Source organism: Triticum urartu, chromosome 7A (assembly GCF_056163025.1).
Source record: "Triticum urartu cultivar PI428250 chromosome 7A, HENAU_Tu73, whole genome shotgun sequence".
Classification (NCBI taxonomy): Eukaryota; Viridiplantae; Streptophyta; class Magnoliopsida; order Poales; family Poaceae; genus Triticum; species Triticum urartu.
The window spans coordinates 153,676,304-153,748,392 of NC_141879.1; the positions used below are offsets into that span (position 1 = coordinate 153,676,304).

Sequence of the window (72,089 nt, forward strand, 5' to 3'; positions counted from 1 at the left end):
TTGTAGAGACAACATGAACTAAGGGGAATAGTTGAGGTTTCTTCCCTTGTCCCTTCTCAAATAGTATGTTCAGTTAACCAATTAATTACTCACCGGCTTGAAGGAGACGGAGAGGCTGAAATCAGTGGGCTTGAAAAAACACATATGTGTACAGTTGTCCAACAAGTTGACTGAAACATGCATCACAATACATCGTCAATGGTTTTCTCCTTGCTTCATCTTAACCAACACGCAGCGCAATACATCATCAATGAAATGAGATTTCAACTCTCCAAGAACGCTACTTAATGAGTTTAAGAGGTTTCGGCCCAGCATTGACTGAAACTGTTTCCGAGAAATTAGACCTACACCGAGATTGAACAATATCAAGAGTATTCCCTGGAGTAAATACTGGCTCTAAAAATTGTCTAAACGAAATCGGCGCGTCAGAGCCCTGAGATAAACAGACCCAATAAAAAACTCCATACATTAACAACTGTATGATCTAGCTGGGTGCACAAATAGGTTTTAAAGAAACTCACAGGAACAATCTTGGAGAGCGTAAGTAGATATTCAGTCAAATTAAAAGGCGAAGTCAGAGCAGGGAACAGTTGATCCGAAAGACATGCCGTTCCAATGCACAAACATCCATATGCGTGTTCAGGAAGAAGAAAAGCACAAAGATGTCATCTCCTATAGCTAGCTAATGTACTATGGTAAAGATCGTACATACTTTGGGCGAGCGAGCATTGCATAAAAGAACAAACACCTTAAACTACAGAGGGCATAGACAACAAAGAACACCTAGTCACAGAGGCGACACTCACCAGCAAGCAAGCAGCGCACGCACAACGCAACCGTCTTAACCCCTTTACTCACTTCATCGTGTAGTTGAACTGCTTACACCCCAGGCACTGCACCTCGTCGTCCCTAAGGTGCTCAACGGCCAGCTAGACGAAGGTATTCTTTGAGGTCGCACCGGATGCAGCAGAACACTGGTATACTAAGCATCGGCTAGCTCGGAGGTGTGCCCTGCATGCACCACCCAATCATGAGGTTACCAGGGTGTCAGATCACAAACTATTAGTTAGTTTTGCAATGCACTGGAAAAGACCATATATTACAAAATAAGCTCATCTCACTGCGGCAATATCGCTAACAGTTCAGAAATATTACAAAATAACACAATAGCACATGTAGTAGCAGTAGCAAGCAACATTCCCTGCACTCTTCCATCTAGTGACCATCCTCTCCCTGCTACCTCAACCACCACCACCACCCCCACACCAAAAGCTCATCTGTACACTGGATCCATGTGATCTCTCAGTTCTCTCTGCTCTCTCACGCAGAAAACACAACAACAAGCAAGCCTCTCTAGCCCCCCAATCCAACTAAATCAGAGGGGAAATCTCTATTACCTGGTGGCTAGTGGCTTGTACCTGATGGATCCATAACTGGGTGGATGGATCTCCGGCTCGCGGTAGTATGTGTGTTTTCAAACTCGCGTGAAGAAGAAACGTGTACGTGTAGGTCGAGAGCTTTACAGCAGGAACACGCCATGGAGCATGTCTCCTCTACATCCTTCATGCATCTCGTTCTTTGAAGAAGACAGGCATCCCTCGCACATGTCGGTGGCGGCGGCAACGAAGAGGCGGTGATGGTGGAGGCAGTGGCCCATCCCGGCCGGAGATCTCGCCCGCCGCCTGATGGACGTCCTCCGCGCCGAAGAGCCGGTCGATGTGGGAGCATGAGGCCGAAGTAGGCCGTGAAGCGGGCGACGGCGTGGGAGAAGAGATTGTTGAGCGCGAGGGAGACGGCGAGCTCGCCCCCGCCCTCCTCCGCCAGAGACAGCTCGCCGGCGGCGGGGCTCCGCCGCTGCTGCTATGCTCGGGAGCGGGAGCGGCGCCCCGGCGCGCACATCGTGGAGAGCCTGGCCAGCGGCGGCGGCGGCTCGTATTGGGGGCTGGGCCGGCGTCTTTGAGAGATCGTAGGATAGAATACATAGATCGAGGGGAGCCTCGCTGGCTGTTTTTTTGCTACGTGCGGGGAAAGGACGAGAAAACCGTCGAAAAAAAAACAGCGAAAAAAATCCGGACGAAAATGGTGGGACGAAAATAATGGGATGAAAATAAAACCCGAAATGCGACCTACCAACTGAGACATTAGGAGTAGAGATTTGAGTCGCACATGCAGTCGTGTTGACAAGCGAGACCCACACGTGTTATTGAGGAGCTTCTACTCAAAAGACATGACAAAAAATGTAAGAAAAAATAATCTCACGACAAGTGTTATCAGCAATCTACAAATCTTGGTACATATGATTTCAGGAAGTAAGGAAAAATACTTCAACAATGGCACAAAAATTAGTATGGAGCGCGGGAGACCATATTTGGTTAGATCAGTCCAATGATCTTCTGTTCATATAAACATTGTGACAGGTAACAAAAAAGCTTCAGAGTTTCCCTAGAAAAATGAAGTGAATCATTTCTCCCTAAAAAAAGCGAAAGGAATTGTTTAATTATGTCCCAGATAAACGAGACGAAACAAAAAAGAACTGGAGATGCGGGGGATCGAACCCCGTGCCTCCCGCATGCAAAGCGGGCGCTCTACCATTTGAGCTACATCCCCTTTGTTAAATTTTTCGATCTCAAGATTTAAAGCCTGTTACACTTCTGCAACGCTGAGACTAACGAGCATGGGCCAATGTTTTACCTATGATGACCGGCCCACCTGTGTACGCCTGATGGCCCGTGGCAGGTTTAAGAACTGGCCTCCTCAAAAGTTGTCCAGCAGGGAGAGGGTTCAACGAGGCTGGAGACATATTTAGTCCCACCTCGGCTGGAGGTAGTGAGCGCGTTGAGGGGAGGTCTTTAAGAAGGGACGGGGCGCGGCTGGGAAGAGCATGATCCTTCAGGCAGCAAAGGGAAATGAGGAGTGGTACAGGCTCGCTAATTATGCGAGAGGGGTGCCCGCCTCAATAAGCCTGTTACGACACTGGGGCATCCCCGTGATTTACCATCTGATCCTGAATATAAATTTAAAGTATTTCTTCTTTTGATTTTTTTTCTTTGTTTTCTTGCTTATTTTTTATTTGGACTTGGTTTAGATTTTTGTTTTGGTTCTCCAAAGTTTTATTTGATTCTCATTGTTTTCTGATCATTTCTTTTCTGGTTGAGATCCCGCGCGTGGCCTTTGCAGCCGGCGTGTTGTACCGCCGCTCACGGCATAGAAGCCACCGGCTGGCCCAGGCAGTCCACGAGAGTTTAGAAACAAGTTTGGCCGCCCTAAGGCAAGTAGCCGGTAATACAAAAGCCTACTCTCCAGGTATAAGATTTTGCAAATGAGTTGCGCCCGCAAGCTCCCAATTTCTCGCCTCCGGTGTCGCCTCGCACCAGATTTTGGCCATGACGTGGAAAATTTGACAAATGACTTGCTGCATTCATTAATTAACAGAGAGTTTAGAAACAAGTTTGGCCGCCCTAGGGCAAGTAGCCGGTAATACAAAAGCCTACTCTCCAGGCATAAGATTTTGCAAATGAGTTGCGCCCGCAAGCCCCCAATTTCTCGCCTCGCACCAGATTTTGGCCATGATAACTATTGACGTAGAAAATTTGTTGTTGAAGATCCTTGCGTTGCCCTTGTTCCATAGCTCCCAAGACACAAGCATTGTAATAGAACCCATACCTTACGACGTTTGAAGCCGTCATGAATCATGGCGTACCATCAAGATTGAACATCTTCAAAACCATGCCAATTATCTGGGTATAACTCTTCAAGTTGAAGCCAATCGCGCACCATGGACCACACTCTTATGAAGGATCTACATTGGAAGAGTAGGTGTGTTGCTGATTCTGGAGCTTGGTTGCACATCGGATAGTTGCCACAATTTGGCCAGCCACGTTTAGCAAGGTGGTCGGCCGTCCAAACTCTGTTCTAGGTGATCAAACAGGCAAAGAACTTGCTAGTAGCCACGATGCCGTAAAATTGCGCCTTGTGCTGTGGCCGCCGAATAATGCCCTGAGGTGGTGAGCTTCCAAGTGATGGTATCAGGGTGGTTGTCTTCGCCGCACCAGTTGTGTTGGTCGCATTATCCTGTGGGCTACCAAAGTCCAAAGCAAGATGAATTCGTGGATCCACGGGAAGCTAAGTGTTGAGTGGGATTACGTAATGATTTGGCTGTGTTTAATTGGGCCTTAGTGGGGGCATGGGGCCCACCCTGAAATTCAGAGGATTGTTTAGTTAGGCTGGGTGGGAACTACGTAGGGTACAACTTTCGTCGATACCGCCATAGCTCGCCTTCGCCGCACCAGTTGCGCTCGTCGCATTACCCTGTGGCTGTCCTGCAGCTCATCGTCCCAGCGCCAGCTAGTGGCAACAACAGTAGAACTATGCTTGCTGCATCGCTGAGATGGGCTCGTAGCAGCATCCAAGTTCCACACAACAGTCTGTTCTTGAGGATTCCAACAAAATCACTTGCACAGTTGTATCAACTAGTATAGCAGAGCACGCGTCACTCACCAACCACACCTGCGTGCCAATTTACTAACCCGTCACGCTTACAGCATCTATAATCTGGTAGAGCTACATGACGTACTGTGCAGAGGAGGAAGAAGAAAGGAGAAATCATGAATTCGGTAGGTCGAGGGGATTGATTTGATACAATTTTGATGGGGTGGCGCGCCTAGGCATTCCACACTACATTTAAGCTGGATACGAGGGGTGATGGTCAACCTAGGCGTTTGAGGTGCCCGTCTGGATTGATTTTTTTTACCGATCAGTGACTGGGGTGATAGGGTAGGGGTTGAGGCGTCCGACTTACCGATCAATGACTGGGGTGATGCGGTAGGGGTTGAGGCGCCTGGCTGTAGATGCTCCTTGGAGCCAATTCTAAATCCAAGCCTAAACGAGCTAGCTTCGTATCAACTGCGGAAGTGGAACACATTTTGAAGCTCTCCCATTTTGTATTTTTGCCACGATTTTTCTAGTTGTGATATCATGATAAAACTTTCCAAGCACTCTGAACATTCATCAAGTTTGCAACAAAAAAATCAAAAAAAAATTGAAATTGTTTTCTATTCTTGTTGTTCTACTGTTCACACCAAGAGCATTTGAGTTCAGCTGAGAAAGGTACTTTGGCTATAGAACCACTTTTATACAACGACAAAGAGAGAAACGGCGTGGCAAGACGCACCCCTCCTCTCTTGATTTCTGACTGATTCAGTGTACACCGTTACACAACAACCCAAAGCAAGAGACATGGTACGATCACGTAATAGGCAACGGCGGCGACCGGAGTTGGTGGCACGAGCACCGAAGAAGCGGACTCGTTGTAGTAGGGAAGGTAGCTGATCGGAGGTGCTTGGTAGTTGCTGAGGCGTGTTTTGGCCGCCGCAGCAAACGGGCGTCATCGGCGGGCACGGCGCCTGCATGCCCGGGAAGGGCGGCGTCATCGACGGCGGCAACGGCGGAGGGCCGCCGTAGATCGGTAGCGGCTGCGGCGGTGGCTGGCATCCGGCGCTGTTGCATAGGCCTTGAGCCGTGGTGGCGTTGCTGCCAGCAGTGTTGCCGGCCTCAGATGCTTCTGCCGCCGTAGTTGCAGTCGCCAGAGCGGGAGAGAAAGGAGGTGGATGGGCTCGGACTGACGGCGTGAAAGGGGGGAAGTGGGTTGGATTAGGGTTGTGGGACCCCGATCGGCTTAAATTGTCGAATTTCATCTCGGGCGGCGAGCCGAAGTGACGCCACGCGGGCGTTCACACCGCGGCGAGGGATGCGGCGTTTGTCGGACCAATGGGTTTCCGGGCGTTTCTGTATGGGGTCACGCCGTCAAGCCGACATGGCGGGCGTGTCCGGACGCCCCCATATTTGGGCAGGATATGGGGGTGCCGGTCAGCCCGGGCTTTTGAGAGGTCTGTCTAGATCAAAAAATCGTGACCTAATAATGACCCGTCGGCCTGTCTGGGTATATGAGACGGGGTTGAGAGGTCCGGTTGTAAATGCTCTTGCTATATCCAGGTTCCACACAAAAGACTGTTCTCATGGATCCCAACAAATATCTTTTTTTTGTGAGAACTTGCACAGTGTATCACTCGGCCAAACTGCGTGCCAATTTACTTCCCTCATCAAGCTTAGAGCATCTCTAACTGATCTTTAAAAATAGTGAAATGAACTGCTGAGTAAAACTTAGTACAAATTTTACTTCATTGAATTTTGGCCAGACCTAGCCGATCTTCTAAATTTAGGGAGTAAAAAGCAAATTCGGATACGATGAACACATACTTGATTGAAACAAACTTAACCAAAATTCGACACATAGCCATAATACTTAATCGAAACTAAAACTTACCCTTGCCTTCCACGTGGAGACCACTCGCGGGCCGATAACATTTAGCTGCGACATCTCACCCAACTCAAAGTTCTGATGGCCGTCGGTGTTGTGCAGCCGCGGACCGACCAAATGCTGTATTTTTTGTCCGCCTGCTCGGCGGAGTATAAGGATCCGGGCCAAAGCTTCTTGTGTGTGTGTGCCGGTTCATGATATCGGCCACTCACATCCCCATGCCTGCCGCCGCACGTTGATATACGGCCTTGGTGGTGCGGGGAGCTCGGGGAAGTTGACGAGTCTGCCGTAGGTGGCAGATGGGGCCGCGCTCGAGAAAGCACCGCGGCGGCGGCAGGAGGCATAAGGTCACGGGATCCGGCCATGGCGGTACGGGTGGGGGTACACGAGCGTGTGGGGGGGGGGGGGGGGGGGGAGGGCGGTGTGCTTTACTCCGCGACCTAAAGGTCAATTAAGTTTAGTGGGTCAACTCAGCGAAGAGTAAAATATACTAGCTTAACCCGCGCGGCGGCACGCCGGATAGAATCATGAACAATTATTATAACGTGTGTTATATGCTGTTACATGATCAAAAGCACATTGATACATACATAGAGACGGTGATATAAGACCTCAAGATAGAAAAGAAGTACATTTATTACAACCAATGCATGATGCATATTGACAAACAAAATGACACACGCCTTGATACACTTCTAATAAAAGCTACAGATTAAAACCGTGTACAGTCCGCTCTACATAGCCATGCACTGAGACGTTATGTAAAAAATTCTATATACGGTGGTATTAAACTTTATTTGATAATTATCTAATTAACTACTCAGTTGTTGCCTGTTCACCTTTTTTTATGTTGTGGTCTATGTACAACCATCGTATTGGTATGGAAGCTGAATTCTTTCATAAAGAAACACACATTACCTAGATGCTACATAGAAGTTCTGTATGTGTGGATAGAAAGAGCCTTGTGTTCATTATTTGGCTAATTGGTTGGTTGTTTATGTTAGCTGTTGTGTACTCCATCAGTTTTTCAGGTTTGTGTAAGTTTAACTGTATGTTTTTTCTCACAATGTTCTTGTTTTTCATTTCATATGTAGTTTCAGGTGCTTGATTTTAACTCTTTTTTTAATTTTGTTTGGTTTGATATTCCGGTTTTGTTAATTTCATTTGAGATAGATGATGTGCGTGTCTTTATAATGATGATACAACAATCGGTTATGCATCAAATTTTATGCACCAAAGTACCTAGCAAAAACTTCTACTTTCCATCCAAAATGGAGAGTAGCATTCTCTTTGTTTTCCAAAGAAAGCACATCCTAAGCTCTTCTCTTCTTCCACTGATTTTGAAGAGAACAAATAAAAAAAGATAGGCCTTAATTTGAGAGCCAAGAGGTGCATGTTGAATCAAATTTTAGGTGGATTGTACATAAATATATGCATAGAGACCCTTGTTGAAATGTTGACCTAAAACAAAAAGAAACTTGAGACTATCTTCTCTGATGGCAAATTCTGCTTGCACCGAGTTTTCATATGTATGTACCGGGAACAGTTCTGCAAAAAAACCATACACCATTAGCAAAGACAGATATATATAGTGATGAACCATCTATTTTGCGAAACAAATATGTGTGGCTTTGAGAACTAACTAACCTCCTTCAGAGTACCCGGATGTACTACATACATCATACTTCCAAGTCACAAATCACAGGCAAAGAGTGTTCCTACTAAGATCAAGAAGCGTTGTCAAGTGCCCTACTATTCCAACATGCATGCACGCTACTTGACAGAACAAATGATAAGACATATGCATGTACACCTGCTAGTACCAACCTTCTTCCAGTTGTATAGTACTGTAGTACATTATAATGGACGTCTCGGCTCAATTCGATACCTCTACAGATACGACAATTCAAGTTACTATTACATCTCTCAAATTGTAGCAAATAAATTATATGTACAATCAATTAGCAAGTACTATCATTAGCAAAAACAGAAACATGTATGCTAGCAACCCGTGTGTCCGGTACATGTGCATCTCGTCCATCGTGTGGGTGGCCTATCGCAGGATTCTGAGTTCCTCCGGCAGCAGGACACGGTTGAAAACCATGGGCGCATGATCTTTCTCGTTACTGGCAATAAAATCTGCCAGACTGCCGTTGTCCACTTCAGTTAGAACCCAATTTTTGAAAATAAGAAACTTTGCTAGGTGCATATATTTTAAAGCATGACCATTAATAATAATACCTCTCTGTATTATCCTCCAAGTGGGCTGTTGCACCAGTACTTGTTCATTCACAATATTCGGGTAGAAACTTAGACAATAAAACATTGCAAATCAGAAGGAATATTTCAAGGCAAACTCCGTATCAATAAAACAAACAGAATATAAAGAGATCATGAGATCTGGAATCATAAAAGTAGCAAAGGAAAAAAGAAGAAATATGAACAACACAGGAAATTTCGCTGGATGGTACTCGTTCATCCCTGCTGAAAATGAAGACATGGGAACTTAGAGCTTCATGGAGAAATTGCTGATCATGAGGTTGTAGATCAGTGAGCACAACCATCAGTTCATCTACAAAAAGGACACTGTCCTGCAACAAAAACTACTGGAAAAAAATCACATCAAAAGGAGAGGAGGACAACGTCTAAACTTTAATTAAAGATGCAGCAAAGAGAGAGGAGCATATCTTCTGTACCTACTGAGGAGGTGCTCATGCAAATATATAGAAGCAGTTCATATGTAAAAAAAATGCAAACTGTTAGGGAATTATGCAACTTGATATTATTAGGAGGCCAAAGCCATCGTATATACATGTACAAAGAATGCCAAGAGACTAGAATACAAAAGGCCAAAGGCCATCCTCAATATAACTCTAACACCCCCCCTCAAACTCATGGTGGATCCACAACACTGAGTTTGGAGAGGTGAAATCCATGCCGCGCTCTAGTCTGGGCCTTCGTGAAGAAGTCTGCTAGTTGTAACTCGGAAGGCACATGCTGAAGGCCAATAACATGATCCTGCACAGCAGCGCGCACAAAGAAAGCATCAACACCAATATGCTTGGTAAGCTCATGCTTCACCGGGTCCCGCGCAATACTGATAGCACCTGTACTGTCTGACAAGAGGGTGGTAGGTGTAGTAACAGAAATGCCAAAATCCTCCAGTAACCACCGTAACCAAGTCACCTCTGTCGTCAGAAGAGCCATAGCTCGCAACTCGGCCTCTGCACTCGAATGAGAAACTGCAGTGTGTTTCTTCGTCTTCCAGGCAATGAGAGAACCATCAAGAAAAACACAGTAAGCAGAAAGTGAACGGCGGTCCGAAGGATCACTAGCCCATGTAGCATCTGAATAGGCCCGAAGTTGTAACGAGCTGGAACGGGGGAAAAGGAGACGACGAGAGATTGTGCCACGAAGATATCGTAGAACACGAAGAAGGTGGCTATAATGAACTGAAGTGGGAGCAGGAACAAACTGACTCAGAATATGGACAGGATAGGAGATATCCGGACGTGTGACAGCAAGATAGACAAGACTCCCAACAAGATGACGATAACGCGTCGGATCAGACAAGGGCTCACCATCAGAAGCACGAAGGTTAAGATTGAGCTCCATAGGAGTCTCAACAGTGCGCTCATCACTAAGAGCCGCACGAGTAAGAAGATCCTGGATATACTTTTCTTGTGAAATAAAAAAGCCATCGGAGGTGGATGAAACCTCAATCCCAAGAAAATAACGAAGAGGACCAAGATCAGACATAAGAAACTGCTCACTGAGGCGGGCCTTGACAAAGGCAATGTACTCAGAATCGTCGCCAGTGATGATCATGTCATCAACATATAGAAGAAGAAGAGTCCTACCACGAGCAGAAAGGTGGACAAACAATGCTGGATCATGAGCACTGGGTAAAAAACCAGCGGCAGTCACCACAGAGGCAAAGCGCTCAAACCAGGCACGGGGGGCTTGCTTAAGGCCATAAAGAAAGCGACGAAGATGACAAACCATGCCACCAGGAACAGAATACCCAGGTGGTGGCTGCATATAAACCTCCTCGCGCAACTCAACATTTAGAAAGGCATTCTTCACATCAAGCTGAGACACGGACCAATGGTGAACATATGCCACGACGAGAAGTGTACGGACAGTGGTCATATGGGCCACGGGAGCAAAAGTCTCATCGTAATCACGACCATGCTCTTGCTGAAAGCCACGAGCCACAAGACGAGCTTTATAACGCTTAAGAGAACCATCAGAGCGAGTCTTTATCTTATAGACCCACTTACAAGTGATGAGACGAACACCGGGAGGAAGAGAAACCAGATCCCACGTGCCGGTGCGCTCAAGGGCAGCAATCTCCTCTGCCATCGTAAACTGCCATTCAGGATGCAAAATAGCATCTCGATAAGAAGTCGGCTCAAGAACGGTCGAAAGACCATAGCGAGAAGGAGAATATCGGTCAGGGGGCGGACAAGGCCGAGAACGAAGACCATAAGTCGGTTGAGAGGAGGAAGACGACACACCAGTAGTGGGCACACCAGTAGACTCATCCACAATACGTGGACGGCGAGTATAATGAAAAGGAAAGGAGGGAAGAGGTGGAACCACTGGAGATGGAGACTGGGAATGTATCGATGAAGGTGACGAAGGGAAAGGTATTGGTGATGAAGGTGTAGAAGGTGAAGATATCGATGATGAAGGTGGCGAGTCATGTGATGAGGGAGGAGAAGAAACCGTAGGAGAGGACGACATCGAATCTGCAACAGCGGGACGAGGAGTAGGAATAATGGGCACAGATGGAGGTGTATCTGGAAACGTAAGAAAAGAGATATCCTCTATGGAAAAGGCTGAGGAGGATGGGCGCGGGTAGAAGGGACGAGACTCATCAAAGGTCACATCCCAAGAAATACACATCCGACGACCGATGGGATCCCAGCACCGATAGCCCTTATGCTCATCACTGTATCCGAAAAAGACACACTCAACAGACTGAGCGGCCAGTTTGGTGCGTTCACGAGGAGCAAGCAATACATAGCAAACGCACCCAAACAAGCGAAGCACCGAATAATCAGGAGAACGACCAGAAAGACGTTTGAGAGGAATTCTGCCCTGTAGGGCAGTAGATGGCTGAATGTTAATGAGATACGTGGAAGTGGTAACAGCCTCAGCCCAGAAGTGAGGCGGAAGAGAGGCAGCGATCATCATCGCGTGTGCCGTCTCAAGAAGGTGACGATGCTTGCGCTCAGCCACACCATTCTGAGCATGAGCACCAGGGCAAGAGAACTGAGGAAGAGTACCTTGATCAGCAAGGAATCCTCGTAGCGCATGGGAGATATACTCACCAGCTGAATCTGCGCGAAAAACACGAATAGGAGTGGAAAATTGGGTTTGAACCATGGCAGCAAATTTTTTGTATATAGATAAGACCTCGCTACGAGAAGACATGAAATAGATCCAGGTGTACCACGAAAAATCGTCTATAAAGATAATATAGTAGCGGTGCCCCCCTTTTGAAGCAAAGGGAGTCGGACCCCAAACATCAGAGTGAACGAGGTCAAAAGGGCGCTCGGACATCGACTCACTGTGAGGATACGGTAGTTGAATCTGCTTACCAAGCCTACAACCCAGACAATCCAGCGAAGCGTTACCGGACACATACCCCAGAACACCGCGCTGAACCAAAGATGAGAGACGAGAACCACATAAATGGCCAAGACGATGATGCCACTGCTGAAAAGAGCTAGTAGATGCAGCAACAGGGGCTACGGAACTGGCAGCGGTGGCAGCGAAAGGAAGACATAGCCAGTCAAGCTCCCGGAGACCATTAGAGCGTCGAGGGCCAGCACCAAGTAGAGCGCCCGTGCGACGATCCTGGACGGAATACGAATCAAAGTCGAGGATGACCCTACAACTAGAGTCAACAATCTGACCACCAGATATGAGTTGCATGGTAAGTCGAGGAACATGAGCGACAGAGGGAACATTAAATGAAGAAGTGGTAAGAGTGCCTCGACTAGCTACAGGGAGGGGAGTGCCATCAGCTATAAGAACACGAACAGGAGACTCAACAGGTTGAACGGAAGTCAAAGTGGAAGAATCATATGTCATATGAAAAGATGCTCCGGTATCAAGAATCCATGGGGATGTACCTGAATGAGTAGAAGGTGGTTTCTCAATGCCAGAAGAGTCAGTCACGGAACCTGCAGAACTTGTCGGTGAAGAAACCCAAGTAGCAAGAAGAGATTTTAGCTGCGCAATCTCACGCGAAGACAAGGATACGGCGGAAGAGGTCGAGGTAGAAACACCAGCCGATAATAAGCAGTCTCCACCACCTGTAGAATCCGCATGTAGAGTCAGCCGAGAGTGGCGAGTCGACGTAGAGCCATATGTTGGAGCCACTTGGGGAGTCGACATAGAGCGATCACCACCGCGCGCGGAAGCCGCAAGAGGAGTCGATGTAGAGCAGCCAACAACACCGGTGGAAGTCGCAAAAAGTGTCGAAGTAGAGCGACAACCACCATCTCCAAGCGGGCGAGCACCAAGCACTGAGGAAAGGTGCATGTGAGAGACAGGATCAATGTACGGAACACCGTCAAAAATCACCGGACAACGAGGAGAGACTGTGCCCGATGACAACATATTGTTTTTTTTTACTCTGTCTCTTTTCTCTCTCTCTCTCTTTCTCTTTTTCTTTTACTCACGTGCTAAGGAACTGTGCGGGTCAACTCCCGATGGGATCGAGCGACCGAGAAGCGGACACGCTCGGGGCGACCAACACCAGACAATAGCCACGGCAGAATATGCCGCGAATGGCCAGCGGCAGTGGCCGGAATCGGCCGGCGGGGCAGCGGCAGCCAGACGAGGGCCACGGCCAGGAGGAGGCGGCGGCCGGCGGAGCAGTCGCGGCCGGAGGACGAGGGAGCCGATGAATCGAGGGCAGGGCCGGACAGGCAGCTGGCGGCGACAGGCGGACGGGGCCGGCCTGGGAGCGCCCGCCCTCGGAGAGCAGTGGGACCTGCGAGAGCTGGCCTCCGGCGGCAGAGGCCCGACCAGGGAGAGCCAAAGGCCGGCGCGCAGTGGACGGACCTCAAGCGGCAGTCAGAGACGAGGCGGCGGCGGCCCGAACCAAATCCCGGCGGAGGGCGGTAGTGGAAGCCGGCAACGGCCAAATGAAGTCAGTGGCGGACGTCCCGGTCTGGGATGCAGCGGGTTGCAGGAAGCACGGCCGGAGCCGACGAGGAACGGCGGCTCGGGTGGAATCTGCGACCTCCTTTGTCCAGATCGAGACCGATCTCGCACAGACAGAACCTGGGAACGATGGACAGGCAAAGTAGAGGAGTGGCAGCAGAGGAAACTGCACGCGTGAGAGGCAAGAGCCAAGCGGAGGCAGGAGACGATTTGGAGCAGCGGAGCTGGGAAAGGATGATCACGGCGGCGCGATTGGATCGAGCACGAGTTGCAGTGTGCGAAAAAAGAACCAAAGCTCTAATATCATGTTAGGGAATTATGCAACTTGATATTATTAGGAGGCCAAAGCCATCATATATACATGTACAAAGAATGCCAAGAGACTAGAATACAAAAGGCCAAAGGCCATCCTCAATATAACTCTAACACAAACCTCTAACCTATGCATACTATTTCATACCAGTCAGATCTAAACCTAATTAATTCAGAGTATAATTTTCAAATTTACAATGGAATTACAAAGAAAATGTGGCAACATGTGAACCCAAAACCTGCATTATTGCTTCTGGCTTCATATAATGCCTTATTCCATAGAAAGGTATGTTCTAAAGAACAAAAAAATTTGACTTCACCACGCATACAAAATGAACATAGAAAGATATATATAATAAAAGTTGCCCAAAAGAAACTTAAACTTATATCCAAAACAGAGAAGACATGAGTATCACACGAACCTCCAAATCCACATCTAGAAATGTGTCTAAATCCACAACAGCATTTCTTCCACTAAGATCTAAAAGCAACCTAAAAGTAATCTTGGCTTATCTAATATGAAAATAGTGAAACTGCATCTGGGGGGTAAGCAGTCCCTTACACCTAATAACCATCCTCTTCACTTTTTCTGATGAAACCTTCTGTTTTTAGCTGAACATCAAGGGATGAGATATTTATATAACCATCTTGTTCACTTTGTCTGCTATAAAAGCAACAGGTTATAGTTGATCATTAGCTTTAGTTCTTGTCGGCAAACCCCAGCGCCGCCAAGCGAGCTCTCCCTTCCCCTGCCCTCTCCTCGCCGACGCCGGGCTGCGGTCAGCGTCGGCGGCGGCGGGGCATCTCCTCCCCAGGTGCGGTGTCGGCAGGCGCGGGCGTCTGCATCGAGCGGTGGCGGCACGCTGGCGGCGGGGCGTGACGGCGCGATGGTGGGCGGCGCGGGGGCGAGCGGCGTGGCCTGCTGCTCCCGCTGGCGCCTGGCCGAGGCGTGGAGGCTGCGCGCGGCCGCCGGGCTGGCTCGGTCTGGCTCGGCCAGATCTGGCCACCTGGGCTGCGCGGGCACCGCCGGGGCTGCCGTCGGCGGGTGGTCCGGTGCTGGTATGCTTGGGCGGCGGCCCCAGGCTGAGGCGGATTCGCTCTCTTCTCCCCAGAGCGGAGGCGCGTCGTGGTGGCTGGTTGGGAGTTGCGGCGGATGTGCGGCGGCGTCCCGGCGGAGGCGCTGATGTCCCTGGCCGTGAGAGCGGCGGGGATGTGGCGGGTGGAGGCAGGCGCTGGTCTCCCTCAACCAGGGGCTGCGGTGGACGCGCCTACTAGGCGGCGTGGTGGCCTGCAGATGGTGGCGCGGCGGCATTCGATTCCCCTCTCCACGGTGATGGCCCAAGGTGGCAGCTTTGCCTCCCACTTCCAGTTTGTTGAGCTCCGTGGATGATGGGCGTGGCCAAGGAGAAATTCGACGCGGCTACGACTGTGGGCAACGGCGACGCTCGTGGGCGCCGTCTCCTCCCTGGAGGCGCTGTCATGGCCATGCCCATCCGCTCTACTAACACCGGAGGAAACTCTAGGCTCGGTTCACCGGGCCAGGCAGCGGCGGCGTATCGGCGCTGTCCCCTTCTTGGAGGCGCTGCCTAGGTGCTTGGGGTGTCGTCCGGGGACGCGGCTGGTGGGTTGCCTCGCTCGCCTCGGCGGTGTGGCTTGGGGTGGAGGGCTGTCATGTGCGGGATGTTGCTGTGGACATGAGCATCCGGGGCGCTATGTACTCCATCATCGACGCCTCATCGGCGACGTCTTCTTCGAGTCAGACTAGCTCCCGCTGTCCACTGGCCGATCTTCTAGGCACCATCGGTGGAGAGTGCGTTGATCTAGTTTGGTTAGGTGATTTGTCGTGCTATGAGGTGTTTGATACCGGGGGACGCGGCCTGTGTGCTCTGTGTCCGTACTTTTCGCCATTGTTTGGCTTGAGTTTGGGCAAGGGTATTAGTTGCCGATGTTGTCATGGTGGTTGTGGGTGTTAACCTCTCGGGGTGGCACATTACCGAAAGGCGTTGTATCAGCTGTCTTGGTTCTTCTTCTATGAATATATGATACACATGCTTGTGCGCATTCGAAAAAGAAAATATTATACGTGTGTATTTCTATCAACGTTTCTTTGCATTAAGTTTGACATATCACAGACATTTTATTATAACAAAAAAACCAGATTTCAAATTGATACACCAATTCAGCAAAAGAGAAGCTGTTGCTAAATGAGAGAGAGAGAGAGAGCTAGAGAGAGAACAGGAGCCACCGCTGTGTGTACGGTGAGGGGAGAGATGGAGTTGCTGCAGCCATGGAGATAGATAAAAGTAGAGCAGCAACGGCAGGAGCTCCAATTTTTAGTACACGTAACTGGGAGAGAGGGATAGTGCAGAAGCGCCGCGTGCAAGAGCAATGGCCGTGCGTGTCCGTCGACAACAATCGTGGGCGGGAACGCGGGTGAATGGGGGCCGACGCTAATTGGTAGCAGAGGAGCCCAGCGCTTGTTCCTGTGGTGGCGATTGGTGACTTACACGCCGTTGAGGGCATTTCCAGCCGTTTGGCCTCTCAGGGCGCCTAAATAGAACGGTCTGGGGGTGTGCCGGCGTTAGTTTAGCCCCTGGGAGCGACCTAGCTCCCAGTCACGCCCCCAAGTGCCGGTCCCAGGATGCGGGAAATTTAAACTTGGCCGTTCCCGCTCTCAAAAGACGTCACAAATCCGGCGATCGGACGTAGTCTGGCGTTATAAAAAACAAGCATGCCGCAAGTTCGCGTGCGCAATGATTCACTCGGCGGGGTCGGCTCCAGGCGTTGGCGGAGTCGGCGTGCGCGAGCTCGGCGGTGTTGGAGCTGCTTCGGTGCTGGACTGTGTCGGCGCGGCTTCGGCACTGCTGGGCGGCGATGTAGAGGCGTCGTTCGGGCTTGGCATCCGTGTGGTCGTGGGCGCGGGAGCTTGCGTCGTCGGCGTCGTCGGCGTTGCCATCTGCATCTGGTTCAGGATGAGGCCGCGCTCCGCCATGTACCACAACCTGAGCTGCTCGTCGTCGCTCTGGAGCATGTCCGCCCCGCCCATCAAAAAAGCCATGTCGGTGTTCCTCTTCTTCGCGGCGACGTTCGTCCGGAGCAGGTCGAGCTTGATGGCGCTGTTCTTCATCAGTGACGACCACCACGCCTCGGTCTTCTCTTCACGTAGGACGGCCTGGGCCTGGGCGTCGGCGAGGCAATGCTCGATGGACTCCTGCACTCGCGCGGTTGCCGCGTCGGTGTTTTTCCCCTTCTTTGCCAATTTGTGGCTGTCCGGCTTGTAGGTCTCCTTGGCCTTGTCGAGGGCACGTCGGACTTCCGCCCACTTCTCGCACTTGTCAATGCGCTTGTAGACGTGGAGGTGTTTGAAGTCGGCGTCTTGGTTGTCTCGCCGATACATGGTGAACATACGCAGCAGCTGCGCGAAGGAACAAATAGTTGGCGGGCGGCGGGCGTGGACGACGAAGAGATGCGGGCGAACGGCGTGCGTACCTGATCCTCAACGCTGGCGCCGCTCTCCGGGCGAGCCGCGACCTCCTCGACGATTCCATGCCATTTGTTGCACGCCAACTGGATACGCCCCCAATGGTTCGCCATCGCCTTGGATCCGCGCTGCATGTAGACGCCTTTGAAGTACGGGTCGACGAGTTTCCGCTCGTCGAACTCGGCCTTGATGCGGTCCCAGTACGTCTCCAAGCTCTGGTTCGCGCCGGTGGTCGGGTCGAGGCAGACGACTTTCCATGCTTCGGCGAGGCATTCTTCCTCCTTTGACGTCCACTTGATGTGCGGTTCGCCTGACCTAGCCGCCCGCTACTTTTTCTGGCGCCCCTTCGTCGGAACAGGAGCCGGCTCCTCCTCCTCCTCCTCCTCGTCCTCCTCCTCGGGTTCCTGCGCTTCGTGCGCGTCCTCGCCGTAGACGTAGCCGAGCTCGGCCTCCATGTCGCCGCTGAGATCCACTACCTCGTCCTGGGTGGCGAACCCGGGAGACGCGGCGGCCGCGGTCGATCCTGTCGCGATGATGTCGTCCATGTCAGCTCCTGTGTCGTCGATGTCGCCGAGGTGCGAGAAGGGCATCGGTCCACGGCGGAGATGGGGCGTCGGTGTGGATGCGTAGGCGGCGGGCGGCGAGTAGTTGTATGGAGGGTACTGCACGCCGACGAAGGCGGGCGAGGGTGTGCGCGTCGCGGGGTGGCCATGGGAGAAGGTCACATTTGGGTTGAAGCCACCGTGCGCGTCGCCGTCGGCGTAGCCGGGCGACGACGAACCCCATGGAGATCCGACGCCTTGCTGTCCCCAGGGCGCGTACTGGGCGTGGCTGACGACGGGTGGATTCATCATCCCCGTCTGGTCGACCGATGAGGAAGACGCCGCCGCGCGCGCCGCGTTGTTGCGGGCCTTCTTGGCAATGGCCCTGTTCTGCCGGTCGGCGGTGACTGCGTCGCGCCGCTGAACTTCCACCCTCCACTTGGCGTTCGACAGGCCCAGTGGCTTCGATGGCGGCGTCCTCGGCTTCCTCTGCTTCGGCTGGGTCACGGTGCCATTCGCGGCTGCCGCCGCGCGCGGCATGGCGTACTTCTTCGGCGGCATGGCGGCGACTGGAAGACGAGCGGGAGGGGGTTTGACGGGAGAAAGGGAGGAAATGGCGGGAGGAAGGCGAGCGAGCGGGAGAGATGCGAGGGAAAAGCGTCAAGAAACGGCGGGAAAAGGTCCTCGGGTCGCCGCCAAGGCGGATCCACACGCCTTTTTCGTTTGTGCCGGCTCCCCAAACGCCTCCTAGGACGCCGGATTCGGCCTGGGTCCGCCGACATCAGTTTTGCCTTGAACCGGTGAAAAACGGGTTTCTGAAAACGCGATTGGAACGTTTTTTTGAAACCGGCGCGGCAAAATCGCATGAAAAAGGCATGTTGAGGACGCGGCTGGAGATGTCCTGAGGAGGCGGCACCCAGGTGTTCGTGGGCAGCAGCGCACGCACAAAAGAAGGAGCGGCGATGCATGCGGCATGGGTGGCGCGCGCGGGGAGACCAGGTGGCGGTGTGGCGACGATGGCGCGAAGCAGGTCCCAGCGCCGGCCTTACTCGATGGAGGAGCGAGAACGGCGCAGCCGCCTCCTCCATGGAGGCTGCAGCTCCTTTGCCGTAGATGCCCCACAGCCCACAGCGGCCCTCGCACCACTCCAGATCGAGCAACACGACACAGTTACGACGGCGGTGGCAACTTCGGTAAGGACGGCGATGCAGTTCCTTTCTCGGAGAGCATCAGAGGCGGCTCGACGCAGCTCCTCCCCAGTACTGTCCCTGGGAAGAAGACCCGAGGCAATAATCTGGCAAGGAAGGCGACCTATTTATAACCCCACACCGTAGCACGGTACATACGTATGCAGGGCAAAAGCGGTAGCAGTAAGCGGTGGGATTTCTAGAGCGAGGCACGATAGGACTCTGGAATAAACGGCACCAATCAGAGACACCAACAGCGGCAAGAACAGAAGAAAGCGACGCATCGATCGGGCAACAGCGGCCGGGAGACAAACGCATGGCCAATTCAAATACATGAAAGCATCAAATTCCAACGCGACAGCGACGCAAAGTAAGTACTCCTTCCGGTCTTTTTTAATTCACGTATAAGATTTGACTGAAATCAAGCTTAGTAAAGTTTGATCAACTTTATATAAAAAAGTATCAACATTTACAATCTAAAATCAATAGATGTGTCATGACTTAAAGTTTCATATTGTATAACTTTAGCACGATAGATGTTGATATTTTTTCATATAAATACGATCAAACTTTATAAAGTTTGATTTCAGAGAATTCTAATATGCAGAGTAAAAAGGACCGGAGGGAGTACGCAAAAACACCGAACAAATCAACCTACCCCACATGCAGTACAAAAACGCTAAACCAACCAAATCGATAGCCACACCCGTTCAAACTTGTATCCACAACGCCTTTCTACCCCGCCGTGAACCAAATTAATACCACGCGGCACGTACGCTATTCACCACGGGTCACTTTCATATAAGTGGTTTGTTCTTAAGGCAAAAACCTTGACTGGAATAGATGCTTGGGTATACTTCACTACAGGATTTAGGGGATTGGCTAGATCCCGGTCACTAGGAGCCAATCCAAATCCAATAAACGAGCTAGCCCCGTATCAGTTGCGAACTAGTGATGGTACTTTAGAGTGCATTTTAGAGCTTTGATTTCCTTTTTCTTTCTGCCACTGACTTTCATCAATGTGATTTCATGATGAAACATTGCTAGTACTCTAACATTCACTAAACTTTGCAAAAAAGAAAAAATCAGATTTTTTTTTTGAAATTATCTTCTACTCCCTCCGTTTCGAATTACTTGTATGTATGGATGTATCGAGATGTATTTTAGTTTTAAATACATTTATTTTTAAAACGAGTAATTTGGAACGGAGGGAATATGTTTTATTATACTATTCATGCCAGAAGCATTTGAGCTCGAGGTGAGAAAGATACTTCCGCTATAGAACCGGCTTTACAACGACAGAGAAAAACGGCATGGCAAGACGTACCCCTGCTTCTAGTACAGCTTTTTTTTTTTGTATGTGGAGCCCAATCTTCTCTTGATGTTGGACGAGGCTTCAGTGATCACCGTTACACCACAACCCAAAGCAAGAGACATGGTACGATCACGTAATACGCAACGGCGGCGACCGGAGTCGGTGGCACGAGCACCGAAGAAGCAGACTCGTTGTAGTAGGGAAGGTAGCCGATCGGAGGCGCTTGGTAGTACGGCTGCTGAGGCGTGTTTTGGCCGCCGCAGCAAACGGGCGTCACCGGCGGGCACGGCGCCTGCATGCCCGGGGAGGGCGGCGACGGCGGAGGGCCGCCGTAGATCGGTAGCGGCTGCGGCGGTGGCTGGCACCCGGCGCCGTTGCATAGGCCTTGAGACGTGGTGGCGTTGCCGCCTGCAGTAGCGTTGCCGCCTGCAGTGTCGCCGGCTTCAGATGCTGCTGCTGCTGCCGCAGCTGCACTTGCCAGCAGCAAGGCATGCAGCAAGAGAAGCGTCATAGTGTTGGATGTTGCCGTAGCTGTTGTTGGATATTCTTGGCGTCCGTGTGTTGCGGTGGAGGGTCATATAACCGGTTCGGGTGTAGAGGTAGGGTTGCATGCACCGTGACACATGGAGAGCCATGTGTTGCAGGCTGAGACGCCCTACGCTAGCTTATGGAGATGGAGACACTGGCCGCTCTGTCTCTTCTCTCAAGCTCAGCTTGATAACTGGATATACACGACGAGGGCGTACGTAGCAGCTGTTTCCAGCAAGATTCAAGGGAAGAAAACAAAAGTAGTTTCCAGTTCTATTTTATCGATTCAACGTGTGTGCATACTGGGGCTACACCACGACTATCTTCAGCTACGTCAGCCACCTTGTCATAGTGCAATCGCAGTTGCGGTGCCTACCGTACTTTTCCAACGAAAAGCATGAGATTCTCCACACAAGAAACACAAGTTTAGCTCATCCAACACAAGAAATGCGATGTGTTGGATGTGCTAGACTCGTGTTTTTTGTGCCAAACACAAAAACAGCTTTACAAATAACTGTTCAAATCCAACACTGTCCTAAGATCTCCGGTTCAGTACTTCAGTTTCAACACAAGAGCATATCAACAGTTATTTGTAAAGTTGTTTTTTTTCTAATACTCCCGAAAATCACATGAGTGATCACCCTGAGCTTTCCAGATAATTGAAGAATAAATCACATGCCATTTTTTGTTGTTGCCAAAAATCAGCAACGAGCACTCTGGCAGCAAGTACATAAGTCGGACCAGACCGATAAAAAAACGACTGCCGCAGGGAACCAACAGGACGGGAAAAGCAAAGCAGAACCTGCAACTTTCCTGAGTACCCCAAATATTGCGGGCATAGAGAGTTAACTGACGCCTCAAGAATTCTCAGTGTTTAGCCTCCTACTTGGTGAAACACCAAATCTTGCATCATAATGTGATCTGGTGAGATCGTACGGTCAAGCAATAAGTTTAACAGCTTCTGTTCCAGAGACAAGTGTGTCTTCTACAAATGGTATGGTCTTCCATACTTTTAATCCTACTGCCGCTGGACTACTTTCAGGACCTGAAACATTAAAACCATTAACCTACGCATCAAAGGCGCCTTCTCACCCATGCCACGCAGATTTTACTGTCGCTCAATTAACACCTCCTCAAGGTAAACTCTCGATGAAAAAGATCTCATCTGGTTTCCTTCCCCACACACGCGACCCTCTCTCTCCCTCTTTCCTTTCCTCTCCTCCAACGCCCAGCTCCTTTCCTGCTGCTCCGCCGCGCCGCCTCTTTCTCCGCCAAATACACCGCGTGCCGCCGCCCGTGCTCGTGCCCTTTTCATCTCCCGTCCCGAGCTCCACCTCCTCCAGCTTCATATCCCCGATTTCAGGGGCGATTTGGATCTCGGGAGCACACGGGAGGGAGGCGAGGTGCTTGTTGCTGGGAGAGGGGCGATGAGGAGTCTCGGCCCTAGGATCCTTCCCTCTCGTGGGGCTAGGCATCCTGTCCGCGCCGCGACGCCGCCGGCATGGAGGCCCTGGCTCGGGCAGCCGCCGCAGTGTCGGGTGGGCCGGCGAGGTCTCTGGGGTCCGTGCAGCGGGCGTGACCTCTCCCGGCTCCCCACCCTCGTCCGCGACGACGAGGACCAAGATGCATTTACGGTGTTGTCTGGTGCGTCGTCAGGTTTGGTTGGTCTGAGGCGAGGTATGCTCCTGAGGCTGATGGATGGATTGATGTGTGCACGCTTGTATGCATGTACATATGGATATCAGGGTGCTTTCCTACTTATGTGATGTTTCTTGGGTTCAATGCAGCTTGCCCTTTTGTTGAGATTTCTTAGTTCAGTAAGCAAACTTCATTTTGGCTCTGCACCACGATTTCTAAAAGTTAAGGAAATCACTTGCTTGACTGGTTCAGTACAGCTTGCTACTTTTTTTTAGATTTGTTAGTTCAGTTAGTAAACTTCAGTTTGGGTTTGCACCACAATTTCTAATTTCAATGAAGGTTTGAGTTTGTTTTATCCATTTATGCTGCTTCATCTACAGTGAGTTTCAAGATATATTTGACGTGGGCTGCTTCATAGCATCATTGAGAGGAGAATTGACTGCGGAAAGAGTTGACTCCATTCTGCCGGTCGGTTGATATTACCATAATCAACTTTGCTTGCATCTCTGAATTATACGCACAGCCAGATAAGGATTGTCGGTGTTTATTTTGGAGAAGATGGATTCAAAAGATACCAATCAGATAATGATTTATCTTTCCATGTACACAGTGGCGGAGCTTCAGCCTAAATCATGGGGGGGCATGGCCTTGAGGGGGGGCAAACATGATTATTTTCAGCTGATTTTTGGTAGAAAATAGCCCTAGAACAAAGGTATATAGGCTTGGTTTGTTGTGAGCTGAGGGGGCCATGGCCCAGGTTGGCCCCCATGAAGCTCCGCCACTGCATGTACATATTGTTGTATGGGATTCTTTCTACGCATAATATATACTGCTTTTGGGTTTCTTACTCAGTATCTATAAACCACTCGGAAATATAGGAGTACCTTTGAGTGAACAAATGGTCATTTTAAATGTTAAACTGCTGCATACTGTGATGTCAAGATCAAGATCTTACTTGTCATTCATGCACTGAATTTAGAATCTGGAAAGTCAAAAAAAGGAAATTAATGCTATTGACCTCAGTTAGACCATTTTGCTGAAGATTCGAAGAATCTAAACTAGCTGTCACGGATGGAAGCTCTTCCTCTTTGGTGGTGGACAGGAGGAGCACGGGTGCCCGGGACAACGTCAACGACGAGCCAGAGGAGACACAGTGGATTCATTGTCTGCTTCTGCTGCTGCTCGTGTGGACTCTGCACCATCCTGGCCTTGAATTACCCCATCTTATATACACAACATACAGGTACAACCTCCTTTTCGGTAAAAAATGAGGGGCGATGATGATGACTCTGGCTGAAATAAGCATGTCTTGAGCAATCAAGACTGCTGTGGCCTGTGGGTACTAAATTAGAGCCCACTCTTACCTCTCTTGCAGTCTGTTCAATTCATCAGTAATGTTGGAGGTTCTGCGCCTCGGATGGTCATTTTGGCGAGTGATAACCAGGGCATTCGTTTACATTGCGATGGGTATGTTACGCAGCAAGAGATGTGAGTGTTGGGCTTGAAGATCAAAGACAAAACTGAGCCCTCTTTTGCTATGCTATAGATACACAAATTTTCCTTATCTATTAATAATAGACAAATTTGCCTTATCTATTATACAAATACATTGTATAATAGAGATACAATGTTCTTCTTTCTTCTGTATTCCTCTATTGTGTTGATGTGAGTGAAGATCCGTCTGGACTTGTGATTTATGTCTTTTTTTGGTGATGAACACAACCACCCATAGCTTACTTGAATTGATTTATGGTCGTGCTGGACATTCCCCATGACGCTGCCGGCGCTGATGCCACGGCTTGCGCTTCTCACCCAGCCAAGTTGAGCTGGTACCGGCTACTGCTAGCGGCAGTACCACAAGTAATGGCATCGGTGCGTTTCTTTTTGTTCTAGGAGCGGTTGGATCTGTACATTTTACTGGCTTAGGTAGGTGCACATGCCTTAGCAAGATTCTGCTCATGCGATGCGAGTTGAGCGGTTGGACTGATTTCCTTGATGTACTTGCGACCAAATCTGAAAGTGGCGCTTGCGTTGTGATTTGTGTAGCACGCATTTTACTTAGTAGTACTTTCAGTTATGAAAGTTATTTGCGGTATCATATGAGAGGTCGGCTTTGCTTGGTCCCGGTTTTGTCATGCGCAGAGCTTTATTAGTATTCCTTGTCAGTCTGCGTCGTCAAGCAGACCAGGTAATGTCTTCCAACACAGCAGGATCTTGCAAAGTTAGCATTGAATTTGTTTGCGTTAAGACATGTTTTTCCCCTCCAAATTCAGTTTTTCAACATGGTTGCCTCCTCTCTCTGTCCATGCTTACTGAGGCAAGTAGAATTGTTCTTCATTTTCCAACTAAAGTGAAAAGTTCCACGAGCAATTGCAATTTCAAATTCAAATGATTATCACTCGATTCAGATTATTTTACCACAAAAGCAACTTGGCTGCAAGTCAGACATTTGATGATTCACTTTCTGGCTCTGAAATAATTATCGCTGGATAAATTTCTAAATTAAGTATGCATTGTTTCACCGTGACAAGCATGCTGGTATACATTTGCTAGGTGTCTTATGTTGCTCGTACACTCACAATGTCGTGCCAAAAGGGAAGTTATTTTCATCTGTGTCTGCTGAAGCATAGACTAATACCCCACTGTTCGTACTAAAGACTGGAATTGATCTATGTTTTTTATATATATGACAGATATGAACCAGTTAATTTTTTGAGCAACCATATGAACCAGTTAATGAATCTTCTCTTTATAATTGTTGTCAAATAAGTAAGTTTTGCTTTATATGAGAATACAGTATCAGTCTCATGTTGTAGATGTTCATGGCCTTTCTTTTTTTCTCTTTGTAGAGTTTTGATGCTATTTCTACTCACTTTGAGACAACTCTGATAGGTGTTATTGACACTTTTGGCAAAGATGATGACATTTCTTCAACTTTATGTATGCATGAGTGAGCCTACTCTTTTCTGTTCAAGTACTTCATATTTTCCCTTAGTTTTTTGTTGTGAGGTGAAGGTGAGTAAAGTTGGAAGCTACCCTATGAATAAAGGAGGATCCACCAGCAGGTCAATTAACTCCTCATTCTGCAATTCGTGCCTGATCTTAGCAGAAGTAAATCTTTGTGATATTAGCGACCATTTCCGTATTTAAAAACTAATCAATGCCCAACCACCATCCACGGGTAAAATGTGGCATGATTTACGAAGGGCAATTTGTCAAAAATGTTTGGATATGTGGGAGCGTTGTGCCCATTCGCAGAAACATTTTGAACACTCCATAGTTGGTTTTATAGATCAAAGTATTTGCAATTTTGAAATTATGTGGGGTGTAGGGAACCTGAATCCCTTAATTGGTTGGCTGTTTTTTTGTTTGCAAGAAGGCGAAGCAAATTTTCAGAGATTCAAGCATGCTACTATACATGCGAGTAAGTGTTACCTATCCCTGTGATGTCTGTGCTTGTCCATGTTAATGATCTTTCCATTTAGTTTGTGCTTGCGTATACTACATACCATGATGTATTCAAAGGACAATGTCTGGATTTTTGGTACTCCCTCCGTTCATTTTTGTAAGTCGTTTTAGACAATTCAAAATAGGCTGTTTTGAACATTGTCTGAAATGTCTTCAAGGTCTTATAAAAGTGAACAGAGGGAGTAGAAGAATTTTCAATTTTAATCCATCATGGGCATTGGGCAGGACTCGGAATCAAGTAGAGAGGTGATAGAAGAAATTTGTTCAAATCATGATTATTAACATTCTCGTATACAATTTTTAGTATGCGGGACATTTCAACCGACTATAATTTAAAATAGATAGTTTGTGTCCTACAGCGAAGTAACTTTTAGATTGATGTATTAGTACTTAGAATTGTATTTGCTTCATTGCAGTGCTTGGTTTGAGGAGCTTCACAAGCAGAGAATTGCTGAACTGAAAAGGCAGGCGGCTCGGCACCGCCGACTCCCCACCGGCCATCGGGCATGGGCACCATCCTGATGCTTCTGTTCTGCGGCTATTCTTTGGGGGTAAGGTATGGAGCCAAGCTGATTGTAGAGAAGGGATACATTGGTGCCCAGGTCATGAATGTCGTCTTTGCGTTCGTTACCCACTATGTAACTTAGTGATCTCCACACCTTCCTGATAAGAAATTCAGTTGCAACAATCTCAGTCTCATGATTAACAATTAGTCTGATCAGGAACACAACCTTCAAAAGTTTGCCGGGCGCCCTCGCCCTGGCCATCCGGCACCACCACGAGCTCTTCCTCGAGAGCATCCGTGCACTTCGCCTGCAACTCCTGGGTGCAGACCACCGGGGAGCTAACCGGCAACTCCAAGAGCGTCTTCTATAGCTACAAGGCAGGTCTACTTTTTTACTTCAGGTTCATGGAGACATGTACTTGTGAAAAATTGTTAGCATTGCAGGTTATGGTCTTGACTTTGTGCCCTACTGCAGGACATGTTGCCATTCGTTTTAACATACTATATTATGATTCAAATAATGTTACATTTGTGGTACTGTGAATTGAGGAATTGAATTACACAGAAGAGAAAACACTTTCTCATACATTCACTTGAATTACAAACCTGTTCGGTTTATTCTCGTAGGTCTTTTTGGCAGTTCATTCTATCTGTTCGTAAGTGTTTGATAGCTCCTGTACTTCATCCCATTTGTACAGTATATTCTGCCTTACCACTTCAGCTTGGTAACTTGTGCAGCGATGCTATTATGTGGGATCAAAAGACTGGACGATCCAGAGGGTCCGGTTTTGTTTCTTTTAGGAATCAACAGGTAGTGTTACCATGGCAACTTAAAACATTAGTCTGGACTCATAACAAAGGTTGAGTTTATTTGAACTATTATATTCATCATCTTCCTTTGTTATTTATTGACAGAATGCACAAACTGCCATAAATGAATTGATGGTGCACTCCCTGTTGCTTATTGCTAGCAATGTCTAATTCTGGAGTTAACAAATAAGCTTCATTGCAACCGCCAAATCCCCCCCCTCCCGTGTTTTTAGGTTCGTAACAGTTGAGTGATCTTAATGTGAGGTGGATGTTCTTCTCTGATGTACATGAATGGGACTTTCTGGTTTGGCAGTGAATAATTTGTTGGGTCTCTTGATAAGAATATATGAATATGATTTAAAAGAGCCATGACAAAGATTTTCTAGGAGCTGCTATTTTTGTTGCTATCGGTAGAGTTGCGTTATATTTTTAATCACTGTTGCTTCTCTGTGTTGTCAGCATGTTAACAATTACGGCAACATGATTAGTGCGCACAATAACGCCTCAAGAGGCGCCACCAGGTGGCGCCCCAGTCACTAGTATACATCAATAGTAATGGAGTGACTGAAAGAAACAAAAGAACCAAACTCTTTGTCCCCAGGCCGGCAATACAAACCTTGACATCTTGAGTCATTCTCCATACAAACTGCCATGCAATGAGAACTATTTAGCTCCGCGAATGCAAGTAGCCAATTCACAGCCCCGCGTCGCCTAGCTCTGGCGACTCGGGGGCGAAAACCTAGCGCCGCCACCACCCCTCCCCCTCGCCCCTTCCCGTCTCGCCGCCGCCAGAGGCTTCCACCGGCAAAGCTCGCGTTGGACCCAGGGACGGCGGCGGCGGGGCGTCTCTCTCTTCAAGGAGGCAGGGCTCGGCGACGCGAGGGCCTCTGCCGGCGGCGCATCTGGCCGCGGTCGGCGGCGGTCTCATCCTGCGCGGGATGCCTCAGGGTGGTGGCTGTTGGGGAACGTAGCAGAAATTCAAAATTTTCCTACGTGTCACCAAGATCTATCTATGGAGAGACCAGCAACGAGGGGAAGGAGAGTGCATCTACATACCCTTGTAGATCGCTAAGCGGAAGCGTTCAAGTGAACGGGGGTGATGGAGTCGTACTCGTCGTGATTCAAATCACCGATGACCAAGTGCCGAACGCACGGCACCTCCGCGTTCAACACACGTGCAGCCCGGTGACGTCTCCCACGCCTTGATCCAGCAAGGAGAGAGGGAGAGGTTGAGGAAGACTCCATCCAGCAGCAGCACAACGGCGTGGTGGTGATGGAGGAGCGTGGCAATCCTGCAGGGCTTCGCCAAGCACCACAGAAGAGGAGGGAGAGAGAGATGCAGGGCTGCACCAACGAGAGATCGAATCGCATCTTATGGGCAGCCCTATGCCTCATATATATAGGGAAGGGGAGGGGCGGCAGCCCTAGATGGGGAGCAAGGGGGCGGCCAAGAGGGGATGGGAGAGGGAGGCGCACCAATATGGGCCCTAAGGCCCATATCCCATTAGGGTTTTCCCCCTCTCCATCTCTTAGGCGCATGGGCCTTAGTGGGGCTGGTGCCCTTGGCCCATGTAGGCCAAGGAACACTCCCTACAGCCCATGTGGCCCCCCCGGGGCTGGTGGCCCCCCGGGACCCTCCCGGTGGTCCCGGTACGTTACCGATAAACCCCGAAACTCTTCCGGTGACCAAAACAGGACTTCCCATATATAAATCTTTACCTCCGGACCATTTCGGAACTCCTCGTGACGTCCGGGATCTCATCCGGGACTCCGAACAACATTCGGTAACCACATACAAACTTCCTTTACAACCCTAGCGTCATCGAACCTTAAGTGTGTAGACCCTACGGGTTCGGGAGACATGCAGACATGACCGAGACGTTCTCCGGTCAATAACCAACAGCGGGATCTGGATACCCATGTTGGCTCCCACATGTTCCACGATGATCTCATCGGATGAACCACGATGTCAAGGACTTAATCAATCCCGTATTGAATTCCCTTTGTCTAGCGGTGTGATACTTGCCCGAGATTCGATCGTCGGTATCCTGATACCTTGTTCAATCTCGTTACCGGCAAGTCTCTTTACTCGTTCCGTAACACATCATCCCGTGATCAACTCCTTGATCACATTGTGCACATTATGATGATGTCCTACCGAGTGGGCCCAGAGATACCTCTCCGTTTACACGGAGTGACAAATCCCAGTCTCGATTCGTGCCAACCCAACAGACACTTTCGGAGATACCTGTAGTGCACCTTTATAATCACCCAGTTACGTTGTGACGTTTGGTACACCCAAAGCACTCCTACGGTATCCGGGAGTTGCACAATCTCATGGTCTAAGGAAATGATACTTGACATTAGAAAAGCTTTAGCATACGAACTACACGATCTTTGTGCTAGGCTTAGGATTGGGTCTTGTCCATCACATCATTCTCCTAATGATGTGATCCCGTTATCAACGACATCCAATGTCCATGGTCAGGAAACCGTAACCATCTATTGATCAACGAGCTAGTCAACTAGAGGCTCACTAGGGACATGGTGTTGTCTATGTATCCACACATGTATCTGAGTTTCCTATCAATACAATTATAGCATGGATAATAAACGATTATCATGAACAAGGAAATATAATAATAACTAATTTATTATTGCCTCTAGGGCATATTTCCAACAGTCTCCCACTTGCACTAGAGTCAATAATCTAGTTCACATCGCCATGTGATTAACACTCATAGGTCACATCGCCATGTAACCAACATCCAAAGAGTTTACTAGAGTCAATAATCTAGTTCACATCACTATGTGATTAACACTCAATGAGTTCTAAGTTTGATCATGTTGCTTGTGAGAGAGGTTTTAGTCAACGGGTCTGAACCTTTCAGATCCGTGTGTGCTTTACAAATCTCTATGTCATCTCCTAGATGCAGCTACCACGTTCTATTTGGATCTATTCCAAATAACTGTTCTACTATACGAATCCAGTTTACTACTCAGAATAATCTGGATTAGTGTCAAAGTTTGCATCGGCGTAACCCTTTACGACGAACTCTTTTACCACCTCCATAATCAAGAAAATTCCTTAGTCCACTAGTTACTAAGGATAACTTTGACCACTGTCCTGTGATCCGTTCTTGGATCACTCTTGTACCCCTTGACTGACTCATGGCAAGGCACACTTCAGGTGTGGCACACAGCATAGCATACTGTAGAGCCTATGTCTTAAGCATAGGAGACGACCTTCGTCCTTTCTCTCTATTCTGCCGTGGTCGAGCTTTAAGTCTTAACTTCATACCTTACAACTCAGGCAAGAACTCCTTCTTTGACTGATCCATCTTGAACAACTTCAAGATCATGTCAAGGTATGTGCTCATTTGAAAGTACCATTAAGCGTTTTGATCTATCCTTATAGATCTTGATGCTCAATGCTCAAGTAGCTTAATCCAGGTTTTCCATTGAAAACACTTTCCAAATAACCCTATATGCTTTCCAGAAATTCTACGTCATTTCCGATCAACAATATGTTAAAACATATACTCATCAGAAATTCTATAGTGCTCCCACTCACTTCTTTGGAAATACAAATTTCTCATAAACTTTGTATAAACCCAAAATCTTTGATCATCTCATCAAAGTGTACATTCCAACTCCGAGATGCTCACTCCAGTCCTCAGAAGGATTGCTGGAGCTTTGCATCCTTATTAGCATCTTTTCAGGATTGACAAAACCTTTCGGTTGTATCACATACAACCTTTCCTCAAGAAAATCGTCGAGGAAACAATGTTTTGACATCCTATCTGCAAGATTTCATAAATAATGCAGTGACTGCTAATATAATTCCAACAGACTCTTAGCATCGCTACGGGTGAGAAAATCTCACCGTAGTCAACTCCTTGAACTTGTCAGAAAACATCTTAACGACAAGTCGAGCTTTCTTAATGGTGACATTTACCATCATTGTCTGTCTTCCTTTTAAAATCCATCTACACTCAACAGCCTTACGACCATCAAGTAGTTCTTCCAAAGTCTACACTTTGTTTTCATACATGGATCCTCTCTCGGATTATATGGCCTCAAGCCATTTATCGGAATCCAGGCCCACCATCGCTTCTCCATAGCTCGTAGGTTCATTGTTGTCTAGCAACATGACTTCCAAGACAGGATTACGTACCACTCTGAAGTAGTACGCATCCTTGTCATCCTACGAGGTTTGGGAGTGACTTGATCTGAAGTCTCATGATCAATATCATAAGCTTCCACTTCAATTGGTGTAGGTGCCACAGGAACAACTCTTTGTGCCCTGATATACACTAGTTGAAGTAACGGTTTAATAACCTCATCAAGTCTCCACCATCCTCCCACTCAATTCTTTCGAGAGAAACTTTTCCTCGAGAAAGGACCCGATTCTAGAAACAATCCCTTATTGCTTTCGGATCTGAGACAGGAGGTATACCCAACTGTTTTGGGTGTCCTATGAAGATGCATTTATCCGCTTTGGGTTCGAGCTTATCAGCCTGAAACTTTTTCATATAAGCGTCGCAGCCCCAAACTTTTAAGAAATGACAGCTTAGGTTTCTCTAAACCATAGTTCATACGGTGTCACCTCATCGGAATTACGTGGTGCCCCTTTTTAAAGTGAATGTGGTTGTCTCTAATGCCTAACCCATAAACTATTGTGGTAATTCGATAAGAGACATCATGGTATGCATCATATCCAATAGGGTGCAGTTATGATGTTCGGACACACCATCACACTATGGTGTTCCAGGCTGTATTAGTTGTCAAACAATTTCCACAATGTCTTAATTCTGTGCCAAAATCGTAATTCAGATATTCATCTCTATGATCATATCATAGATCTTTTATCCTCTTGTCACGACGATCTTTCAACTTCACCCTGAAATTACTTGAACCTTTCAATAATTCAGACTCGTGATTTATCAAATAAATGTACTCAACATCTACTCAAATCATCTGTGAAGTAAGAACATAACGATATCCACTACACGCCTCAGCACTCATTGGACTGCACACATCAAAATGTATTACTTCCAACAAGTTGCTTTCTAGTTCCATTTTACTGAAAACGAGGCTTTCAGTCATCTTGCCCATGTGGTATGATTTGCATGTCTCAAGTGATTCAAAATCAAGTGAGTCCAAACGATCCATCTGCATGGAGTTTCTTCATGCATATACACCACTAGACATGGTTCGCATGTCTCAAACCTTTCAAAAATGAGTGAGTCCAAAGATCCATCAACATGGAGCTTCTTCATGCGTTTTATACCAATATGACTTAAGTGGCAGTGCCACAAGTAGGTGGTACTATCATTACTATCTTTTGGCATGAACATGTGTATCACTACGATCGAGATTCAATAAACCATTCATTTCAGGTGTAAGACCATTTGAAGGTATTATTCAAATAAACAGAGTAACCATTATTCTTCTTAAATGAATAATCGTATTGCGATAGGCATAATCCAATCATGTCTATGCTTAACGCAAACACCAAATAACAATTATTTAGGTTTAACACCAATCTCGATGGTAGAGGGAGCGTGCGTTGCTTGATCATATCAACATTGGAAACACTTCCAACACATATCGTCAGCTCACCTTTAGCTAGTCTCCGTTTATTTCGTAGCTTTTATTTTGAGTTACTAACACTTAGCAACCGAACCGGTATCTAATACCCTGGTGCTACTAGGAGTACTAGTAAAGTACACATCAACACAATGTATATCCAATATACTTCTATCGACCTTGCCAGCCTTCTTATCTACCAAGTATCTAGGGTAATTCTGCTCCAGTGGCTATTCCCCTTATTACAGAAGCACTTAGTCACGGGTTTGGGTTCAACCTTGGGTTTCTTCACTAGAGCAGCAACTGATTTGCTGTTTCATGAAGTATCCCTTCTTGCCCTTGCCCTTCTTGAAACTAGTGGTTTCACCAACCATCAACAATTGATGCTCCTTCTTGATTTCTACTTTCGTGGTGTCAAACATCGCGAATATCTCAAGGATCATCATATATGTCCCTGATATATTATAGTTCATCATGAAGCTCTAGCAGCTTGGTGGTAATGACTTCGGAGAAACATCACTATCTTATCTGGAAGATTAACTCCCACTCGATTCAAATGATTGTTGTACTCAGACAATCTGAGCACAAGCTCAACAATTGAGCTTTTCTCCCTTAGTTTGCAGGCTAAGAAAATCGTCGGAGGTCTTATACCTCTTGACGTGGGCACGAGCTTGAAATCCCAATTTCATCCCTCAAAACATCTCATATGTTTTGCGACGTTTCCAAAACGTCTTTGGTGCCTCAACTCTATACCGTTTAACTGAACTATCATGTAGTTATCAAAACGTGTATGTCAGATGTTCGCAACATCCACAGACAACGTTCGAGGTTCAGCACACTGAGCGGTGCATTAAGGACATAAGCCTTCTAAGAAGCAATGAGGACAATCCTCAGTCTACGGACCTAGTCCGCATAATTGCTACTATCAACTTTCAACTAATTTTTCTCTAGGAACATATCTAAACAGTAGAACTAAAGCGTGAGATACGACATAATTTGCAAAATCCTTTTGACTATGTTCAGGATAATTAAGTTCATCTTATGAATTCCCACTCAGATAGACATCCCTCTAGTCATCTAAGTGATTACATGATCCGAGTCAACTAGGCCGTGTCCGATCATCACGTGAGACGGACTAGTCAACATCGGTGAACATCTTCATGTTGATCGTATCTGCCATACGACTCATGCTCGACCTTTCGGTCTTCTGTGTTCCGAGGCCATGTCTGTACATGCTAGGCTCGTCAAGTTAACCTAAGTGTTTTGCATGTGTTCCGAGGCCATGTCTGTACATGCTAGGCTCGTCAACACCCGTTGTATATGAACGTATGAATCTAACACCCGATCATCACGTGGTGCTTCGAAACTACGAACTGTCGCAATGGTGCACAGTTAGGGGGAACACTTTCTTGAAATTTTAATGAGGGATCATCTTATTTACTACCGTTGTTCTAAGCAAATAAGATGTATAAACATGATAAACATCACATGCAATCAAATAGTGACATGATATGGCCAATATCATATTGCTCCTTTTGATCTCCATCTTCGGGGCTCCATGATCATCATCGTCACCGGCATGACACCATGATCTCCATCATCATGATCTCCATCATCGTGTCTTCATGAAGTTGTCACGTCATCTATTACTTCTACTACTACAGCTAACGATTACCAATAAAAGTAAAGTAATTACATGACGTTTAAGTTGACACGCAGGTCATAAATAAATAAAGACAACTCCTATGGCTCCTGCCGGTTGTCATATTCATCGACATGCAAGTCGTGATTCCTATTACAAGAACATGGTCAATCTCATACATCACATATATCATTCATCACATCCTTTGGCCATATCACATCACATAGCATACCCTGCAAAAACAAGTTAGACGTCCTCTAATTGTTGTTTGCATGTTTTACATGGCTGCTATGGGTTTCTAGCAAGAACGTTTCTTACCTACGCAAAGACCACAACGTGATATGCCAATTGCTATTTACCCTTCATAAGGACCCTTTTCATCGAATCCGATCTGACTGAAGTGGGAGAGACAGACACCCGCTAGCCACCTTATGCAACTAGTGCATGTCAGTCGGTGGAACCAGTCTCACGTAAGAGTACGTGTAAGGTCGGTCCGGGCCGCTTCATCCCACGATGCCGCCGAATCAAGACAAGACTAGTAACGGCAAGCATATTGAACAAAATCAACACCCACAACTACTTTGTGTTCTACTCGTGCATAGAATCTACGCAATAGACCTAGCTCATGATGCCACTGTTGGGGAACGTAGCAGAAATTCAAAATTTTCCTACGTGTCACCAAGATCTATCTATGGAGAGACCAACAACGAGGGGAAGGAGAGTGCATCTACATACCCTTGTAGATCGCTAAGCGGAAGCGTTCAAGTGAACGGGGTTGATGGAGTCGTACTCGTCGTGATTCAAATCACCGATGACCAAGTGCCGAACGCACGGCACCTCCACGTTCAACACACGTGCAGCCCGGTGACGTCTCCCACGCCTTGATCCAGCAAGGAGAGAGGGAGAGGTTGAGGAAGACTCCATCCAGCAGCAGCACAATGGCGTGGTGGTGATGGAGGAGCGTGGCAATCCGGCAGGGCTTCGCCAAGCACCACAGAAGAGGAGGGAGAGAGAGATGCAGGGCTGCACCAACGAGAGATCGAATCACATCTTATGGGCAGCCCTATGCCTCATATATATAGGGAAGGGGAGGGGCTGCGCCCCCTCTAGGGTTCCCACCCCTAGGGGGGTGGCAGCCCTAGATGGGGAGCAAGGGGGCGGCCAAGAGGGGATGGGAGAGGGAGGCGCACCAATATGGGCCCTAAGGCCCATATCCCATTAGGGTTTGCCCCCTCTCCATCTCTTAGGCGCATGGGCCTTAGCGGGGCTGGTGCCCTTGGCCCATGTAGGCCAAGGAACACTCCCTACAGCCCATGTGGCCCCCCCCGGGGCTGGTGGCCCCACTTGGTGGACCCCCGGGACCCTCCCGGTGGTCCCGGTACGTTACCGATAAACCCCGAAACTCTTCCGGTGACCAAAACAGGACTTCCCATATATAAATCTTTACCTCCGGACCATTCCGGAACTCCTCATGACGTCCGGGATCTCATCCGGGACTCCGAACAACATTCGGTAACCACATACAAACTTCCTTTACAACCCTAGCGTCATCGAACCTTAAGTGTGTAGACCCTATGGGTTCGGGAGACATGCAGACATGACCGAGACGTTCTCCGGTCAATAACCAACAGCGGGCTCTGGATACCCATGTTGGCTCCCACATGTTCCATGATGATCTCATCGGATGAACCACAATGTCAAGGACTTAATCAATCCCGTATTGAATTCCCTTTGTCTAGCGGTGTGATACTTGCCCGAGATTCGATCGTCGGTATCCTGATACCTTGTTCAATCTCGTTACCGGCAAGTCTCTTTACTCGTTCCGTAACACATCATCCCGTGATCAACTCCTTGATCACATTGTGCACATTATGATGATGTCCTACCGAGTGGGCCCAGAGATACCTCTCTGTTTACACGGAGTGACAAATCCCAGTCTCGATTCGTGCCAACCCAACAGACACTTTCGGAGATACCTGTAGTGCACCTTTATAATCACCCAGTTACGTTGTGACGTTTGGTACACCCAAAGCACTCCTACGGTATCCGGGAGTTGCACAATCTCATGGTCTAAGGAAATGATACTTGACATTAGAAAAGCTTTAGCATACGAACTACACAATCTTTGTGCTAGGCTTAGGATTGGGTCTTGTCCATCACATCATTCTCCTAATGATGTGATCCCGTTATCAACGACATCCAATGTCCATGGTCAGGAAACCGTAACCATCTATTGATCAACGAGCTAGTCAACTAGAGGCTCACTAGGGACATGGTGTTGTCTATGTATCCACACATGTATCTGAGTTTCCTATCAATACAATTATAGCATGGATAATAAACGATTATCATGAACAAGGAAATATAATAATAACTAATTTATTATTGCCTCTAGGGCATATTTCCAACAGTGGCAGGCGGCTGTGCAGCGGCGGCGTGGCGACCGGTGGACCTGGTGACCTGGATCTGGATCCAGCGAGCCGGTCAGGCGTGGCGCCGGCCTGCAGGTGGCGAAGGGCAGAGGTGTTGGGCGGCGTGGTGTGCGCGCACGAGCTGCGTGGTCGTGCGGGGGTGCAGTCTTGCCGGTTTGGGATGCTCTTGGCGCCCAGATCTGTCTTTCCTGAACTCACCCGGCCAACCGGCGTACGTGGCCACGACCAGGGGGTCGGCGGTGGATGCCGTCGATAGAGCTTGACTGCGGTGGTGGTGGCGTGTGGTTGGCGGCAAGGGCTTGAATGCAGGTGGCAGCCGACAACGACCCGACTCCGGCTGTGCAGGTGCTCGAGGTGAGCTTCTGTGTCAACGGGGCCTCATGCTAGTCCTAGTGGGGACGCTCGCCGTGGACTGGTAGGAGGGCGGGGAGGTCTCGGGCTGCTGGGCACATCGGCCAGCTTCAACGGAGATGACGGGGATGGGATGCTTCAGGCGAAAGCCTATGTCGATCTTGTCGGCAACGATGGCGGCGACGCCTTCGGGCGCCGTTTTCCCTTCTTGAAGGTGTCATTGGGAAGCTACGGTACCCTCTTAATCGTGTGCCCCGGGCGAAAGCCTGAGATCCATCTCTGGATCAGACGACGACGGCGTCTCGATGTCGTTTCTCCCCCTTGGGGGCGTTGTTTTTGGGGGCCACGGATCCGTGGTTGGCAGCTTGATGTCTGGATTAGAGTGTTTGTTGGGTTGTTGGTGTGCAGGGTGGTGGCCGTGGAAGTGATCTGTGGCGGCGACCAATCCCTTGGTCACCTCGGTGCTGATGGTGGACCTACCTGTTGGGGCTCGTGGCGACGATGAGGTCTCGGTGTTCGGTGCCCTTCGACGGCGTCCGAGGCTTTGTTGCCTGGCATAGTGCTTTGGTTCTCTCTATTTTTTATGGTGGCCGTGGTGTTGGCCTAGAGGAGGTGCAGGGCCTGTCTCGGTGGAACATTGCCCTTTGGCACGGTCTGTGGCTCTCTTTGCCGCGACGTGGCTAGGCAATGGGATGCCCTTCGACGGTGGTTGCGACTTCCTAGCTCTTCAAGGTGCAGAGTGATCGCGGGGCAGCTGGCAACTTCTTCTCTACGTCTTCTCGGTGACGGATCTCCTTTCGATTGATTCAACAAAGCTTGCTTCCGCTCTTCTCGGTCCAGCTAGTAGTGTTGGGTGCTAAGTTCTTGGTGTTGGCTGCTTGTCGTAGTTCTTTTCTGGTTCTTCTGTTCTTTCTTGTGCCTTCTTATGTGTGTTGGTTGCTTTCTGTTGTACCTGATGTCTTGTATCCTTCTCTTATATATAATGAAAAGAGAAAAGTATATTTTTCGTCCCTCAACTCTTGGCGAAGTCTATATTTAGTCCCTTAACTATAAAACCGGACAATTTGCAACCCCAACTCTTAAAACCGGACAAACTAAGTCCCTCTCCCGATTGCAAGTGGTTTTGGAATGACATGGCGTGGTTTTGACCGGGTCTGTGCAATCCCCGATGGGTCTTCTTCCTTCTTGTTCTAACTCAGCTCGGCATTTCGTCAGCAGTTGGAGTGCGTGGAGCAGCATGAGGAGGACGTGGGTGTGGAAGCCTCCGGCGATACAAACACATTTGAACCGTGCAGAGCTTGCCTGCGTGAGGACGACGGCAGCAACACATGTTGCTGGAGCGGGAGCTCATGGCCATGCTTGCACTGCCACGCCTCGGCTTGCCGGCCACCGTCCGTCGGCTGCATGCGCCACTGCGAGCCAGCGCTCGAGCTGCAGCACCACTGTCGTGTGTCGTCTGCCCCGCGTTGCTGCGAAGTTGCTCGTCGACATCCCATCCGCGCCATGACCAAGCTCGCCGTGCCGAGACATCGTTGGCCCTGCTGGCCGTCGCCACCGCATTCGTCCCTTGTCCAAGCTCGTTGTGCCGAACGGTCCTCGGCCCTACTGGCCACGCCGATGCGTGTAGGGAAGCCAGAGGCGTGGGAGGAGACCCAGATGGGTGATGTTCGGGAGAGCAGCATGCCAGCATGGCCATGCGAGCGCATGCACAACACATGTTCGATGTTTTGTCTCAATGGAGTTCACATGACCGCTGCGTGTGTTTTCGTTTTCTTTTCTTTGTATCTAAAATCTTTGCCACGTGTCATGGTAAAAACTACATTGAGTCAGCATGGATACTGCTTGAGGGACAAAACTTGTCCGGTTTCAAAAGTTGGGGGTGCAAGTTATCCAGTTTCGTAAATGAGGGACCAAATTTAGACTTTGCCAAATGGTTCAGGCCGGCGTAAGCCCGCCGTAGCGCCGTCAAAAAAAAGTAGCCAATTCACAGACAGATGATCACACCCAGAGTTGGAATCATTACATACTTTCGATGCCTGGAAAATCCGACGAGAGTCAAGGCAGATTGATAAAAATGATTTAGTGTTGGTTGCAATAACATAACGCGCCTGACTTCGCTGATGTCCTATGATGCATATCCTTAACGAAATAAATAAATAGGACGGTGTTACCATGCAAAAGCCAAAAAATAGGGTAGGCATCTACTTTTGATTCCGTGTGCCGGCAATGGTTTAATTGTGTTGGTGTGATTGCACAGCACATGGTGGACCTCACACATGCAGTATTGATTTCCGTTCTCTACTTATTTTGCTTTCTTATACGGAGGTTTGCCCCGTTGTTTTTCTAATTGATGAAATACTGATTTCTGCTATAAAATATGTGACACATGTGAAATTTGAGAATTTCTTGTGAGTCTTGCATGAAACCCCGAAATACATGTGAAACACATCCCAAAAACGGTAAATAAAAGGTCAAACAACTATGAGTCTTCTCAAATTTATTGGCTTGGTTCAGATCCATGTAAAATGCATTGAATTGTTTAGTGAAACTTAGTTTGGATTACGACAAAACCTGATTAATCTACTGCAAAACATGTGTTGAAATTTTGCAAAACATAAGCTATTCAATATTTTGGAACATGCTGGAGCCCGTGCAGTGAGAAAAAAGAAGGCTGAAATGATATGTGAGAGTGAGTGGCAGGGCATATTACATCTCAACCATTGACAGAGATGACCAAAATAGAGGGTGAGATGCTATCCCGGTTGTTTTAAGAAGTAAGAACCAGCAGTACACCATCCCATAGCAGCATTTTTTCGTATGAAATTCACTTATCATGACATCTGACCGTTGGGCCAAGACGCAGGTGTCACAAAATGTCAAGTGAATTTTTGTTCACACATAGATCTGAAGCTCCCTGACACATGTATTATATGTCAAAAAAACAAAGAAGGGGAAAGGTAAAAGCTACATACCTTAGAAACCCGAATCCCTTGCTTGTTTTCAAGTTGATTGTAAACTCATTGAGTGGAGCACCTGACAAACCCAATCCGAGAGCCTTTACATATGCTTCCTATAAATTTAGAAATCAATGATGCTTCCATGTAAGCAATTTATTTTGCAACATCGTATCAGTAACCAGAATTATGAATATTTAATTCAAATAGGGCAATATTTGGTGCATAACATTCCTTTTTCCTCAAATGGACCATTCATAAGATGCCCACCTGTGTGTACTTCAATTTGATTTATTCAATATAGTTATATGTGGAGTTAGCAAGTTAGCATCTAAAAAGGGTTTGCACTAGATACATATACCAAACCTGCATTTCTGTAGCAAAGAACAACGAAGTCAGCTACAATGTTTAATCTTTGAAGTGGTATCTTACACTACATGATAGGGCAGTTGATATGTTCTAGCCTTGTAGTAAAAAATACCATAACTTCTGAATGTTCTAAGGAATGTATAGCACAATGAAGTGGTTGCATAGGAAAGGGCCATATAGTAGCGGGCCAAAGAGAGACTCGTTAACTTTAAGAGTCCATAGTTTGAAGAATTCCTTTTCCTGAGCATACGAATCAGAAATATCAGTGAGATAATCAGCTTCTCAAGGGGTGAAAAAACGACAAGCAAGAGAAAAAATACTCTTGGTTGTCTTCCGCTTCTTCTCTTCAATATCAATGCCAATCTGAAAAGGTACATAAAACAACAATATCAACTGAATAACTTCCACAGCAACAGAAACATGGCCATATCTTTCTCACTTTTGGCTGTCACAGGGACAAAGAACATACATTAGCATCCATGGCAATGCCACAGGCAATCAAAGAAGTAGTGTGTGAAATGTTGAAATGCAAGGGCAGATCCACAATATCATCAGATGGCCACAATATCTTATCAGACATGGAAAGCAACCAAAGGCAGTTGTTACAAGGCTTTAAATTGTAGAAAAAGGAACCATTGAAGCCTAACCTCTTACCTCAGGTTTGCGAAAATTGTTGTACTTAAACTCAAACGACCTCGAATCAATTTTACAATCTGTATCCAGTCTAATTTAAACAGATTACCTATAAGCAATAGCATATCAGTATTCCTCTTATGCTATCAGTAACAACAGACAAAACAAGCATATATTCTAATTGTTGACAAGATAAAATGCTGACAAACTCAAACATGGAGCAGCGTGACAAGCTTCCATGTTATCACAAGTCAAAGGGCAGATGGTTTCATTCTCCATTTTTATGACTCTTTATGGGAACTGCACATGCATCAGAAAGTGATTGGACACCTAATAGGTCCTAAAGTGTTACTTGAGAAAGAAAAAGTCATCCGTGGATGCAAGAGGTCAAAAGTTACATTGATCTTGAATCATATGTTCTCCATATATTAAGACAGATGAATGCTCGAATGGTCTCCTACAATGCAAAGGCAGGGCTCCTGCTGTTCACGCCAAAAAAAATGCACGAATGGAAGCCATGCACCTATATACAGGAAAAAGTTCAAAGGGAATAACTCATGGACTCATTGCATCCAAAGCAATAAATTGCATAAAACAGCTGAATCCCCAGAAATATTAAAGTATTTTTGTTACAACAATACTGATTTTCCCCCATAATGACAGTATATAGACTAAGAAAAGTGTTTTTTATAGAGTCACCACCACTCAAGGAGAGGATCCTATCTGTTGTTATTGTTAAATCTAAGCAATGCACACTTGTGAATCAAACATCAGCAGACAATTTCCCTAACTCCTATTGACAAGAATATAGACAACACTGTCTCTTGAATGATAGAAACAGGAATGAAACTTCAATTAAATGTGACAGACAATGCAAAAGGAAGTAGGTGGTTACATACATCTTGAGAGGGTGGTGCGCTTCAATGCACATGACAACATAGCATGTTTCCGCAACGTTGTTTCCTTTATAGAGTCAGCATACTCTCTTTTAGCAGGAGAAAGGAGTTATTTATACATCTCTAGTAGGTACTGATCATTCAGCTCACCCGGGTAAAGATACCAAACATGCACCTCTCTACAAAAGAGATAAACGCATAAACTAATGTCCTCGAAATATTCTAATGCACCAAACAACTATTACAAGAAAGAAAAATCAACCATTTGTAAATGTATAGGAGTATATTCTCATTACATACAGGCTTTGCCCAACCCCAGAGAACACTTAACCACCAAAAGCTATCATGTATCCACATGTCAATATGGGGAGATGCACATTATCAGGGGGCATAGTGGAATTAACATTTTCGAAGATAACTAAAGGAATGCACTAGAGCGCGACGGCTGGTAATGCTGCCAAATCATGGATGATGTCATGACGACGCAAGAATCACTGTAGCCACGTGTAATCATATGGAGCAGGCTGCGTCACACTTTGGGACTGTACAGTGAACGTTTGTGCCATATAATTAATTCAGGCAAAATAAAACCTGACACTCCCTCATAATTCCTGGCCAAAAGTCCTTCAGTGAATGCCCAACAACAGCACAAATGAAATCCGCAAACTACGGCCCTAGCAAACAATCGCTGTTCCTCAAAACAAAAATCAAACAATCGTCTCATCCTCTAACAGTTGGTTCAATTTTTATTTGTTCAATGTTCATGTACTATCCTGTCTGTCATGCCCATAAGAAATTAAGGACTGTACAAATTTGACATTTAGTGAACAAGGTGGGCTAAGGAATACCATCTAAGAAGCTAGCAACATCTTAGCATCCTCTTAACATTGACTAGCATAATGTACCCCCTATATTCAAATACACCTAATGGAAAATGCCATCACCGTACACATATGCTGGGTATCAATGTATCATGTACTGTATATAGCAACATAGCCATACTCAGGCTCCCAAAAACTACAACCTGCAAGATACAAAGAAAGGAAGGGAGGGAGAGAAGGGCGTACCTTCTGGACTGCAGAGGAGGCGCGAGCGGGAGGGGCGCGAAGAGGCGTCTGCCGGGAATCCCCAGCGTCCTCGAAGGAGGCGGGGGCGGTGCATGCTGCTTGGCCTCTGCCGCTCGGTTTGGCTTGTAGCGGAGGCGTCGGTGGGTTGATGGCTCGACGGCGGTGCAAATTATAGACAGGGGGCGTCGGGGAGAAGCGGCTCGGCGGCGGCGCAGCTCGAGAGGCAGGGTGCGTGGGAAATTCACAATGACTAAACTAGTAATCTAATGTAATTTATTACGGAAACACTAACGCCCACACATGTGGCACTACTGCAACTCGCCCACAAGCCTGCATCACTGTCCATTTAAATTTGTACGAATCTTGACACAACGAGACAGTTTTTATGTACCACGTAGGACAAGACCGGTGTGTGGTGTGTTCTCAGTTCACCTGCACCTCGTTTCTCCCTCGGACGACATCGGTTGCGAGTCGGGGCGTGCAGTGGAATTGCTGCCGCTCCCGCACGCCGCGCACGACTTCTGTTCGCGTCTCCCACGACTGGCCATTTTCCTCCTCAGCAGTGCTGCGCTTTCTCCCCATCCCCTTCATTACTCCCCAACCCATGCTCTACAGCAGTTCCATTCGATTGGAGGAGAAGTCGAGAGGAGGAGGCGGCGACGGCGGAAGAGTCGACGGCATTCGCGGCCGTTGCTGGTGTTCACTGGACCGGAGCGTCGTCGCCGAAGCAGCCATAACGAGAAGGTGAGGCTATCGAAGCTTTTGTACTGGTGCAATATGTCTCCCTTCCTCCCTGGTCACATTCCTCTTAAGCCCTCTCAAGATTCAGGCGGATTCGCGGCGCTCTGGTGTCCCCGTCGGCGGGGGAGTCGCTTGTGTGCCATTTAGGGCGGCATTGCACAGTTCCGTCACCGTCGCGGTGGTAGTCAAGCCGGTGAGGCTCGCCCGGTAGGCAACCACCTCTCTATGTACGAGAGATTAGATGCCTGCAATTCTATGTGTGAGCGATTTCTAGTGTGTTTTTGTTAGTTCTGATTGTCTCGAAGGCTGTGATCATCACTGTTTTAGGGCGATGTTGTAGTTGAATTGAGGGTCTGATAGTTGTGTATGAACCCTAGATCTAGTTAGGTGCATTTCTGTGACACCCCGATAGTTAAGCTACAGTAAAACCCTGTTAATGATGCCAGGTCATCATAATTAAAATTTTGGCTAAACCTCACTTGTTTCAAACCGGCCTCAAATTCAAATTCAAATACAAGTCAAGTTATTAATCCTTCAAACATTAAAATAAAAAATGTAGGCTAGGTTGAAAATATTCCCTAACTAATTGTCATAAATTATCCAACATATTTTGAATTAGTGAAATGCCCCTAACCTATTTTAAAATGGAACCAAAACAACTTTTAAACATTTATAATTAAACCGATTTTCAAATGAATTCGAATAACCCTCAAACTTATTGTGGCAGTGCCAGTTATTGCAACATAATTATTGTGGCAAGCTAATCATTTTACAAAAGTCCTTTGGTTGCAAAACTAAAATACGAAACAATAGGTAAAAAAACGCATTATTGTGCACTGGAGGCCTAGTGCTACAGCAACACAACCCAAGCCCACCAGAGGCCTTTCTCCCATCTTTGTACAAAGAGGAGGCAGAGCCTGTACGTGTCGGGCATCCGCGCCGCCATGGCCACTGTGGCCGCCGTGTTGACCATCCGATGAGCCACCGTGTTGACCATCCGACGAGCCCCCGAGGCGTATAAGGCCCCGCCCGACGCGTGAAACAAACCCTAGGCCACTCGTTCTTCCTCCCTTGCTCGCCACCTTCCGTTTTGTTCGTTCCGGAGCTTGAGGTTGCCACACCACCATCGTCCACGCACTCTGAAGCCTTCCCTCGTCAAGCCAAGTTGTCTAGGGGCCTTCTCATTGCCGACTCCGTCATCCCCGTGCTTTTGTTCGACCAGAGCCGCGCCGTACGCTCGGGATCGAGCCTGGAGCCGCCCCATCGTCGCTGTCGTCCTCGTCTTCATCGGCGGTCACCACCGATGCCCCGCTGCGGATCCATGCTCCGGCACGCCCCCGACCAATCCGAGCTCGCCGTCAACCCTCCCTTGGTGAGCAGCGCCGATTCCCCTTGTCTCCCCCTCTGTTAATCGCGTTGTAGCGCCGTCCCCATGATTTGGTCGTCATGCCCGGAGTTCTCTGAAGCCCGCGTCCTACCGCGCCAAGCCGTCGCCTAGGCGCTCCCCTGCACCCCGCGCGCCTCTGTGCCCGCTTGCGTGCGCGCCCGCACCCGCTGTCGCCCGCCCTTGCCCGCTGCCGCCGCGTACTGCTCTTGCCGCTGCTCCTCGCCTGCTGCAACCCGCCGCTGCCGGCGCTTCCCCGCGGCCCCCTCCCTCTTGTCGCCCGTGGCCTCCCCTGCGCGCTGCTTCTGCTCTGCTCCAGCCGCGCCCCTGCGCGGTCCCGCCGCAAGCGCGCCCCGCTCGCCCCCACCGTGTGCCGTCGCGGCTCTCCCGCCCGCGTTCCCTCGCCCGTTACTGCCGCCGCCTGCAGCTTGCCCCGCCAGCCTTCGGCCGCCGCTGCGCCCCCTCCGGCCACCGGCCCTCCCGGTAGTCCGGCCGGCCGCACCGTGGCTGCCGGCGCCTTTTGCCCGCGCGAGACTGCCGGCGAGGCCCCTGGCCTCTGCCTGGGACGGCCCCCTATTCGGTTAGTGGGGGTAACCCCTCCCTGACACTAACCCACTCCCCTAACCTCTCACTGATCCGTGGGCCCAAGGCCACTAACTTAATCTAAGGTAATAACTTAATAATTTAACTAAAAACCCCTGTTAAAATATGTGTCACTTACACTCAGGCCCCACCAGTCAGTTTGACCAGTCAACAGTCAGCTATTGACTGCTGACTGGGCTGCTGACTCAGCCCCTGGACCCGCTGGCCAGTCAACTGCTGAGTCAGCAGTTGACTGGCCCCACTGGCAGACCCTATGATGCACTCTGGGTGCAGTGCACCGGGTGCACCCAGCCTTTTCTGGAGATTTTCGAGATTAAAAGTAATTCCAGGACTTTTCAAAAATCATTAAAACTTTGAAAAATCATAGAAAATTAACCGTAACTCGGATGAAAAAACTTTGTACATGACAGTTGCTCAGAACGACGAGAAGAATCCGGATATGCAACTCGTTCGTCCGCCACACATCCCTAGCATAGCAGACACGCAACTTTACCCCTCCAGATCATCTGTCCGAAAACGCGAAACACCGAGAATACTTTCCCGGATGTTTTGCCCCTTCACCGGTACCACCTCGTACCGCGTTAGGGCACACCTAGCATCACACTTTGTCATGCCATGCATCATCATGCATTTGTTTGCATTATATTTATTGTTTCTTCCCCCTCTTCTCTTCGGTAGACCCCGTGACGATGTTGATGCCCCTGTGGTCGACTACGTCACCGACGACCCCTCTCTCTTGCCAGAGCAACCAGGCAAGCCCCCCTTGATCACCAGATATCGCCTACTCTTCTCTATACTGCTTGCATTAGAGTAGTGTAGCATGTTACTGCTTTCCGTTAATCCTATCCTGATGCATAGCCTGTCCTTGCTACTACTGTTGTTACCTTTACCTGCAATCCTAATGCTTAGTATAGGATGCTAGTTTATCATCAGTGGCCCTACATTCTTGTCCGTCTGCCATGCTATACTATCGGGCCGTGATCACTCGGGAGGTGGTCACGGGTATATACTTATACATAACATATGATACTTGTGGTGACAAAAGACGGGTCGGCTCGAGGAGTACCCGCGGTTGATTCACGAATTGGGGGGCTGGAAGGTCATACTTTCCCGACAGCCCTCTGTGTGGATCTTTGTGGCGAAGCGACATGGCAGGTTGAGACCACCTAGGAGAGAGGTGGGCCTGGCCCTGGTCGGCGTTCGTGGTTATTTCAAGATAACACGTTTAACGAGATCTTGGTATTTGATCTGAGTCCGGCCACTGGCCTATACGCACTAACCATCTACGCGGGGACACTTATGGGCACTCGAGGTCGCGGTATCAGTCGAAGCCTTCGTGACGTCAGTGACTGAGCGGCGCGCGCTAGATTGGACTGGAACGCCTGCTAGGCTAGGTTTGCTTCCGGCCGCCCTCGCAACGTGCAGGTGTGCAATGGGCGATGGGCCCAGACCCCTGCGCCATAGGATTTAGACCGGCGTGCTGACCTCTCTGTTGTGCCTAGGTAGGGCTATGACGTGTTGATCTTCCGAGGCCGGGCATGACCCAGGAAAGTGTGTCCGACCAAATGGGATCGAGCGTGTTGGGTTATGTGGTGCACCCCTGCAGGGAAGTTAATCTATTCGAATAGCCGTGATCTTTGGTAACAGGACGACTTGGAGTTGTACCTTGACCTTAGGACAAATAGAACCGGATACTTAATAAAACACACCCTTCCAAGTGCCAGATACAACCCGGTGGTCGCTCTCTAACAGGGCGACGAGGAGAGGATCGCCGGGTAGGTTTATGCTACACGATGCTACTTGGTGAACTTACCATCTACTCTCTTCTTCTGCTGCAAGATGGAGGTTACCAGAAGCGTAGTCTTCAAAAGGACTAGCTATCCCCCTCTTATTCCGGCATTCTGTAGTCCAGTCCACATATGATACCCTTATTCCATTTGATACCAATGCATTAGTGTAGCTCCTTGCTTGCGAGTACTTTGGATGAGTACTCACGGTTGCCTTTCTCCCCCTTTTCCTCTTTCCTATACCTGTTTGCTGCGACCAGACATTGGAGCCCAGGAGCCAGACGCCACTGTCGATGACGACTACTACTACTCGGGAGGTGCCTACTACTATGTGCAGCCCGCTGACGACGACCAGGAGTAGTTTAGGAGGATCCCAGGCAGGAGGCCTGCGCCTCTTTCGATTTGTATCCCAGTTTGTGCTAGCCTTCTTAAGGAAAACTTGTTTAACTTATGTCTGTACTCAGATATTGTTGCTTTCGCTGACTCGTCTATGATCGAGCTCTTGTATTCGAGCCCTCGAGGCCCCTGGCTTGTAATATGATGCTGGTATGACTTATTTTATTTGTAGAGTTGTGTTGTGATATCTTCCCGTGAGTCCCTGATCTTGATCGTACACATTTGCGTGTATGACTAGTGTACAGTTAAATCAGGGGCGTCACAAGTTGGTATCAGAGCCGACTGCCTGTAGGAATCCCCCTTCCACACTCCTTGGCCGAAGTTGAGTCTAGTCGATGAAAATTGTTTTACTAACTTGGCTGTGTGTCCCATGGGCCCCACGTCGCCATTGGGTGGTATTAGGATCTTTTATTCCTCGTCTTTACTCTGGGACTCTAATCTCTCTTCAATTCGGGTTGAATGATTTTACTAAATCTAACTCTAGGTTCTCGTAACTACTTCTCTCGAATTGCCCCTTATCACAGATGATCGCCTACTGCACCAGAAGATTTTGAAGATACTCTTCGATCATTCTCGAGACCTTTGTGCCCTCCGCCTTTTCAATTCCCTATTACCGATATATCCATATGGATAACAACATACACTTGTTCATACAATTACTCTGAGTTTCTCTTGTTATTACAAGATGCATCGAATTGCTCTCTGACTCTTAAGAATCCCTTGAACCACTGCCTTGTAGTTCCTTGCCGCAGAAATATCCATACGGATAATTCCTCGCACTTATCGAGTATCCACTCATTCCTAGTTGTTCTTGTGTCCCGCAAAAGACTTCAAAATACTATTTGATCTTTAAAATCCTCAACAGCCTATTGTTTTGGGAATTATTGCATACTTGCATTCCGGTTAATTCCTCTGGTCTAGTAATTTACTTTTAAAACCTTTGTGATTGTCATTCTGATCCTTTTGATTCAACATGTGTGTGAATGCACACAATCATCAGTTGTCCCCTGGAATTTATCATTCCAATTCAGACGTCATTCCGGACATGAGCTGGATCTCGACCAATCAAATTGTCATCGATTGTACCCCTAAGGCTATTCAACTTATCCATCCCTAATCAGAGCATTGCTTCTGATCCCTTGTCTTGGAATTCATAATTCCTTTGCATTGGAGCTTTGAGTTAGTCAGTTGTTTCCATAAACTGATCTCCTTGCATTCCTTCTTCCTCCGGTTGAGTACCGATGCTCACATCAGACCCCTTGTGGACCACCAGATCCTTTGTTGGATTTTATTTGACAGCGTCCTTCATATTCTATAAGCTTGTGAGCCTTTCCTCGGATACATAATGCCTTTGGTAAATTGTATCCTCTGCTTTCTCCAGCATGCTCTACTATCGAGCTTGTGTTATTTATTCCTGAAATTGTGGTATATGCTCCTAAGATGCCTCGATGGGTTGAACCTATGCCTTCCATATTATGTGTGAACTCGAAAGTTTTCATGAGTCATACTCATCTGGTATTTTGCCAGATAATTCAACACTACAACTTCTTCTAAAAAGAGAAGTCAATGAAAGGTTATGCATTGGAGAAGTGGGAGTCGACCTTGAACCCTGTGTTCATGCCCATGGACACGATGTATACCTTATCATGGAAGCTTCTTTTAAAATAATTATTCCCTTGTTATAAGTTCATCTTGTATCTGTGGACGTGGTTCCGACCATGTTCTCCTTTAAATACCATGACTCGTGCAAATTTAAGCATTTGTCTTCTACAGAGCAATACCCCAGTCCAACCTCCACTTTGGTCTATCATCGAGTATTACCCCATGGTATCTCGAGTTATCAGGGGACATCATAACTTCTTATGGGTTCTTCATCAACTATTATTACTCACCGGATCCAATTGTTCCTAGGTTCTGGTTTGTCGTCAACCGAGAAAACCGAATAGCGAATCGATTCCGCACTTCGATTCAATGACCCTAAATATTTTCGTTGCTTACGAGTTCAAATAATCCTTCAAGTCATTCCTAACTTGATCAGCTATATCCTTATCGTGCTGCTCTTAACTGTGCTGCCTGGTCCTTCTTCCCGGAGCACAATTTTCGATGATGAGCTAAGCTTACGTCAATTTTCCTCATCATATCATTTCTCCTTAAACCACAAGCTTGGTTTCGAATTTGTGCTGTACCCGTGGTTCCAATAACCTTTCGCTTCATCATTCTTTTGACTTGATGTCATCGCCGATGGATTACATCTTCATGAAATCTCTCAACAATTGTGTCGTGATCATCATCAATCTTACGAACTCTTCTAGGATATCAGTCGAAGTCATGATGAGAAATACCATCCTTGCCCCTCGATGAATTGTGTTATCATCGACAACTTTATTGCCTTCCCTCCAACACAAACTTGTTCGTGTTCTGTGTTATACCTTGAGTTCCTTGCTATCCAACATTTGTTCTTCTTTACCTTGGAGTATTACCATCTTTTATATCCAGGATGTCGTGCTTAGCACACCCGGCCAAAGTCCCTATGGTTATAGATTCCTTTTCAGCAAGGTTATCCATTCTTCCACGAGGAAATTGTAAGACTTATTCTACAAGTTATTCCTGATGGATCCTTTGTGTTTCCAAAGTCTGACCTTTGCCTGAAGACCATGTCAATGCTATCTCGAAGCATATATATGTTACTCCAATTATCAACAAGAACATTTAAAGCCTAATGTTAAATGTTTCCTGCTCAATTATCCAAACACCGCGGTATGGGTAAAGTCATGAAATTTCTCTTCTCTTACCTAAAGGGTTTTCTATGTTATATATTGTCATGGATATCATACTATTTTTGTCCTTGGGAAGGATATACCCATGAAAATTGTGTTTTAACACATTTTCCTTTCCATCGTTATGTTTAATACGAAGATCATCTTTTCCTTTCTATTGTTTTGTTTAACCTTTCTAGTGATCTATATGATCTACGCAGTAATATTCTTTTGCTTATGTAAACACCTTGGTGTACGACCATGTGAGTAAGACCCTACTGCTTTTGTTGATAGCATTCTGGTAACCACCGATGGACGAGAACTTTGCCTATTGGTCCGCCTCGTTCAACGAGCAGGAAAATGGTTCTCTTCGTCCCTCGCCCTTGGTACCAATGGTTGTTGCTGACATAATCGATAGTCTATCCTCTGACATGCCTTGCTTACATGATCATGCAAGACGCCATCCCCCTTCCTACTTTTAACCCACATGGTGGGCCCATAACCCACAGGTCCCAAGATCAAAACCTGACTCTCCTGTACACCCTGATGCCAAAGTTATTCCTCGCGCTTGACTTTGCATGTAATTCACTGGCCACCTTCCTGGAGATCTATTCTGGTATCAGACACAATACTTATTCCCGTTGCTCTGAACCCCTTTTCACACTCCGTTTCAGGCAACGAGCGATTGCATTCCCGCTTGAAACTTCTCATGCTACCTTCATACTTTGCTCTCAATATTTTATTAAGTTCCAATTCGAGAGTTACTTCCTGCCACTTTCCATGGGCTATCTACCATATAATCAACCTTGATAGGTCCATTCTCCCGTCATAACCCTGCCTTATTCTATCGTAAGTACGATGGAGTTCCCGAAGAAAGGATGTCGACTTCATCATGATGACCTGGAGCAGAGAAATGAAGACATCAACGTAGCGGATCTACCTCTTCGAGAAGAGAAACCAAGACCGAGAAGACTCGTTAGAATTTCATAACCAGAACCTTCACCCCTAACCGCCTCCTAAATCTCGGGATGAGATTTCTTGTAGTGGAGGAGATTTCTGTGACACCCTGATAGTTAAGCTACAGTAAAACCCTGTTAATGATGCCAGGTCATCATAATTAAAATTTTGGCTAAACCTCACTTGTTTCAAACCGACCTCAAATTCAAATTCAAATACAAGTCAAGTTATTAATCCTTCAAACATTAAAATAAAAAATGTAGGCTAGGTTGAAAATATTCCCTAACTAATTATCATGAATTATCCAACATATTTTGAATTAGTGAAATGCCCCTAACCTATTTTAAAATGGAACCAAAACAACTTTTAAACATTTATAATTAAACCAATTTTCAAATGAATTCGAATAACCCTCAAACTTATCGTGGCAGTGCCAGTTATTGCAACATAATTATTGTGGCAAGCTAATCATTTTACCAAAGTCCGTTGGGTGCAAAACTAAAATACAAAACAATAGGTAAAAACGCATTACTGTGCACTGGAGGCCTAGTGCTACAACAACACAACCCAAGCCCACCAGAGGCCTTTCTCCCATCTCTGTACAGAGAGGAGGCAAAGCCTGTACGTGTCGGGCATCCGCGCCGCCATGGCCACTGTGGCTGCCGTGTTGACCATCCGACGAGCCCCCGAGGCGTATAAGGCCCTGCCCGACGCATGAGACAAACCCTAGGCCACTCGTTCTTCCTCCCTTGCTCGCCCCCTTCCGTTTCGTTTGTTCCGGAGCTTGAGGTTGCCACACCACCATCGTCCACGCACTCTGAAGCCTTCCCTCGTCAAGCCAAGTTGTCCAGGGGCCTTCTCATCGCCGACTCCGTCATCCCCGTGCTTTCGTTTGACCGGAGCCGCGCCGTACGCTCGGGATCGAGCCTGGAGCCACCCCATCGTCGCCGTCGTCCTCGTCTTCATCGGTGGTCGCCACTGATGCCCCGCCGTGGATCCATGCTCCGGCACGCCCCCGACCAATCCGAGCTCGTCCTCAACCCTCCCTTGGTGAGCAGTGCCGATTCCCCTTGTCTTCCCCTCTGTTAATCGCGTTGTAGCGCCGTCCCCATGATTTGGTCGTCGTGCCCGGAGTTCTCTGAAGCCCGCGTCCTACCGCGCCGAGCCGTCGCCTGGGCGCTCCCCTGCACCCCGCGCGCCTCTGTGCCCGCTTGCGTGCGCGCCTGTGCCCGCTTGCGTGCGCGTCTGCACCCGCTGTCGCCCGCCCTTGCCCGTTGCCGCCGAGTACTGCTCCTGCCGCTGCTCCTCGCCTGCTGCAACCCGCCGCTGCCGGCGCTTCCTCGCGGCCCCCTCCCTCTTGTCATCCGTGGCCTCCCCTGCGCGCTGCTTCTGCTCTGCTCCAGCCGCGCCCCTACGCGGTCTCGCCGCAAGCGCGCCCCGCTCGCCCCCACTGTGTGCCGTCGCGGCTCTCCCGCCCGCGTTCCCTCGCCCGCTACTGCCGCCGCCTGCAGCTTGCCCCACCAACCTTCGGCCGCCGCTGCGCCCCCTCCGGCCACCAGCCCTCCCGCTAGTCCGGCCGGCCGCACCGTGGCTGCCGGCGCCTTTTGCCCGCGCGAGACTGCTGGCGAGGCCCCTGGCCTCTGCCTGGGACGGCCCCCTGTTCGGTTAGTGGGGGTAACCCCTCCCTGACACTAACCCACTCCCCTAACTTCTCACTGATCCGTGGGCCCAAGGCCACTAACTTAATCTAAGGTAATAACTTAATAATTTAACTCAAAACCCATGTTAAAATATGTGTCACTTACACTCGAGCCCATCATGGGGGAGACAAAATGCTGCTGATGGGCTCAACAGCAACTCATCGGAATTTCCATATCACTGGACTTCCACCATCATGTGAACACGGTGATAGCATTGGTCAGACTAGAGGGTGTAATGGTGTATGCTCGAGGGATCAACCACGAGTAAGACAACATTACAAACATCGTTGGTTCTGATTTGACTTGACGATAGCCCATACTCAAAATCAAAGTTTGGATAAGACAATAGATTCAACAACTGATCACGGGGATCAGTCGATGAAGATATCATCTTTCTTCAACACACACACACACACTCAAGGATATCCCTTAGTTATGAACTAAGTTCGGCAAAGCTTTTATCTTCCAACTCTCCAAGTTGTTGTTTAGCTTAACCAACTAGCTCAGGGGTATCCAACACGGATTCTTGGAGAAAGGGTGGTTTATTGGTAAACCAACTTGATCACGAACTCACCATATTGGTCAGGGGATGACATGGTGATACTTCCATGAAGATATCCGAAAAATCACGAACCACCGATATGACTCTAAGCTCGGGAACAATCTTGCTTTTCAGGGCAAGACGATATGATCGAAAGAGTGAGGAATTGACACAATCCCGACTCATGGATCGAAGAGTGCACCAAAAATAAGGACTAGGTAGCATGACCAATCTTAGGATGATGATTTAATAATCAACACTCTAAGAATGAGAATATTGTCCATTTATTACAAAGCAACGAGTTGCTCGGAGTATTGATTTCACACATCACAATTCACTTGTCGGCATTCCGGTTACAATAACATGGAACCGAGGAATGAATAATGATGGCGAGAAGTATCACTGTATCAAGAGTTCATAGGATGGTGTGCAGTTCCCATGATAATCCTAATATAAATATGGTAATACTCCAAGGTAGAACAGAACAAAAGCTGGATTAATATTTGATCTGCGGAACACAACTGCTTTGACCCAATCCTAGAAATGGATGAGGTACTGGAGTTTGTTTCTCCTAGTCATTCTGAACTAGAATGGCTTGACGGACCACAAGAATAATAAGCATCGATAACACGGATGCACAATCACTCCTGACTATCAATTGATAGATGATGGTTGGAATACAAATGAAGAGGGACAACTCAAGGGAACATATATCTTTCTGAGTTGTGGATGCATAGATTAATATGTCAAACCAAGTTCAACAGGTTTCTTCCAGATAACCCATGCAGAAAGGTAGAACTGGCAGAATCCCAATTATGGATGGAGAACTCCTCAAGAGTACTCTGATTGTGAGCTTTTGGTTCAAAGAATTTCTGCCTTAATGGTTCATGGTATTTGGAAGAAGGAGATACCACAGACCTCGAGGACTATCGCAAAGGTTACTAATATCCTAAAGGTACGAGCAACACTATCAACACGAGGTAAGCAGAGTGAATCTTGGGTCAAGAACCCAGGAGTAGAATACCTACTACTAAATGGCATCACGGGATGCTTTCGAGAATGGTGGCCAGAATCATCACACTTGGAACACAAAACATGGCTAGGTTACTTGACACCTAGGGTCATAATAATAGCTCCAACACAAATGCCGAGGCAATGAAGTACCTCAACACACTAGTTAGTGTGGTTGATCTGGCACAACGGAACTTCAGAACGGTAAGAAGGAATTTGCAAATGCATCAGACTGTTTAGAAACCTAGGATGACTCGGACAGCATAACGGCTGTAAATGCTCAAAATTATTTGAGACATCCTACAAAATGGTGGCATAACCACTTAACATCACAATATCAAAGTTCCGAGACCAACTATGAACACACGGAAGTACTGGAAACTGAACAAAGACATGAATCCATCAATCCTATAAGTCTATGGATTAGTAACACGTCATCCTGATAGATAGATGAGAAGGCCTAGTTTCTTAACCCCATAGAAAAGAAGAGGTTGACTCAGATCAGAAAGGCATAAGGTAAAGGAGTAAAAAGAGCCTTACGTTCCCTTCCACAATCAATTCCCATATATAACTAAAGCATTTCTAGACTCAACTTCGACCAGTTTGGCTTGGTAATCCTACAGGCAGTCAGGCTCTGATACCAAAGATGTCAGGACCTCGATTCTAAGTCACACCGATCTAGCCTGTAACACCTCATTATCACTTTGCGGCCTCACGCACGGTATTCCCACGAGTGTCACCTTACCATGGCCCGGGACCATTTGCGCCTTTTGGATCACATATATGATAGTGTCGCTAGCATCCATATGACAGAGAACCCAGGCCGACATGACTAGTCATGAACCCAAGTGGCACTAACTTACGGGGACATGCATACATGAATCAACATCGAGCATGTCGGTCAGCAGCGTGCGAATCCGGGCTGTAGCACTGGGCTAACAGGACTCCGGGAACCCGGGCTGTAGCAGGCTAGGCAGGACTCCGGATGTCACCACGTGACATTTCCCTGAAGGGACAGACACATGAACGAAGTGAATCACATGCCGGCCAGTCAAGTGTTCCGGAACAGTAGTGCTGGGCTAGCAGGACTCCGGTGAACCGGGCTGTAGCGGACTACTATGGCTCATGGAAGCACAAGACTACATTTCCCCATAAGAGAGGCTACCAAGGATAAACAACTAGGTTGTCGGATCCCACACATACCAAGCATTTCAATCATACACACAATATGCTCGATATGTGTAAATACAACATGGCATCACAACATAACTCTATGACTCAAGTATTTATTCATTAGGCTCCGAGGAGCCAAGCATTACAAACGTGGGTCTCATGACCCCAACATACAAAGCATACCAGACAAAGCACATGCGGAAGCTTAACATGTCTGAGTACAGACATCTACAAATGAAAAAGGCTGAGAAGCCTAACTATCTACCAGATCCTGCCAAGGGCACAAGATCGTAGCTGAGGTAACAAGCTAAACGTCGAAGTCCACGTGGAACTACTAGCGAGACTGAAGTCTCTCTGCAAAAACATAAATTAAGCAAACGTGAGTACAAATGTACCCAGCAAGACATACATCAGAACTAACTACATATGCATCGGTATCAACAAAGGGGTAGTGGAGTTTAACTCCAGCAAGCCAGCTTTGACTCAGTGGCTAACCTGAACTACGACTGCAAGCAACTCTTTTGAGGTGGCGCACACGAGTCCACATATTCACCATATCAATACACCACTATGGATCCGCTCCCGTCTCCCTACGAGAACGCCGTCCATAGCATTCACACTTATCTTGCGCATTTTAGAGTATCCACTTTCACTTGTCTATGAACTGTATAGGCAACCAAGTAGTCCTTTACCGCGGACGCGGCTATTCGAATAGATGATGTTAACCCTGCAGGGGTGTACTTCTTCACACACACTCTCACCACTTACCGCTGTTTACACGACATGTACTCGGCAACCTTCAAGCGGAAGCCCAACGAGGGTGTCGGCCACGGCCTACCTAAACACTCAAGTCTCTAGTCCAGGTTTATCGCCTATCCAGGTTCCATCCGCAGGGAGTCCGGCCGAGGTTTCCACATACGGCCCCAAACGATGTTTACAGGGTTCCCGAGACACCAAACGGGCGACTCGGTACACCGTGCCACGGTGTATCTACCGCATCATAGCCCACCCTAGGGTCAGCGCTACGCACGGCCGCCAACACATATCCTATAAACACCAGAAACTAATTGCAACTCCTGGACAGAGGAATAGGGTGGTTAAGAAGCCGAGAGGGTCCATTGGTTTTGAGCCCAATGCATGGTAGTAGCTGGTTCTTAAATCACACATACAGATCTCGGTGCTTAAGGACGGTTCCAATGAAACAACCCACCATGTACTCCTACATGGCCTCTCGTTGATACCTTTACCAAATCATGTTCAACACACTTAGCTCACACACAGTAGGACATGTTCACAACTTTCCAATTCATCCCCGATGAATCAGACCTGACACAACTCTAAGCAATAGCAGGCATGACAAACAAGCATGAATGAGTAGGCACATCAGGGCTCAAACAACTCCTACTCATGCTAGTGGGTTTCATCTATTTACTGTGGCAATGACAGGTCATGCAGAGGAAAGGGGTTCAACTACCGCAACATGTAACAGTTGAATCGTTGTTGTCCTAATGTAGTAAAAGAGAGTAGGAGCGAGAGAGTGGGATTGTATCGGAATGAACAAGGGGTTTTTGCTTGCCTGGCACTTCTGAAGATAATATAGTTCTTCATCGGTGTCATCGATCACGTCGTCGGAAACATCATCAACTGAGATGGGACGGTTACCGGCAAACAGAGAAGGACACAATCAATGCAATGCAACAATACGATGCATGAATGTGACATGGCAATATGCCGTTGATTGGCCTAATGCAACTAGCAACAAGTTAAATGGAGTTGGTTTGAAGACTAGGTTCAAATTCAAACTCCATATGTGCTTTCTTAAATGCCATTTAATTGAATTGTCCTAAACAGAGGATATAAGTTGCTCTAACATGCATGAAAATGCCATAAACAGATTCTTTGGATCTTTCTGATCATTTTTCATATATAAATTATTTGATTTGGAGCTACGGTTGAATTACTATGATTTTTAGAAGTTTTAGCTATTTTCTGAAATAAATAAATCATTTAGATTTATTTAAAATCCAGAAAAGAGTTTATTGCGTCAGCACTGCATAAGCACCGCGTCAGCAGGTCAACTGCGCTGTCCAGGTCAAACCTGACCAGTGGGACCCACTGGTCAGTGTCACAGTTAGCTAACTAACTAAATTAGTGTTAGTTTAACTCCTAATCTAGGTTTGACCAGGGGGCGGGGCCCACATGGTAAAATGGGTCAAACCCACCGGCGACATGACGCCGGCGAGGCTCAAAAACGCGGCGCAGGCGACGAAACAAGCGGCGGTTTGGCTTGGCGTGAAGCTGGTGCTCGTCCGCATCCAACGGATCCATCAGCTTGCGCCGGAGTGGACCGTAATGACGGTGGCGATGGCAAGCGCGGCGGCCGGAGCTCGGACAAGCTCGGCAACGACGCTGCGGTGCATGGGAGGACTAGCTGATGGTGGTGTTGGGTTTCTGGGAACATGCTGAACACGTAGCAGTGCTCGTACGCGATGATTGCTAGCCTATTCACCGCCGCCGACGAGCGCGGCGGCAGTGAGCTCTCGGGTCCGGTGGCTAGCACGGCTAGAGCACGCAAATGAACGCGGGAAAAGGGGGGAAGATGGCGGGGCTCATGACGAGTCTTCTGGTGCGGTCGTTGAGCTCGGGGAGGCGGAGACGGCGGCAAATCGACGACGGCGATCCTCGGTGGCCGAGGAGGGGAACGGCGGAGCTGGCGGCATCCAGGGCTTCCGGCGCCTTCCGTCTTGGTGAGGAGGAAGAGGGGAACGAGGCGGGGCTTCTTGGCACGTCGGCGAGGCGTGGGGTGGCCGATGGCCGTGGCAGAGCACGGCGGCGCCCTCTGGTGCGCTCGAGAAGGGAGGGAGAGGGAGCCAGAGGAGGGGAGGAGCTGCGGGCGTGAGAGAGAGAGAGAGGTCGGGGGTGTGGCGTCGTCTGGAGCCGTCCAGGGAGGCCAGACAGGCAGGGAGGAGGTGGAGACCTCGGTTGTGCGGGCGTCGACACGCCTCTGCCGTCTGGCAGAGGTTGAAGACGACCGCTTCGGCCAGTTGGCTGGGCTGCCAGCTGGGCCGGCCAGGTGGGCTGCGCAGGTGAGGCAAGGTAAGTCTCTCTCTTTCTTTTTATTTCTCTTACTGTTTTCTATTTTTATTCCTCTATTTTGATTTAGTTTCTAAACCAAATCATTTTTGTAGCTTCTGAAAATTATCATGTGGCCTGATACAACATATTCAGAGCCACTCACAAGTTTTCAGAATTATTTTAGTTATAAAAGTATTTATAGAAATTTATATTTCCAATTCAAATAAGTATTGACTTAATTCAAAGACCCAAATAAATATTTCTATGATTCCAAAAATATTGGTTTGAATTTTACCTCTTGCCAATATTTTCAGAAATGAACATGAACATTTTCTTGGCTTTATTTGAAGCAATTTTTAATGCTGATCATTTGTAGAAATGATTTCTGAGGCTTTCCACTTTCCCCAATTCAACTTTCATAAATTTAAACATGATGCAAGATGATTGATGCAAGGACAAGCTGTGACTAGCTAGGGATGTGACAATAGTTGTGTATGAGCCCTAGATCTAGGTAGATGCATATTTGAAGTGTGGGATAACGGGAGTCATGGCAATTTCATTGCATTTGTTTATCTACAAATATCCTTCTAGGTGGCAACTAATTTTGTGAATCAACTATGCCAGTTGCCATGTCATATGTAGAGTAATGACAATTTGTTTGTTCCATGTACTCACTTCGTTGCCATGCTGTTTTGTGATAGCACAACATATTGATTCCATTACATGGCAACTCCTTTTTTATGAGGCCAAGGTGTGAGTTGCCACATTATACGTTGTAGAATGGCAGTTGTCTGTTCTATTGAACTGCCTTACTTGCCACATCTTTTGTTGTTAACATGGCAACTTGAACCTAGTAGATGTCATCTGTACTTTTATTAAGGCAATGTGTTAGTTGCCACATCACATGCTAGATAATGGTAGTTGGGTGTTCCACTGTACTGCCTCAGTTGCTACATTGTTTGGTGCCAACATGCAACTTGAATCTGCTACATGGCAATTGCATTTTTAAGAAGCACACACCTATCCAGTTGCCATGTTTTGCACTTGTTTTTCCATTGGTTATTTTTTGCCTATTTGTACATGTTCAGCAGATGGCGATTTACCTCCTTTCACATGCTAAACTTTGGGGTAAACATGGCAGTTTTCATTTTTGTTATCGACGATATCTAGTGAATCGTTACTTTGTGCAACTCTTTCCGCATCTGTTGGCTGTGTTTTCATTTTACACTAACGTGTTTTTGTTCTTACCGTAGCACAATGGCTCGTGGTGACCATCAAGATGATGATGATGACTTCATGGAGTTACCGCCACGGAATTGTACGACCGGTCATACAAAAGATGGTGACGAGGTCACTTTCCTCCTATGTTTTAATGTGACACTGAGTTTTCATTCATCTGTTAGAACTAATTTTTATTACATTGAACATAGCAACAAATGATCCTTTTGTGTTCTGCAGAAGAAGAAACGTCAGCGCAATAGGGCTTCGCAAGAACGACTGACTATATTGACCTAGGGATTTACTGATGACCAGAAGGGAGCTGCTAGTGAGATGGGGATGCAGGCTGTGATGGATGTTTGGTGCACGAACCTAGTAAACCATGTATGCGACTGGCTTGGTGAGATATATGAGTCTGAGTCTAGGGAATTCATAATTCCGGGACGTGGAAGACTGACTTTGGATGAGGAATCTGTGTTCTGCACTTTGGGTGTCCCCCGTGGAGAAATCAAATTTCCATATGAGGTGAAGAATGAGATTGAGGAAGTTTTGTTTGCCCATTTGTTTCCTGGAATGGCATCCATGCCTAATACGACTGTGCTGGCAACTTTGCTGGAGGGCAAGACAACCCATGGCGAGGTATTTAAGAAGCTGGTCATGTACTTGATCTCAGCTGTCTTTGCACCTACCACATCTCTTCGCCCAAGCAACAAGTGCTTCCCTATCCTGGTGAATGCTCTCTCTCTATTCTTTTCCCTATAATCTTCTGTTTTTGATGTCATGCAGAAGCTAGTCACTGTCAGTTTGATATTTTTATTGAATGTCGATGCGACATCTTTTTGTCCTGAATTTTGTTGTGCCGGCGAAGCTGAAAGATGTTAAAAACATGAATTGGTGTAAATTCATTGCCGACTTCCTACATGATGCATTCTCAAATAAGATGTACCAGAAGGGCTATCGCTTGCACCTAATGATATTTTTCCTACTCTTATGCAAATGCTCTTACCACGGTTCATTTTTTCCTAAATCAACATTGCAACCGTTCATAAGTGGCAACCAAATTGTTTTGCATTTTGGTATCTCTGTTTGGCCATAATCTGACAACCCTAGTTTGACAGAGCTTTTAACTGATTTTTGTTTTTTTGATGGCAACCATAGTCGATCGCGCATGGCAACTGTCGTGGATTTGTCACGGCAGATGTCCTAGTGTGAGGACTTAGTCGTGAGGCCAACACATCTATGTGGTAGCTTGAGAGGGGTTAAGCGGAATCGAGAGACGCAACACAAGACAAGGATTTAGACAGCTTCGGGCCCAGGGAAACATCATCCGGTAACAACCCTACATGATGTTGGGGCTAGGTCTCATTATGATCATGAGGAAGTCCCCGTAAACTGGCTCTCCTCTAATTGTGTCTAGCCCTAGAGATTATTGCTTCTTGCTTGTCCCTCTTTGGGGAGCCCTGCCCCTCCTTATATAAGTTAGAGAGGCGGGTTACATGTGGAGTCCTATTAGGATTAGGACTAGTCTACCTTCTAATACAAACCGAATACAAGTCCGGGTCTTAATTCCTTGTAAGGTAAATATTCCTCACGCCTTTCCTCTTAAACCGGCCCACCATTAACATAAACCGGCCTTCCGGGCCTTGGGCCTTATCATCCGTCTGTCCCGCCCGCCGGGTTACCAGTGAGCAGCCAATCTCCGGGCGGCTTACAAATGAAACGACAAGTATCAGCCGGGTCTCTGGTGAGTCGCCAAGTCCGGCCGGGTTACGCCGCGGGGTATATCCTCGATAGCAACCCTTTGTTTCATTTTTTGTGACTTTACATGTCAAAGTGAAGTTTGTTTGATCCATGGCAACTGTAGTTGGTGTCTACAAGGCAATTGCATTTTTCTATAACACACATAGTGTTCACTTCCTATATTCATTTGTTCCCTTTCATTTTAATTAGTGATACATGGCAAACATAAGCTCACGCCCATGGCAAATTTTTTTTTAGCTTGTGACTCAAGAGAGACTGTGTTGCCAATGACGTTTAAACCATAGTCATTTTCCTTTTCTTTTTTCCCGCATTTTTATCTGTTTTCTTTTCTTGCACAACACCGATCATTGTCATATTCCGACTTACTTGCTCGCTTTATTGTGTAAACCAGCTCATGTACGTCGATCGTCTTAATTTGTCCACCGTCGACTTTACTGAGATAGGAGGTCCGCCGCGTCCACATAAGTTTGTTGTCTCTGCTTGGACTTATGATGCTGTCAAGGCTGTGCTTATTGCAGCAGGATATCTGATACAAATTATGGGAAACTGCAGGTTAGTTTTGCCTTCTTTCTTGCACGACATTCTTGAAGATCAGTGTTGAAAATAATATGAAAAACCTAAAACTGATCCATACTGTTTGTTCATATATTTTTTCTTTTCAAAGAGGGGAATCTATAGCGTATACATCATGGCAAATACGTTTAGGTTCTGCGTGGGAAAAGCACAACACTTTAATTGGCATCCATACTCCATTTTTTTGCAGTCAATTTTGTTTGTGCATTCCATTCAACCACCTCACCGCTTTCATTATGTCTAACAAGTCATAAAGAACTTGGCAACCATGGTTGTCTGCACATGGCAACCATGTTTGTCTCCATACGGTAATTCCACTGTTCCCCGTCGAAACTCCTTTTTTTTCTTTGCAATCCATGATCGTAGTCACTGCTTCTTATTTCTTTTGACATCTTAGTACTTTTTGCTATTTTTCAGCTGATGGCCAAGTATGCTATAGACTACAGTGTGTTTGGTGGGCCACAAAACTTTGGCAAGTGGATGGATGTGCATTCAGCTCCATCTTGTCCCGCTGAGGTAATCAAGCATGTTTATGGTTGTTTTGCCTTATTTTTCTTCTTCACGTGTTTCTAATATGTTTGGTAATTGTTACTTTTTGTTTTCTCATCAAGCGAGGGCACCTGTTGAGCACCTAGTCGGGCAATTTTTGCTTCCGGCATGACCAGCTTGCTTGGGAAGTGATGTCGCTTGAAGCTACGTCGGTATTTCCCCAAAGAGGAAGGGATGATGCAGCACAGCAGCGGTAGGTATTTACCTCAGATGTGAAACCAAGGTTATCGAACCAGTAGGAGAACCAAGCAACACAACGTAAATAACACGTGCACACAAATAACAATTTCTCGCAACCCGACGTGTTAGAGGGGTTGTCAATCCCTTCCGGGGTACGGCGCCTCAAGATAGGCAAACGGACATGAGGTAAATTTGTAGTAGATTGATAGATCGAACACCAAATAAATAAATAAGAATAAATTGCAGCAAGATATTTTTCGATTTTTGGTTTAGTAGATCTGAAAATAAACGCAAAGGAAAATAGACCGCAAAGGAAAATAATATGAGAAAGAGACCTAGGGGTCGTAGGTTTCACTAGTGGCTTCTCTCGAGAAAAATAGCAAACGGTGGGTGAACAAATTACTGTTGGGCAATTGATAGAACTTCAAATACTCATAACGATATCCAGGCAATGATCATTACATAGGCATCACGTCCAAGATTAGTAGACCGACTCCTGCCTGCATCTACTACTATTACTCCACACATCGACTGCTATCCAGCATGCATCTAGTGTATTAAGTTCATGGAGAAACGGAGTAATGCAATAAGAACGATGACATAATGTAGACAAGATCTATCTATGTAGAGATAGACCCCATCGTTTTATCCTTAGTAGCAACGATACATACGTGTCAGTTTCCCTTCTGTCACTGGGATCAAGCACCGTAAGATCGAACCCACTACAAAGCACCTCTTCCCATTGCAAGATAAATAGATCAAGTTGGCCAAACAAAACCCAAATATCGGAGAAAAAATACGAGGCTATAAGCAATCATGCATATAAGAGATCAAAGAAAACTCAGATAACTTTCATGGATAAAATGAGATAGATCTGATCATAAATTCAAAGTTCATCGGATGGTTTCGGTGGCGTGGACGCTGGTCTCGACAAGGATGGTGACGATGACATGGAGAATGTGCCGCATGACACTGACCATGAGGAACATCATGAAGTTCGTGTAAGGGGTAAGAACGATGAGGTTGCACCGAAAGTTACTCCACTGGAGGGAGGCATTGATCCAAATATTGCGAGAGACACGGGGGTTTCGCTCTCAAAGAGGGGCAGGGCTCCAGAGGATGCTGGCAAGGGCTCTGTTGGCAAGAGGTGTAGGACCGATCCCGTTGCTGCTAGGAGGAGGTTCGATGTTTCTTTAGCGTTTTATTTGTTCTTCCTTTTTAACAGCCCGACTTTTTTTCATTTGATATCTGCGCCATGATTTTTGTGTCTCACACTTGGTTATATTTTGCATTTTTTGCCGTCTTTTGCCATTTTTCTACGTGTAGTGAGGCAACTGCTGGTGGACGATCAATTAAGCAGAAACAAGCACCCACGCCAACTCATGTTTCTGCCCGGTTGAACAAGGGTGTGACGCCCCAAGACCGACGCTCCAGATGCTTTCAATGAATTTCGAGATTCGTCATGTGATTTATTTGGTTCGTTGCATTCATCTTTGCATCATGTGCATTGCATCATGTCATCATGCAACCCTTTTAAAAAAACTCAACTAAATAAATCGCATAGATCTTTGATCTATTTAAATCGAGGGAATTCACATGGTGTTTTTCTTTATAACATATCCTCCCAATATTTTAGGGAGCTATAATAAAATATCCCATTAACTTTGGAATGACCCTAAGCACACTCACATTTTAAATTCCGGTTTGGCTCCAATTATTCTAAATCCTTGCACAACTTACCCCAAGAACCAACTTCATTCTGAAATTCCCCTTCATTCTGGATTTTGGGAATTCCACTTACCATTTCATCTTCATGGATAAATGTTACCTTTGCCCATGAATCATCTTGACTGAGTTGAACCACATCCTCGAATTCCACCCCATATGGATTCCATGTAAAGGATTTTCTAAATTCAAATAGTTTGACTTTTGTTCAAACTTGTTTGGATCTTCATCTCCCAAAAGTGTTTCGTCGATTCTATTTAAATTCCTTACTTTTGTATGAGTCCGGGGAAATTAACCACAGGCCCAAATTCTTCTTCCAACCTTCTCTTCTCTCCTTTCCTTTCTTCTAGTTCTTTGTTATTGAAAAAAGGGAGGGAAGAGAGAAGGCCAGCGGACGGCCAACCCAACTGGGCCTCCCAACCTCCTGCGCCGGCCCAAGGCCCAGCCAGACCTCACCTCTCTCCCGAACCCTTGCTACCCCGATCCCCTATCTCATCCTACCGATCCCCTCACCTTCTCCCTCGCGCCGCCACCCCCAGAGACCACACACCCGCGCCCGATCTCCTCACCCCCTCCGTGCCTCTGCTTCGCCCCCTCCTCTGCACCCTTAGCCATGGCGCTCCGCCGCCCTTGTCTCGCTCGCGCCGACGACCAGCAACAGGGCGTTGCGCCGCGCCGCGCCGCCCTCCTCTGGCATGGACTCCCTCCTCCAGCGCCGCCTCTCCTCATGCTTCTCCTCGTCGCCACCATCCCGCATCGACCTCGCCGCCAGCAGCAACAGCAGCTGCTGCACCCTCTCGCCGACGCCGCGCCCGGACCTTCCCCGTGCCTCGCCTTCGACCTCGGCTTCCGTGTCCCATAGCCACGAGCGCCACCAGCATCAGTTTCAGGCCGTCCCCATCGCCGAGTCCCTCGCCGCCCTTCTGCAACTCGTCTCCGGCTCTGCCCGTTGAAGCCACGCCTCCCGGTGCCCGCAGCTGCGTTGCCGATCTTCCTCCTTGACGCTGCCGCCACGAGCCTCCCCATGCCGCGCGAGACCGCCGTGCCAAGTTCCCGCCGCTGCCGCTGCAAGTCCCGCTCGGAACCAGACTCCTGCATCGTGCCAAGTCCCGCGGCCGTGGCCCCTGCATCGCGCCCCTGGTGCTGTTGACGCCAAGTCCAACGGTCTCCGAGCGTGGAATTCGCCAAGTACCACTACCAATACCTCAAGTACACCACCGGCAAGACCACGCGGATGCTCGGACGAGTACTGAACGAAACGCCAAGTACCATGACAACCTTCGACATGTACCCCTACACCGCACCGAAACGTCGAGTTCCTCGTCGTGACCCCGAACATCTACGAAAACTTGTGCGACTATGAACATGAACAATCACCGTCGACCCCAAGTTACTCGGATTCGTCAAGTCTCTCTACGAAAACATGTACGAGTACCGTCGCCGAGTTCGCGAGAACCTCTACCGACGACCCTGGAGCAGGCGAGGACCTCTACCGACGACCTCGGAGCGTGTACGACGACCGTTGTTGAAGACTCGTACCTTTACTGCTTCCTGAACATGAACACTACTTCCACTACCGCCGCCACGTGTACCACTACTTCCCACGACGACCCGGGAACAACTACATCCCGTCGAACTCGTTCCGCCCCGAAAACGCACGCTTCGAAGGTATAACCCCGAGACGACCGCCCGTGGATGAATGCATGTGTGTTGTATGAGATGCTCGCGTTTGCACCGTGTCCGAATTGCACGTTGCACGTTGTTCCTTGTTTGCCATGCCACCGACACATGGGACACCCGGTATCTGGGATCACTGCCCGTTGCATTGCACCTTCCATGCATCCCATGTTTCTTTTGCACCGATGTCTCAACGAGTTGTCGGATCATCAGAATGTTGTCGCGGCACCATTTCCGTTGTTGTTGCCGTGGCACCCTTTCGTTCCGCCATGGTGATAAATGCTTCATAATATGCTCATGTCAAAATTTTCATAAAACTTGCATATGTCATCCGCATCATGATAACAATATTTAAAATGTTTAAAATGGTTGTTTGCTTTAAATTGCTAAATGCATATGGGGATTTACTGGAATTGTTGTTTATTGTTCCGGCCTCATTTAAACTTGCCTAAATGTGTAGTTTAATTATGCTTCACCTCTTGCAATGTTTAATAAAATTTAGTATTGATGGGTACATATATGGGAGAGAACTAAATAAATGGATGTGGTGTTTTGTCAATATGCAACTCGTTACATATTGAGCTCCACTTGTAGTGTTGTTTGTGCACTTTTCCATGCCATGCCTCTTTAAACCGGACATCCATCATACTTGTTTGTGCATCATGCCATGTTTATACTTGTGTGTTTACCATGTCATTTGCTTCTTTCGGTTGTTCTTCTCCTCGATAGTTCCGGTAACGTTGTGATTGTGAGGATCCATTCGACTATGTCGGTTCGTCTACTTCATGGATTCGGTCGTCTTCCTAGCAGGATCGCAGGCAAGATGACCTTGGATACCATTACTATCTTTGCTATGCTAGTTGTCTCGAATCTCGATGCTATCGCTATGCCGTGCTACCTACCACTTGTTTATCGAGCCTCCCAATATGCCATGAAACAGCCTCTAACCTTTTTACCCTTCCTAGCAAACCGTTGTTTGGCTATGTTACCGCCTTGTTCGGCCCCTCTTTTAGAGTTGCTAGTTGCAGGTGTAGTTGTAGGTTGTTCCATGTTGGGACATGGATATTCTTGGGATATCACAATATCTCTTATTTAATTAATGCATCTATATACTTTGTAGAGGGTGGAAGGCTCGACCTTATGCCTAGTGTTTTGTTCCACTCTTGCCGCCCTAGTTTCCGTCATACCGGTGTTATGTTCCTTGATTTTGCGTCCCTAACACGATGAGGGGTATGGGACCCTCTTGATAGTTCGCTTTGAATAAAACTCTTCCAGCAAGGCCCAACATTGGTTTTACCATTTGCCTAATAACAACTAAAACTTGCCTAGGGACTTTCCGGATCCCGTGGATTTTTAATCAACCCCCCGGGCCAGTGCTCCTCCGAGTGTTGGTCCAAACTGGGCGATGTCCGGCGCCCCCTGGGCAACCAGGGTCTCAGCCAACCCGACGTCTTGCCCATCTGGTGTGCCCTGAGAATGAGATACATGCGGTTCCTATCGGGATTTGTCGGCACATCGGGAGGTCTTGCTGGTTTTGTTTTACCATTGTCGAAATGTCTTGTGCACCGGGATTCCGAGTCTGACCGGGTGTCCCGCGATGGAGGATTGTCTCCGTGGATCGTGAGCTTGTCATGGGCTAAGTTGGGACTGTTGGGGAACATAGCAATTTCAAAATTTTCCTACGCACACGCAAGATCATGGTGATGCATAGCAACGAGAGGGGAGAGTGTGATCTACGTACCCTTGTAGATCGACAACGGAAGCGTTAGCACAACGTGGTTGATGTAGTCGTACGTCTTCATGGTCCGACCGATCCAAGCATCGTTACTCCGGCACCTCCGAGTTCTTGGCACACGTTCAGCTCGATGACGATCCCCGGGCTCCGATCCAGCAAAGCTTCGGGGATGAGTTCCGTCAGCACGACGGCGTGGTGACGATCTTGATGTTCAACCGTCGCAGGGCTTCGCCTAAGCACTGCTACAATATGACCGAGGTGTAATATCATGGAGGGGGGCACCGCACACGGCTAAGGAACGATCACGAAGATCAACTTGCGTGTCCTAGGGTGCCCCCCTGCCCCCGTATATAAAGGAGCCAAGGGGAGGGGGCGGCCGGCCAAGGAGGGGCGCGCCAAGGGGGAGTCCTACTCCCACTGGGAGTAGGACTCCCTTCTTTCCTAGTTGGAGAAGGAGAAGGGGGGAAAGAGGAGGAAGAGGGAAAGGAAAAGGGGGGGGGCGCCCCCCTTCCCTTGTCCTATTCGGACTAGGAAGGGGAGGGGCGCGCGGCCACCTCTTGCCTCCTTTCCTCTTCTCCCTCAAGGCCCATGTAGGCCCAATAACCCCCCGGGGGGTTCCGGTAACCTCCCGGTACTCCGGTAAAATCCTAATTTCACCCGGAACGATTCCGATATCCAAATATAGGCTTCCAATATATCGATCTTTATGTCTCGACCATTTCGAGACTCCTCGTCATGTACATGATCACATCCGGGACTCCGAACAAACTTCGGTACATCAAAATGCATAAACTCATAATGAAACTGTCATCGTAACGTTAAGCGTGCGGACCCTATGGTTCAAGAACAATGTAGACATGACCGAGACACGTCTCCGGTCAATAACCAATAGCGGGACCTGGATGCCCATATTGGCTCCTACATATTCTACGAAGATCTTTATCGGTCAGACCGCATAACAACATACGTTGTTCCCTTTGTCATCGGTATGTTACTTGCCCGAGATTCGATCGTCGGTATCTCAATACCTAGTTCAATCTCGTTACCGGCAAGTCTCTTTACTCGTTTCGTAATACATCATCTCACAACTAACTCATTAGTTGCAATGCTTGCAAGGCTTATGTGATGTGCATTACCGAGAGGGCCCAGAGATACCTCTCTGACAATCGGAGTGACAAATCCTAATCTCGAAATACGCCAACCCAACATGTACCTTTGGAGACACCTGTAGAGCACCTTTATAATCACCCCGTTACGTTGTGATGTTTGTTAGCACACAAAGTGTTCCTCCAGCAAACGGGAGTTGCATAATCTCATAGTCATAGGAACATGTATAAGTCATGAAGAAAGCAATAGCAACATACTAAACGATCGGGTGCTAAGCTAATGGAATGGGTCATGTCAATCACATCATTCTCCTAATGATGTGATCCCGTTAATCAAATAACAACTCTTTTGTTTATGGTTAGGAAACATAACCATCTTCGATTAACGAGCTAGTCAAGTAGAGGCATACTAGTGACACTCTGTTTGTCTATGTATTCACACATGTATTATGTTTCCGGTTAATACAATTCTAGCATGAATAATAAACATTTATCATGATATAAGGAAATAAATAATAACTTTATTATTGCATCTAGGGCATATTTCCTTCAGTCTCCCACTTGCACTAGAGTCAATAATCTAGTTCACATCGCCATGTGATTCAACACTAAGAGTTCACATCACCATGTGATTAACACCCATAGTTCACATCGTCATGTGACCTATACCCAAAGGGTTTACTAGAGTCAATAATCTAGTTCACATCATTTATGTGATTAACACCCAAAGAGTACTAAGGTGTGATCATGTTTTGCTTGTGAGATAATTTTATTCAACGGGTCTGTCACATACAGATCCGTAAGTATTTTGCAAATTCTATGTCTACAATGCTCTGCACGGAGCTACTCTAGCTAATTGCTCCCACTTTAAATATGTATCTAGATCGGGACTTAGAGTCATCCAGATCTGTGTCAAAACTTGCATCGACGTAACTTTTTACGACGAACCTTTTGTCACCTCCATAATTGAGAAATATTTCCTTATTCCACTAAGGATTATTTTGACCAATGTCCAGTGATCTACTCTTAGATCACTATTGTACTCCCTTGCTTAACACAGTGTAGGGTATACAATAGATCTGGTACACATCATGGCATACTTTATAGAACCTATGGCTGAGGCATAGGGAATGACTTTCATTCTCTTTCTATCTTCTGCCGTGGTCGGGCTTTGAGTCTTACTCAATTTCATACCTTGTAACACAGCCAAGAACTCTTTCTTTGACTGTTCCATTTTTGAACTACTTCAAAATATTGTCAAGGTATGTACTCATTGAAAAAACTTATCAAGCGTCTTGATCTATCTCTATAGATTTTGATGCTTAATATGTAAGCAGCTTCACCGAGGTCTTTCTTTGAAAAACTTCTTTAAAAACACTCCTTTATGCTTTGCAGAATAATTCTACATTATTTCCGATCAATAATATGTCATTCACATATACTTATCAGAAATGCTGTAGTGCTCCCACTCACTTTCTTGTAAATACAGGCTTCTCCAAAAGTCTGTATAAAACCAAATGCTTTGATCACACTATCAAAGCGTTTATTCCAACTCTGAGAAGCTTGCACGAGTCCATAAATGGATCGCTGGAGCTTGCACACTTTGTTAGCTCCCTTTGGATCGACAAAACCTTCTGGTTGCATCATATACAACTCTTCTTCCAGAAATCCATTCAGGAATGCAGTTTTGACATCCATCTGCCAAATTTCATAATCATAAAATGCGGCAATTGCTAACATGATTCGGACAGACTTAAGCATCGCTACGGGTGAGAAGGTCTCATCGTAGTCAATCCCTTGAACTTGCCGAAAACCTTTTGCGACAAGTCAAGCTTTGTAGACAGTAATATTACCGTCAGCGTCAGTCTTCTTCTTGAAGATCCATTTATTCTCAATTGCTTGCCGATCATCGGGCAAGTCAACCAAAGTCCATACTTTGTTCTCATACATGGATCCCATCTCAGATTTCATGGCTTCAAGCCATTTTGCGGAATCTGGGCTCACCATCGCTTCTTCATAGTTCGTAGGTTCATCATGATCTAGTAGCATGACTTCCAGAACAGGATTACCGTACCACTCCGGCACGGATCTCACCCTGGTTGATCTACGAGGTTCAGTAGTATCTTGTTCTGAAGTTTCATGATCATCATCATTAGCTTCCTCACTAACTGGTGTAGGTGTCACAGAAACAGGTTTTTGTGATGTACTACTTTCCAAT

The 72,089-nt window shown here is 47.5% G+C and overlaps 1 protein-coding gene, 1 long non-coding RNA gene, 3 other non-coding genes and 2 pseudogenes across 17 annotated transcripts; 4 read left to right on the forward strand and 3 right to left on the reverse strand.

Annotated features, from left to right (window-relative positions):
* Positions 1–2,534: 2,534 nt before the first annotated feature.
* TRNAA-UGC (transfer RNA alanine (anticodon UGC)) lies at positions 2,535–2,607 on the reverse strand. Its single transcript has one exon. It is a non-coding gene; the product is annotated as a tRNA-Ala (tRNA).
* A 294-nt stretch (positions 2,608–2,901) lies between these two features.
* On the forward strand, positions 2,902–3,006 carry LOC125526110 (small nucleolar RNA Z279/snoR105/snoR108). Its single transcript, XR_007291570.2, has one exon. It is a non-coding gene; the product is annotated as a small nucleolar RNA Z279/snoR105/snoR108 (small nucleolar RNA).
* Positions 3,007–13,113: 10,107 nt separating this feature from the next.
* Positions 13,114–13,813, forward strand: LOC147958700 (uncharacterized; annotated as a pseudogene).
* Positions 13,814–14,346: 533 nt separating this feature from the next.
* On the forward strand, positions 14,347–14,450 carry LOC125526180 (small nucleolar RNA snoR99). The gene has a single exon (XR_007291595.2). It is a non-coding gene; the product is annotated as a small nucleolar RNA snoR99 (small nucleolar RNA).
* A 5,771-nt stretch (positions 14,451–20,221) lies between these two features.
* LOC125525238 (uncharacterized) lies at positions 20,222–20,900 on the reverse strand. The gene has a single exon (XM_048690241.2). It carries the CDS (start codon positions 20,847–20,849, stop codon positions 20,433–20,435), a length of 417 nt encoding a protein of 138 aa, XP_048546198.2. The 5' UTR covers positions 20,850–20,900; the 3' UTR covers positions 20,222–20,432.
* Positions 20,901–21,642: 742 nt separating this feature from the next.
* LOC125518549 (uncharacterized) lies at positions 21,643–43,805 on the reverse strand (annotated as a pseudogene).
* LOC125517994 (uncharacterized) lies at positions 21,945–27,737 on the forward strand. 13 transcript variants are annotated; one of them, XR_015610014.1, is made up of 6 exons: positions 21,945–22,543; positions 22,885–25,928; positions 26,389–26,528; positions 26,695–26,855; positions 27,216–27,288; positions 27,393–27,737. It is a non-coding gene; the product is annotated as an uncharacterized LOC125517994 (long non-coding RNA). The 13 variants fall into 13 exon arrangements; XR_015610010.1 differs by having other exon boundaries at positions 21,947–23,747; positions 23,880–25,928; XR_015610008.1 differs by having other exon boundaries at positions 21,947–22,543; positions 22,654–25,928.
* Positions 43,806–72,089: the final 28,284 nt, after the last annotated feature.

Bases quoted from the DNA above. Each gene is read 5' to 3' on its own strand.
- LOC125525238 (XM_048690241.2), bottom strand. From the start codon at position 20,849: ATGACGCTTCTCTTGCTGCATGCCTTGCTGCTGGCAAGTGCAGCTGCG.